Here is a 70,062-nt window from a genome sequence, read left to right as displayed (position 1 = left end):
TTCTCGGGTCCTTTGTGGTGGTGGGAGGAGGAAGCGCTCCCTATTGCAGCAGAGTCAGGCCCTCTCGGCAAGATGGAGTCGGGGCCCAGATTTCGAAGGGGGGGAGACAGAGCCCGCCCGCCCGACAAGCGACGCCTCGTGAGGCACCGTGAGAAGCGACTCCGGCCGCTACACCCTCGGCCCCCCCTTCATCACCGGGGACGGGCGCCCACCCCCCCGGCGCGAGTCAGCGAGGGAAGCGGGCGGCAGAGCCCCGGGAGCCCCTTCGAGCAAGAGCCCAGGAGAGTGGCCTGTGGCTGGACCACCAGAGAGCGCACGAAAGGAGCCCCTCGACCTAAAGAGAGCGCAGCGCGGAACTCTCCCCCGCGCCCTCGCCCCCACCCGTGACCAGTCACGTCAAAAGGGCTGGTCCAGGGGCCTCGAGCCCCTAAAGCTTAAACCTGTGCTTCGACCTGCCATGGATATAGTTAGGCAGTGAATGACTTCCCCGAGCCACTTGTTTGCAGAAAAGGGGTTCTTTAAAAATTGCAATTTGGGATACTAATTTTAAGGTGATTATTATGAAACAAAAGACTCAACCAGGAAACAGCGACCCTAAAGAGGGGTGTGGGGTGTGGGGGACGGGAAGAGATTAACCAAAGAACTTGTATGCATATATGCATAGCCCCTGGACGCAGACAATAGTGTGGTGAAGGCCTGGGGTGAGGCAGGGACTGGGTAGAGGGGGAGGAGGGAGGAAATAGGGGACATCTGTAAAACTGTCAACAATCAAAAATGAACTTAAAAAAAAAAGACAAAAGAAAGAAAAAAAAACTCAGAAAGAACCTTTGACCCTCCCCCCCACTTTCTTGCCTAAGAGATTCAGATGGGAAAACTTTAGAAAGCATTCCTGCCCTAGCTGGTTTGGTTCAGTGGATAGGATTGAAGGGTTCCGGGTTCGATTCTGGTCAAGGGCATGTACGTCGGTTGCAGGTTCCCCGGCCCTGGTCGGGCTGTGTGCAAGAGGCTACCAATCGATGTGTCCCTCTCACATTGATGTTTCTCTATCTCTCCGTCTCCCACTCTCTCTAAAAATTAATGGAGCCCTTTGGCTCAGTGGATAGAGCGTTGGCCTGCGGACTGAAGTGTCCCAGGTTCAAATCCAGTCAAGGGCATGTACCTTGGTTGCAGGCACAATCCCCAGTAGGGAGTGTGCAGGAGGCAGCTGATGGATGTTTCTCTCTCAACGATGTTTCTAACTCTCTATCCCTCTCCCCTCCTCTGTAAAAAAAATCAATAAAATATATTTTAAAAAATGGAAAAATATCCTCGGCTGAGGATTAATAATAATATTTAAAAAGGCATTCCTTAAAACAGTCACCTCTAGGGTTCATCTTCTAGTTCAGACACCACCCCACCTCAATATCCTATAACGTCTATCAACCTTTATTTGACGTGTATAAGATGGAGAGAGAAGGAAAATTGGAAAAGTTTACAAGCACACACACACACACAGCTACTATGATCCTCATTTCTAGAACTGGTCTTCATAACTTCCTTCTCCCACTACCCTCCCTGTCCCCCTTTTGCTCTGCAGCCAGGACCTCAGCTGGTCAGAAGTCTCTACCTGGTGAGTGACGCAAGTCTGAATCCTCAGGGGTCTTGCCTGGACATAGCAGTAGGATGTGAGGATCCTTTGGATTCAAGACATAGCCCTTCTCATCCTGTTGTTTACCAGCAACCTGGTTTCCATAGGATAGTCAACATCAACCGTCCAAGCTAGCTCAGTAGACTCCTAGTTTGCCTTTTGGTTCAATGGCATAAAGAAGCCTCAATGGCTGCACTAGCTGGTTTGGCTCAGTGGCTAGAGGACTGAAGGGTCCTGGGTTTGATGCCAGTCAAAGCACCTGCCCGGGTTGTGGGCTTGATCCCCAGTAAGGAGCGTGATCAATGATTCTTTCTCATCACTGATGTTTCTTCCTTTCTCTCCCTTCCTCTCTGAAATTAATAAAAATATATTAAAACAAAAACACACACACACAAATAAGTGCCTATTCAAGCCAGCACAAAATGCTGCCCCTTCTAGATAAATGTGATCTGATTCCATCAATCTGCCACCAGGGGGCTGGCTGGACGCCCCCTAAGGATGTTACCTTACAGGGGTTTCGGCGTTGGTCTCTGCTGTGGGCAAGTTGAGTACATAGCAGTGGCAGTGGCTGTGACCATATCAATTGATGCCAGTCCCTGGGAGCCTCACCACTCATTGCTAATTCCCTTCAGCTTGCTCTTGCGTCTGTATACTCACCTGGAGAGTATGATGCTAAGTGAAATAAGCCAGTCAGAGAAAAACAAGTATCATATGCTCTCACTCATATGTGGAATCTAATGAACAAAATAGATCCAGAGACATTGAAGCACGCAACAGATGGACGTGTTTGGGGGGGGGGGGGGAGATTAACCAATGAACTTATATACATATATGCATAGCCCATGGCCAGACAGTAGTGCAGGGGAGGGAATGGGAGTGGGGGAGAGGGCGTCAATGGGGGGAAAAGGGGGACATCTGTAATTCTTTTAATAATAAAGAGAATTTTTTTTAAATCCCCTCATTATACTCTCCTCAGTTCAATCCACTGAGTCTACCACCTGCTTCCTTCTGAGACCTTGACCAATATACCCACCTAGCCATGTAGATCTCCCTATGATGTCACAGGTGTGAGTCAAAGGAAAGGGTGTCACGTGGCAGTGCTTTCCAGACCTGCTAGAGTCCTGGTGCCCAATATTCCACTTGCAGTGCCCAGTTTATCAGGGGCAGCTGAGGTGCCCTGGCACCTTGGTGCCCCATGGTCAAACATTCACACTTCACCACAGCCCAGGAGCCAGCCAGAAGCTGCTGATCAAAAGGAAAGTACCTCTTTTGTGCTAGAGGACATGCTTTGCTTCAAAACTCTGGGGGGTATGCCCTGGCCGGTGGCTCAGTGGTTAGAGATCTGGCCCATGCACTGAAGGGTCTCGGCTTCGATTCCCAGTCAAGAGCACATACCTGGGTTGCGGGTTCACTCCCTGCCCCCTAGTTGGGGCGAGTGCTGGAGGCAACCAACCGATGTGTCTCTCTCATCAATGTTTCTCTCTCTCTCTCTCTCTCTCCCTTCCTCCCTCCCTTCCACTCTCTGACAAGGAATGGAAAAGTAGCCTCTGGTGAGGATTAACTGTATGTTTCTCCTCTTGGGATTTGCCAGAGACTCCATGTAGCCTCCCAGTATGTCAAAGGGCTCTATGCATGTTGAATCTGTGTGATCATAAAGGTCAAGTGCATTGGACCTGCTGCAGAGCCTTTTTTTTTACCCTGGGTCCCACTGAAAACATGCAACCTTACGGATTACTTGCTGAATGCATTGGTGTGACAATTAAATGTAGCATGTGTTGTCTGCAGAATCTGAAAAGCCGCAGACCACTGATGGTCCATGAGGTCCGAAAGGTTGGTGACTGCTGGTCCAGACCATCTCCACACATCATTGAGGGTCAGGCTCTTGAGTTTCCATGGGTTTTATCTCCCATTTTCTGGCATACATGTATCTTAATAAAGCATTTATGCTATCTCTCTTTTTTAATCCTCACCCAAGGATATATTTTTCCATTGATTTTTTTTTTTTAGAGCGAGTGGAAGGGAGGAGAAGAGACAGAAAGAAACATCAATGTGAGAGAGACACATCGATTGGTTGCCTCCCACACATGCCCCTGTTTTGCACGGGGATCAAGCCTGCAACCGAGGCATGTGTGCTTGACCAGAATCAAACTTGGGACCCTTCAGTACATGGTCTGATGCTCTAACCACTGAGCCAAATCAGCTAGAGCTATTTATGCTGTCTCTCTTTTTAAAAAAATACTTGTATTGATTTTAGAGAGGAAGGGAGAGGGAGAGAGAGATAGAAACATCATGATGAGAGAGAATCATTGATCGGCTGCCTCCTGCACACCCCACACTGGGGATCAAGCCCACAACCTGGGCATGTGTCCTTGACTAGAATCAAAGCCAGGACCATTCAGTCCACAGGCCGATGCTCTATCCACTGAGCCAAACCATCTAGGGCTATTTCTGCTGTCTCTTGATCACCAGGTCCAGTAAACAAAATGTCTTCAATGTAATGGACCAGCATGATGTTCATCATGATTGTAGGCGCAATCAAGTTCCATTCACCCTGGAGTATGACAATGAGCCAGAGGATAGATATAGCCCTGAGATAAGGCACTGAAGTTGGACTTCTGTTCCTTCCACATGAAAGCGAGCTGATTCTGATAGTCTCTGCTGATTGGGAGGGGAGAGAAGAGCATTTGTTAGACAAATAGCCGCTTACCAGGTGCCAGGGTCTGGGTTGATTTGCTCTAGGAAAACAACATCATCCAGAATGACTTCAATTCGAGTCATAGCCTGATTACTTGTGCAATTACCCACTATTCATCGCCAGGCTAACCAGGTAGGTTAGAGAAGGATGTAATTCCTGCATGTTTGAGAGTGTCCTGTTCTCCCAGAGGAACTCAAATTGCTTCTTCGTGGGCACTCCTCCTACATTTCTAGGGAGAGATGACGTCTTTATGTTACAATTTTCATTCTCCTTTTGTCAAGCTGCGTCCCAGCTTCTTGGCACTCCAGCCTGGGGAGAAGAGATACTTTCAGTAGGAAGTGGTTTTCAGTACCTGGATTCTCTTTGTGGCTTCCCCATTTATCATTTATTTAAAATAGGTTTAGTTTGGCAGTTCTAATTATAAGTACTGTCAATCTAATAATTAGAAGGATTTGTGAAAATAAATGTCCACGCCCAGTTGGTGTGGCTCAAGTGGTTGAGCGTAGATCCTATGAACCAGGAGGTCAGGGTTTGATTCCCCATCAAGGTACATGCCCGGGTTACAGGCTCGATCCCCAGTAGGGGGCGTGCAGGAGACAGCCGGTCAGTGATGCTCTCTCATCATTGATGTTTCTATTTCTCCCTCCCTCTTCCTTCCTCTCTGAAATCAATAAAAAATATATTAATAAATAAATAAATGTCCACTATTATGGAAGAGTTTCTATTTCTTTTTAAAAAAAATATATATTTTATTGATTTTTTACAGAGAGGAATAGAGAGTTAGAAACATCGATGAGAGAAACATCAATCAGCCGCCTCCTGCACACCTCCTACTGGGGATGTGCCGGCAACCAACGTACATGCCCTTGACTGGAATCGAACCTGGAACCCTTGAGTCCACAGGCCAATGCTCTATCCATTGAGCCAAACCGGTTAGGGCAAGAGTTCCTATTTCAATTGTGTTATATGGGCAAAGTGGCCATACAGCTAAGTTATTTTCTGTGCAAAGAGAGAACATTTGAAAATAAAATGGTTCTCCAATTTCCGGGTCAGGGACATACATGGGGAGATAGTTTTTATGTGTGTGAACGGCCAATAATAAGAGAAGAGGGCTGTGCCTTCCTCTACTCCCCACCTCTTATTCAACTACTCTATGAAGTCTGTGAATTAGAGGCCCAGACCACCGTGGTATGATTTCAGATAGGGAAACTCTTTTTTTTGTTTATATGAACATCTATAAAGTGCTTTTCTGAGAGTGAAAGCAACCTACCTTCCATATGAGTTACTGGGGAAACATCTAGTTGGGCTCGGGCTGCCTGTCGCTGTGCCCAATAACGAAGGCAGAGTTGAATCATATAAACCAGGGGTCCTCAAACTTTTTAAACAGGGGGCCAGGTCACTGTCCCTCAGACCGTTGGAGGGCCGGACTATAGTTTAAAAAAAAACTATGAACAAATCCCTATGCACACTGCACATATCTTATTTTGAAGTAAAAAACAAAACGGGAACAAATACAATATTTGTATTTGCATGTGGCCCGAGGGCCGTAGTTTGAGGACTCCTGATATAAGGCGTTTATTGAGAAGGCAGGGCGCTTATAAGCATCAAATCCTGCCTTCCAGCAAGGTGCGGGGGACAGGGTTATAAAGGGGAAGGGGCTGGGGTGCTATGTGCAGCCCTGGGGGTCCACAAACATCAGTTATTGTCTCTAGTCATCAGGGGATGAGATGATGTTGATGAGATGATGTTTTGACTTCTGGTGGGTCAGTCTGACCGCTTATCAGTTCTGCTTGCTGGATTCACAGCTGAGTCACCTCCTTAATCACTTCGCGCGGGCCTTAAAAAGGAAACTTAAGAAAAACTTAACCCCCTAATCACATAAGTATATGTGTTCTAAGATTTAAAATAATATGATTCTTTTTCAGATTAATTCAGGTGCTCTATCTATCAGATTATAGGTCTCGCTATCATGTGGAATATGAAATTTGACATTAATATTACCAATGATAGTCTTTTTCACGTCTTATGGAAAATCCTGACTTCATATCCATAATTGTTACATTTAAAATAGTATGGTTCCCTAACCGGTTTGGCTCAGTGGATAGAGCGTCAGCCTGCGGACTGAAAGGTCCCAGGTTCGATTCTGGTCAAGGGCATGTAGCTTGGTTGCGGGCACATCCCCAGTAGGAGGTGTGCAGGAGGCAGCTGATCGATGTTTCTCTCTCATCGATGTTTCTAACTCTCTATCCCTATCCCTTCCTCTCTGTAAAAAATCAATAAAATATATTTTAAAAAATAAATAAAATAAAATAAAATAGTATGGTGCCCTAACCCTTTTGGCTCAGTGTGATAGAGCGTCGGCCTGCGGACTGAAGGGTCCCAGGTTCGATTCCGGTCAAGGGCATGTACCTTGGTTGTGGGCACATCCCCAGTAGGGGGTGTGCAGGAGGCAGATGATCGATGTTTCTCATCGATGTTTCTAATTCTCTATCCCTTTCCCTTCCTCTCTGTAAAAAAATCAATAAAATATATTTTAAAAAATAAAATAGTATGGCTTTTAAAAAATACATATTTTTGTTGATTCGGGAGAGAAAGGGGGACGGAGAGAAAGAAACGTCAATGAGCCCTAGCTGGTTTGGCTCAGTGGATAGAGACTCAGCCTGCGGACTGAAAGGTCCCGGATTCAATTCTGGTCAAGGACACATGCCCAGGTTGCAGGCTCGATCCCCAGTAGGGGGCAGTCAGGAGGCAGCCAATCAATGATTCTCTCTCATCATTGATGTTTTGATATCCCTCTCTCCCTCTCCCTTCCTCTCTGAAATCAATAAAAATATATTTAAAAAAAGAAACGTCAATGATGAGAATCATTAATCTGCTGCCTCCTGCATGCCCCCTACTGGGGACCGAGCCAGCAACCCGGGCATGTGCCCTGACTGGTAATGGAACCGTGACCCCCTGGTTCATAGATCAACACTCAACCACTGAGCCACGCTGGCTGGGCAATAGTATGGCTTTTTTCCCAACAGGTTTTCCAGCAGAACACAGGTGAATACCATTGTACCTGTTAAATCTAAATCAAAATGGGAAAGAAAAGATTCATATCAACATCATGGTCATTGAACATGTAGATCTGGGCAAGTCTACCAGTTACTGGCCATCTGATCTACAAGTGGGGTGGGATCGACAAAAAAAAAAAAAAACCATCGCAAAATTTGAGAAGGAGGCTGCTGAGATGTGAAAGGGCTCCTTAAAGTATGCCTGGGTCTTGGATAAACTGAAAGCTGAACGTGAGCGCGCTATCACCACTGATATCTCCCTGTGGAAACTGGAGACCAGCAAGGATTCTGTGACCATCATTGATGCCCCAGGGCACAGAGACTTCATCAACAACATGATTGCAGGCGCATCTCAGGCTGACTGTGCTGTCCTGATTGTTGCTGCTGGTGTTGGTGAAATTTTTATTTTTTAGTTTTAAAAAAATCTGTATTGTTGAGAGTATTGCAGATGCCCCGCCTCCCCCGCCCCCCCCAAGGCGCCCCTCCATCCGGTTCCCACCCCGCCCCAGGCCTTCACCACCCTATTGTCTGTGTCTATGGGCAATGCATATATGCATATGATTTCTTTGGTTAATCTCTTCCTGCCCCGCCTCCTCCCTTCCCCCTGAGATTCCCCAATGGGTTCCACATTTCCATGCCGCTGGTTCAATCTTATTGGTCAGTTTAGTTGCTGAAGTTGAAGCGGGTATCTCCAAGAATGCACAAACGTGGGAACATGCCCTTCTGGCTTACACACTGGGTGTGAAACAAAATGGATTTTACTGAGTCACCCCAGAGCAAGAAGAGATATGAGGAAATCATTAAGGAAGTCAGAGCCTACATTAAGAAAATTGGCTAGCCCTAACTGGTTTGGCTCAGTGGATAGAGCATCGGCCTTCGGACTGAAGGGTCCCAGGTTCGATTCCGGTCAGGGGCATGTACCTTGGTTGCGGGCACATCCTTAGTGGGGGGGGGGGTGCAGGAGGCAGCTGATCGTTGTTTCTCTCTCATTGATGTTTCTAACTCTCTATCCCTCTACCTTCCTCTCAGTAAAAAAATTAATAAAATATTTAAAAAGAAAGAAAGAAAATTGGCTACAGCCCTGGCCAGTGTGGACCTATGAACCAGGAGGTCACAGTTCAATTCCCACTCAGGGCACATGCCCGGGTTGTGGCCTCGATCCCCAGTGCGGGGGTGTGCAGGAGGCAGCTGATAGACGATTCTCTCTCATCATTGATGTTTCTATCTCTCCCTTCCTCTCTGAAATCAATAAAAATATATTTAAGAAAAGAAAAAGCCCTAATCGGTTTGGCTCAGTGGATAGAGTGTCGGCCTGCGGACTGAAGGGTCCCAGGTTCGATTCTAATCAAGGACATGTACCTTGGTTGCGGGCACATCCCCAGTAAGGGGTGTGCAGGAGGCAGCTGATAGATGTTTCTCTCTCATCGATGTTTCTAACTCTCTATCCCTCTCCCTTCCTTTCTGTAAAAAATCAATAAAATATATTTTTTTAAAAGAAAAGAAAAAAGAAAATTGGCTACAACCCCGACACAGTAGCATTTGTAGCAATTTCTGGTTGGAACAGTGACAACCTGCTGGAGCCAAGTGCTAGCATGCCTTGGTTCAAGGCATGGAAAGTCACCCGTGAGGATGGCAGTGCCGTTGGAACCGCGCTGCCTGAAGCTCTGGTTTGCATCCTGCCACCAACTCGTCCAACCGACAAGTCCTTGGGTCCGCTCCTCCGGGAGGTCTACAAAACTCATCCTGAACCATCCAGGCCAAATCAGTGCTGCGGAGGTACCTGTGCTGAACTGTCACACAGCTCACTGAAAGGGCGAAGGCTACGCCCTCCACCTTCCCCCAGGGTAAGGGCTACGTCCTCCATCTTACCTTGGCCACGTGTTGGGCAAGGAGCTTCTTCACGGAAGTCTAAGACTCTGCTAGCCACACCCAGGAACGGGACATCGACTTGTGCCTGGCCAATCGGCAAAGCACAGTCCTTTCTCCTCCCTTACTCCAACCCCCCCCCATATAACCGGTCCCTGGGCGGGGTTGGCGCGCTCAGCCACTTGGTTTGCTTTGGTGTCGGTGAGCCTTGTGGATGGGGAGCCCAAGTTAACTTGAAATACAGATTCTTATGCTTTTGCATCGAATTGGCCCCCTGATGTGGTTTCTTGGGAATCTTGAAATCTGGGCACAACACTCACATTACTTGCAAATTTGCTGAGCCAAAGGAGAAGGCTGATCATCGTTCTGGGAAAAAGCTGGAAGTTGGCTCCAAGTGTTTAAAATGTGGTGATGCGCCCTAACCGGTTTGGCTCAGTGGATAGAGCATCAGCCTGCAGACTCAAGGGTCCCAGGTTCGATTCCGGTCAAGGGCATGTACCTTGGTTGCGGGCACATCCCCAGTGGGGGGTGTGCAGGAGGCAGCTGATCGATGTTTCTCTCTCATCGATGTTTCTAACTGTCTATCCCTCTCCCTTCCTCTCTGTAAAAAATCAATAAAATATATATTTTTTTTAAATAAAAAATAAAATGTGGTGATGCTGCCACTGTTGCTATGGTTCTTGGCAAGCCCCTATGTGCTGAGAGCTTCTCTGACTACCCCCCTCTGGGCCACTTTGCTGTTCATGACATGAGACAGTTCCTGTGGGTGTCATCAAAGCAGTGGACAAGAAGGCAGCTGGAGCTGACAGTCACCGCGTCTGCCCAGAAAGCTCAGGCTAAATGAATATTATCCCCAATACTGCCACCGCGGACTTAATTAGTGGCGAAAGAAGGGTTTCTGAACTGTTTGTCTCTATATGCAACCATAAAAAATGACCCAGACAGATCCCAAGTGTTATGGCTTAATAAAGCAATCCCAAATGTAATAATAAATTGCATCTGAAAAGTCCAAATGAAAAAACAAACAAAAAAAATCCCTACACACACAGGCAAGAACTGTTTGTTTCAATTGGCCACTTCAGTTTAACAGTAAAACACTGGTTAATGATTACAATGCATCGTAAAATTACAGAAGGAAAAGCGAATGTTCTGTGGACCATTTGGTTTTCTTTGTGTGGCAACTTTTGAGTGGTTACTCTCCACAATCAGTACTTTGTAATAGCAACAACTTGACCAAAAATATGTCACAGAATGTTGAGACCCATTGAAACAAAGTTTAATGAGGAAAAAAATTGTTGTCACAAGTCCAAATCAAACACTTTTCAACTCATTCTATGAGGACAGTATTACTCTGATGCCCAAACCAGAAAAAAATACAGTAAAAATAATTTTTAAAACCTACGGACCAATATGCCTAATGTAGAAAACTCCTTAGCAAAATACTGGCAAGTAGAATTTACAAATATATAACGACCAGGTGGGGTTTATCCTAGAGCTGCAATGCTTGTTTAATATATGAAAACCAGGCAATGCAATCCGCCACATTAACAAGGGAAAGAAGAAAAATCACGTGATCCTATCAACTGATGCAGAATGAGCACTTGACAAAACCCAACACCAATTCATGATGAAAGTCTCATAAAACTAGGAATAGAGGGGAACTTCCTCAACTTGTTAATGAACATCTACAGAAGACATATGACTAACATCTTACTGGTGAAAAACTGGATGCATTCTCCCTAAGATTGGGAACAAGCAAGGATATCCACTCTTACTACTCTTGTTTTTGTGGTTTTTTAAAATATATTTTTATGGATTTCAGAGAGGAAAGGAGAGGAAGAGAGAGAGAGAGACATCAATGATGAGAGTGAATTATTGACTGGCTGCTTCTTGCACGCCCCCACACTGGAGATCGAGGCCGAAACCCGGGCATGTGCCCTGACCGGGAATCGAACCCTGACCTCCTGGTTCATAGGTTGATGGTCAACCACTGAGCCACGCTGGCTGGGCCACTCTCACTGCTCTTGTTCAGCATAGTATTGGAAATTCTAGCCAGTAAAATAAGGCAAAAGAAGAAGAAGAAGGAGAAGAAGGAGGAGGAGGAGGAGGAGGAAGAGGAGGAGGAGGAGGAGGAGGAGGAGGAGGAGGAGGGGAAACCAAAAGGCACAGACTGGAGAGGAAGAAATAAAACTGTCTCAATTTACAGATGATAGAATTGTCTTCATAGAAAATCCCAAGGAATCTACAGAAAAACTCCTGTAATTAATGAGTTTTACAAGGTTGCAGGATGCAAGATCATTACACAAAGCTCTTTACACAATTTTAAGGCTTATTATATAGCTACAGCAATCAAGACTTGTGATATTGGTAGAGGAATAGACACATAGATAAATGGAATGAAATAGAGAACCCCCAAAATAGATTCACATTAATTAGCCAAACTGTTTTTGGACAAATGCACAACAGCAATTCAGTGGATGAAAGACAGTCTATTCAATGGTGCTGGAGCAATTACACATCCATGGGCAAAGCAAAACAAAACAAAAATTTAAAAATTTTAACCAAAACCTGATATGAAAATTATCTAAAAATGCCCGGCCGGTGTGGCTCGGTGGTTGAGCGTTAGCCAATGAATCAGGAAGTCATGGTTTGATTCCCTGTTAGGGCACATGCCCAGGTTGTGGGCTCCATTCCCAGTAGGAAGTGTGCAGGAGGAAGCCAATCAATGATTCTCTCTCATCATTGATGTTTCTACCTTTCTCTCCTTGTCCCTTCCTCTCTGAAATCAATAAAAATAAAGTTTAAAAAAGACTTGAAAAATGCAGAGAAGGAAATTCTATCACAACCCCATTGAATTCATCAATTTGGCCTGCACAGCAATTGGTTAAGTCTTGGTGGATGTGGCAGATTTAATGAATTAATTTATTACTTTATATGTTTTTATTAATTTGCGAGAGAGAGGAAGGGTAAGAAAGAAACATGAATGAATCAACATCAATTGGCTGCCTCCTGCATGCCCCCTGCTAGGGATCAAGCCCGCAACCTGGGCATTGTGTCCTGACAGGGAATCGAACCAGGGACCTCTTGGTACACGGTGAACATTCAACCACTGAGCCACTCTGGCTGGGCAACTTCTTTCTTAGGGGCAGTAGGGTTGAGGTATAGCAAGTTGTTTCTCTCACCATCTCGATATGCCTCAGTGCACTGGATGCCCTGAAACGTCACAGAGGTTCTGGGCCACTGAATGTTCGGGGAGAGGGGGAGGGGGGGCTTTTCTCTCATCCTGTGGTGAAATATTTGCTACTTCCTATGCACCAGGCCCAGTCAGCATGATGTCATTAATGCGGTAGACCAGCCAGCCCAGCGTGATGCCTTGGAGGACAATGAGATGATCAAGCCAACCCCCGGGGACTTAATTATGATAATAGCCCAGAGCATTGAAGGGACAATGTGGGGGTGGGGGGTTCCTTTTGACCTTTCTGTCCATAATTGTCCTCAGCCCTTGAGTCAGGGAGCCCCTGTGGGAATTTCCATCTGCCAAGTGTGTTTATTCCAATTATGCAAAGAGGAACTGGGAAAAGAGCCACAGGGGGGTCCACACTGAAAGGGACACGGACAAAGACTCCATTTCTGACCAGTGGGTCACAGTGACATTCTATGTCCTCAGGGGAAAGTAGGAGGAGGGGTTAAAACCCAGTGTGCATTGAAGTGTTAGATGTACCTGGCCTCATCTTCCCTTAAGGGCTCCCAAACTGTGAACTGACGGGGTCTGGGAATTAGATGAAGGGCCATGATGTACCAGGCCAGGCAGGCTGCCATTCACCACACCCAGAGTTTTTGTTGTTGGTTGTTGGGGTTATTGACATCACGGCCCGCTACAGGTGGCCTATTAACAGGATAACATGATCAATTAGCCACCACCAAAGATCCATGGGGAGACACTATTGTGGTTCCAGCTGCCAGTCAGCTACCTGGCAGGATACCCATCGTGTTTCTATGAGATTTAATGCCACTCCGTGGCCTCTGCCGCTCCTGGAGCCCATCATTCCCACTGAGAGTGCAAGCCTGTTTCCATGACAATGCTGCCTGCCTCCTTTCCCAGACTAGTTCTCAAGAACCTTCACCAAAGTATGTCTAAGTCAGTGGTTCCCAACCTTTCTTTGGCCATGCCCCACTTAAGCATCTCTAAAATCCTACCCCCGTGACATATAATTCTTATTATTCAAAAAGTAACTCCTATTCACTTGGTCTAAACAAGCTTCCAAAGAACATGGCACCCATGAAAGAGAAAAATAAAAGAACGGAAGGACATTGAAGTACTGAGGAAGCAATCACTAAGAAATTGGTTTTTTTAATATATTTTTTATTTTTTAAATATTTTATTGATTTTTTACAGGGAGGAAGGGAGAGGAATAGAGAGTTAGAAACATCGATCTGAGAGAAACATCGATCAGCTGCCACCTGCACACCCCTCATTGGGGATGTGCCCGCAACCAAGGTACATGCCCTTGACTGGAATCGAACCTGGGACCCTTGAGTCCGCAGACTGATGCTCTATCCACTGAGCCAAACCGGTCAGGGCAAGAAATTGTTTAAAAAAAATGATAATGAAGTGATATGAAAAAATAGCACATAAAGTTTCAAAGCACATAATAGAGAACTGAAATGCATAAATATGTCACAATATATATTTATAAACTGTATATGAGGCCCCTAGAACCATAAGAAATGCAAAACATTCACTGTTAATAACTCATTCTCGAATTGCCCCCCTTAAAATTCAAATTGCGCCCCAGCTGGCTTGGCTCAGTGGATGAAGCGTCCGCCTGTGGATTGAAGGGTCCTGGGTTCAATTCCAGTCAAGGGCACATGCCTGGGTTGCAGGCTCCTCCCCAGTAGAGGGCGTGCAGGAAGCAACCAATCAGTGATTCTCTCTCATCATTGATGTTTCTATCTCTCTCTCCCTTTCTCTCTGAAATCAATAAAAATATATTTAAAAACAAATCAAATTTCCCCCCCTGTGGGGTGTGTGCCCATGTTGGGAACCACTGGTCTAAGTGCTTTGGTGAAAGGAATGTCCTTTGAGCCCTCTCAGGGAATGTAGCTAAGGGGTGCACCAGTGGGGGTGCACATGACAACTCCATTCCTCCATTCCCACCTCCCCGAGAGAGTTGGGATTGCAGACAATGAGAGAAGGGAGGAGTTGGGCACAAGGAGAATTGGCATCCCCTTGCTGGGCAACGGACCAGGTGAATTCATTACAAGGTTTCCAAGAAAGGCAGGATCAGCTTCATCAGAAGGGGAGGAGAAGCTATTTCCACTGGGAAGGGGAGATCCATGGAGTTTCTGGGTTAAAAAGATATAGATTCAGCCCTGACTATTTTGGCTCAGTGTGTTGGGGTCCAACCCCAGCAGGTCCGGGGGTCCCCAAAGGTGTGGGCGGAGTCGGTGAAGAAGGAATGGCACAAAGACAGTGTTCAGTTGATCAGCAGCCTAGCCAGGATGCCTAGCCAGGATCTCCAGCCAAGTTCTGTCCAGGATCTCTTGCCACGTTCTCTCGATAGGTTCTCCAGCCAGGTTCTGTGTGTTATTGTCTTGTTACATCTGTATTTATACCGGTTGATTTTAATCCTGTCAATTTCTATTGCAAAGGTTAGGGCGTTTCTTATCTCCATTCCAGAGAGTAAAGATTATGTAGCTTAAGGGTGATTGTTCGTAGTTAAAGTGATTAACTACCCGCCTGGCATTTAGTTAAGGGGTTTTATTCCCTCCCTAACTTCTGGGAAAAATCCCTACCTGGGGAAACAACCTTTCTCGGAGAGGTGACCTTGGTTAAAACACATAGCGCCAAGAAGGTGAGCAAACATATTAAGAACAGTATGCTATATATGCCAGGTCCCTTGAAACATATGCTGTGCAGATGTTTCTTCCCTGCAGCAACTGTGTTAAGCAGCAAGGATGGACCGGCTTCCGGCAAGATTCAGCCCTGACTATTTTGGCTCAGTGGATAGAGCGTCAGCCTGCAGACTGAAGGGTCCCGGGTTCGATTCCAGTCAAAGGCATGTACCTTGGTTGCGGGTACATCCCCTGTAGGGGGTGTGCAGGAGGCAGCTGATCGATGTTTCTCTCTCATTGATGTTTCTAACTCTCTATACCTCTCCCTTCCTCTCTGTAAAAAAATCAATAAAAATATATTTTAAAAAAAGATATAGATTCATTTAACCAATATTTACTGAGCATCTTCTAGGAGCTGGGTATAGAGCAGTGAACAAAATAGACAAAATTGCCCAGTCAGTGTTGCTCAGTGGTTGAGCATCGACCTATTAACCTGGAGGTCAAGGTTTGATTCCCGGTCAGAGCACATTTCCAGGTGGTGGGCTCGATCCCCAGTGTGGGGCGTGTAGGAGGCAGCCGATCGATGATTCTCTCTCATCCTTGATGTTTCTATCTCTCTCTCCCTCTCCCTTCCTCTCTGAAATCAATAAAAATATATTTTAAAAATAGACAAACATATGGGGGATAGATTAAAATTGCCATGATCTGAAGAGGGAGGATTTATTTGTGTCCTCCTCCTCTATGAAATGGCTGAACGGAAAAAAGAGTAGACAAACATTTCCTGGCTTCATAAAGTTAATATTCTAGTAAAGAAACAGACAATAAACAAGGTACATTTAAGGAAGAGGGAAGAATGTGCCTGGAGTATCCTGAACAGCTAAGAAGCACTGTAGTGTGGCTTTTACTCTTAGTGAGATGGTACTTTAGTTTCCTGGGGCTACCATAACACATGACCCCGAACTGGGTGGCTGTAAACAACTGAAATTTATTCTCTCACAGTCATCAAGGCCGGAAGATGGAGATCACTCTAATCTCTGCCTCCGTCTTTACGTGGTTTTCTCTTCTGTCTTTTCCAAGGACATTTGTTGTTGGCTTTGGGGCCCACTTGGGCAATCCAGGATGATTTCATCTCGAGATACTTCATTATATCTACAAAGACCCTTTCTCCAAATAAGGCCATGATCATAGGTTCCAGGAGTTAGTACATATCTTTTGGGGGCCCACTCTTTTTTTTTTTTAAATGCGGATTTGCTGGACATCCTTACGCAGGGGCCAAGCAAATCTCTCTTCTCTGTGTCGTTCCAATTTAGTATATGTGCTGCCGAAGCGAACACTGGGGGCCCACTCTTCACCCTGTTCCAGAGGGGAAGCCATTGAAGGGCTTTGAGCAGAGGATGGCCTGACTTAGCGTTTAATGGCTCTTTCCGGCTGCTGTGTTGACAAGACACTATATTTGGAAAAAGTAGAAAAGGGAACTGCAGGAGGCCACTGAAAAACAATCTAGGAGACATAATGATGGCATGGACTACAGTGATAGCAGTGAAAAAAAACCATTAGATTCTGCATCTCTCTTTTCTTTTTTTTTCTTTTTTTAAAATATATTTTATAGATTTTTTACAGAGAGGAAGGGAGAGAGATAGAGAGTTAGAAACATCGATGAGAGAGAAACATTGATTAGCTGCCTCCTGCACATCTCCCACTGGGGATGTGCCCGCAACCCAGGTACATGCCCCTGACCAGAATCGAACCCGGGACCTTTCAGTCTGCAGGTCGATGCTCTATCCACTGAGCCAAACCGGTTTCGGCAAAAAAAAGTCTCTTTTCTTAAATATTTTTATTGACTTCAGAGAGGAAGGGAGAGGGAGAGAGAGATAGAAACATCAATGATGAGAGAGAATTATTGATCGGCTGCCTCCCTCCCTCCCGCCCCCCACTGGGGACGGAACTCGCAACCTGGGCATGTGCCCTGATCGGGAATCAACCCGTGACCTCCTGGTTCATAGGTGGATGCTCAACCATTGCGCCACGCCAGCCGGGCTCTGCATCTCTTTTAAAAGCAAAGATGACAGGCTTTGCTAACAGATCAGATGAGTGCTGGAGAAAGATGAACCTCATAAAAGAACCATCAACGAATACCTCAAACTTATTCAGCCAAACATGTACCAATGGGATATTATAAAATAATGGGGGAAGTAATGAACTGCCCATGGATTGGTTGATACTGGGGGCTTTGGTTATCTATAAAAAGTTAATTTAAATAATTATTATCATTGCCTTGGCACACACCAAAATAAATTCTTGATAGAGTAAAAGTTACCTGAGGAAAAACCAATCATCTGTTTTTTTTTAAGCCACAGTAAAATAAAATGGAAAATTATCTATTCTTTGGTTGGCAGAGAAGGATTGGAAGAAAAGCAATAATTGCTCTCTTCTGTCAGCAGCAACTCATTAGAAAAGACAATGGCAAAAGGCACCCTTTACAATCGCAATAAAGAAATAACTAGGGCCCTCACTGGTTTAGCTCAGTGGATAGAGCGTTGGCCTGCAGACTGAAGGGTCTGGGTTCAAATCCCCTGAAGGGCGCATGCCCGGGTTGCAGGTTCCATCCCCAGTAGGGGGAGTGCAGGAGGCAGCTGAATCATTGATGTTTCTATAGCTCTCTCCCTCTCCCTTCCTCTCTGAAATCAATAAAATATATAACTAGGGATCCATCAAGTCCAGAGAGGCAAGTCTAAGACCCCCTCCCCCCACCTTGAGAGATAGAAAAGGGAGAACACCAAAGATAGAAGCGCAGAGGTCTTAAACCAGGAGCCACTTCCTAGCTGTGCAATTCCGCAGCCATTAGCGATCCTGGGGCTATTCGAGGTGTGCTAAGTGTAAAACACAAACCCGAAAGATCTGGCACCAAAAAAAAGTAAAATATCCTCTTCATAATATTGTGTATTGCTTACATGTTGGAATAATATTTTGGATAGCTGGGTTAAATAAAATTCATCATTAAAATAATTTTCAACTTTCTCTTTTTACTTTTTTTCTCCATGTGTCTGCTCGAAAATTTAAAAGTCCACGAGTGGCTCGCACTCCATTCCTATTGGCCAGGGACTCGGCTGCTGCCTGAGAAATTGCAAGTAGCAAAGGGCTTTCAACCTCTCGGTGCCTTAGCGTCTTCATTTTTCTATCGGGACTGATCCGATAGTAACCTTAAAGGGTCGGGCGAGAGGCAGCAACAAGCTACAGTTAATGGAGTACTCAGCGGGGTGCCCAGGTGCGCATATCCGAGTGAAACCCAGCGAAGGTAGATCAACAGCGGCCGAAGCCACGCCCACAGGCTACGCGCTGCCTCGGGGGGCTGCGCTCTTCACAGCCCGAGCTGCCAAGGGCGGGGGCCGAGACCCAAAGCGCACGCGTATGCGCAGGCGCGCCACCGCTGGGGAGAATACAGCCAATGAGATTGCGCAGGTGGCCCGCGCGCGCCACCGGCCCCTTCATCCTGGCCCCGCCCCGTGGCGCGGCACGCACGGGGAGGCGCACAGGTGGGCGGGTTCTAGCGGCGGGGCCTCTGGGCGGTGGGAATCTATAGACGCTCTTTTGGCGGTGGCTCACGCGGTTCGCACCCTCTGCCGGGGAACATGGCGGATATGGAAGGTAAGGGTTGGTCTGTCACGACCGATTAGGCTGTTTTCCCGCCTGGGGCCAGCTTTGCTGCCTCGGAGATCCTGGGTCGGGGGGCCGGCTTCGGAGCCAGAGCTCTCCGTTAGCTCCAGCTGCCCCGCGGGTCTGGTCGCTGCGGAGCCTCCTGCCAGCCTTGCCTCTTGGCCTTGGCTCCACGGCTTAGGGCAATAACGCGGGAGGCCCTCGCGATGAGCTGGCGCTGCAAGGCCCGGGCCTCCCGCTGACAGCACAACCTTAGGGCCCGGGTCGCCAACGAAAGGCGACGACCCTGCTGGCGTGCACCCTGCAGTGACAGGAGACCAGTACCGGTGCTGCCGGCAGCCCAGACGCCGCCGGCAGCGCTCCGGGGCGAGGGAGGAAAGGATGGTCGCAATGGGTGTGGAAGAAAAGGGGTGGAGGGGCTCGGGCGTAGCTTTGACACGCAAGAAAGTTCTGGAGGTCACAAACACGCGGGGATAGTCAAGGAGTCACTTAGGGAACTTTCCGGCACGCGGGCCGAGCGCTTCTGCAGCACAGGAAGCCCCGCCACGTGGTGAACTTAATGGGAGCTGACACGTGCGACCGCTTCTAGTCTGTTACTGAGCCACCAACCCGCGCGTTTGGCCTTACGCACTTTTGTTTTCCCAATTGTAGACCAAACGTCCATTGCCTACCTGCCCTGGTCCGTTCTCTATTTTAAACTTAATTGCCTTTATTTTCGGAAAGAACTCCCAAATCTCGTGTGTTTGTTTTTTAGCAGTTACTTTGCCCAAGAAGCATAAAAAGAAAAAAGAATCCAAGTCATTACCAGAAGAAGATGTTGCAGTGAGTAGGAATATGTCTCACTTTGTTTTGACTAAAAGCAAAACTTAGGTAACAAATGAAAGGAAACTATTTTCAGAGGTTTTGAAGGAACGGGTTAGAATTGGGTGGTCGTTGTACAAGACCCCAGCCAACCTAAATCTCTCCCATCACATACAATTCGCTAAGTGGTGTTGGCCCCACCAACTGCTTTCCCTGAAATTTTCTTTCTTATTCCACCTGCAGACCCACCATCCCTCTTTCTCTTTAAATACCTGTACCCTTCTGAGGTTCTGGCTTATTTCTTTTTCCCTTGTGGGTCCTGTTGAAGGGGCATAGGCTTTGGCGTTAATGGAGTTGTGTGGAATCCGGCGGGAAGTCTAATAGAGTGTGTTTCTGTCCTTGGAAGGAAATCCAACACATTGGAGAATTTCTTATCAAACCTGAATCCAAAGTGGCTCAGTTGGACACATCTCAGTGGCCTCTGTTGCTAAAGGTATGTGGCTAAGATTGTGCATGAGGTCAGTGCCTGGCTTTTACATTATTTCTCAAGGTTAAACAGTTCGTTAAGAGTGCTTAATGCTAGCATCCTTCACTTAGGAAGTGCCAGGTGATAGTCTAAAGTGGTATTCCTCAAAGTCTGAGATGAAGGACCAGGTGTGTTTTTTTTCCCCATTTCCAGTGCACATAGGACAGTCATAGAATACAGTTAAAATGTCAAAACAACATTAAATTGCTGTCACAGTTTATAAGCAATTAGTTCTTGGTTTCTGTACTTCACTTGACCGACTGGTACCAGTTTGTGAGCCACACATGGAGTAGGTCTCCTTTAGTGCTTGAGAAGCATGGGCAGTGTGACCTTGGGCCAATCATTTCACCTCTCTGAGGCTGTTTGCTCATAATATCTTTTAGGAAGTCAAGCCAACAGTAATCCATGAAACATGTCTAGCCATAGTGCCTGGCATGTAACATGTCCTCTAGAAATGATTGATTATTATATTGGGTTTTTAATAAGGCAGTTTATTAATGAGTTGAGTTGCAAGTTTCCTAAAGGACTGACTAGGCACCAGCTCTGAGATTGGGTTCCCGAGAACACCCCTTGACAAAGTGTTTTAATAAAACATATATGGGAAAGGAATGAGCTTTGTTTATATAATTCAACACAGTTGAGTTTCTACACAGCCAGATGTGCCTGCCATTTAGATAGCATCTGCTTTGCTATTGCAGGCCCTGGGAATATGCCAGTGAACCTGGTAGGCAATGTCCCTACTGTCGTGGAACTTAAAATCTAGGGGTGGGCGATAGTTAAAATAATTTCTATTTGTGATAAACACCATAACAAAACTAAACTGGGGGCGGGTGATATGAAAGGTGGGCTTCAAGGGAGGTGAGTGCTTTCAGACCAGTGATTGTGCCTCAGAAAGGAGAGTAACAAGGAACAGACATGAGACAAACAGAGAGAAGAGCATTTGGAGGAAGAACAAACAAGCCATGGAGAAACATTGCTGCCAGTCCTCCTTGGCTGTGTTTTGTCCCTGCGAAAAAGCTAGTCCATACTTGATTCACAAACCTGCATAGTGAAGCCCAGTCTGATCTGTAGCACCCCAAGGAGTCTCTTTCTAGAGGAGTGATCACATTTGTCTTACTGCTCGTGAGTAATTTTTCTGGTCTAGAAGGAGGCTTAACAGTCTGTCACAGCAGATAACGAAAATACAGGAGCAAACTCAAGTTTGTGAACTTGAAGGGTAACCATATCACAATTGATGGTGGGTGCTTATTTCTTGTTTTACATGTATCAATAGTTTTGTGTTGTATCGTTGCTTTCTAGAATTTTGATAAGCTAAATATAAGGACGACACACTATACACCTCTTCCTTGTGGTTCAAATCCTCTGAAGCGGGAGATTGGTGATTATATCAGGTAAGTGTGTTTGGAGCGAGCACTGTTCTAACTTCTGTTCTTTTCAAAATGACACCTTGTAGCATCAGTTATTTAAGGAGGTAGTGGCATCTTAGAATGGCATTGTCCTAAATCTCATCGCCTGTACCCATGGTGGATTCTCTTTTACTCTTCAGATTCAGTTTTGATTAGGGGACCAGAACCAATGCCCAGTAATTTCTTTTCCATTCTAGGACAGGGTTCATTAATCTTGACAAGCCCTCTAACCCCTCTTCCCACGAGGTGGTAGCCTGGATCCGACGAATACTTCGGGTGGAGAAGACAGGACACAGTGGTACTCTGGATCCCAAGGTGACCGGCTGTTTAATCGTGTGCATAGAACGAGCCACTCGCTTGGTAAAATCGCAACAGAGTGCAGGTATGTAATTTGCCATTGGAAGGTTTCCTGTATTTCCTTTCCCTTCCACATTTTGGCTCTTGAAATCGATTTCTTCATTAGTTAAAAAAAAAATCCTAGTTTTCTGTGTACCGTCTGTGCTATTTGCCTTTTCTTGGAGTGCTGGGTTACTAGGCATGTGTACATTGAGCCAACCATGTCTATTCCTAGCACTGAGGCAGACCTGTGTTCGCGTCCAGCTCATCACTCCAGGCTCCTCTGGCGTGATATTGCTGCTTCTGTCTAAAGTGCCCTTCCCACCCCAGCCGGTTTGGCTCAGTGGATAGAGCGTCAGCTTGTGAGACCGAAGGGTCCCGGGTTTGATTCCGGTCAAGGGCACATACCTCTTGTTGCAGGCTCCTCCCGGGCCCAGGGCCCTGATTGGGGCAAGTGCAGGAGGCAACCAATCAATGCATTTCTCTCATAATGATATTTCTCTCTCTTTTCCTCTCTCTTCCACTCTCTCTAAAAATCAATGGAAAAATATCCTCGGGCTTAAAAATAAAATAAAGTGCCCTTCCCGCATTTTCTTTTTTTAAAAAAATATGGTTTATTGATTTCAGAGAGGAAGAGAGAGGGAGAGATAGAAACATCAATGAGAGAGAATCATTGATCGGCTGCCTCTAGCATACCCCATACTGAGGATCAAGCCCGCAACCCAGGCATGTGCCCTTGACTGGAATCGAACCTGGGACCCTTCAGTCCGCAGGCTGATGCTCTATCCCAGTGATGGCGAACCTATGGCACGCGTGTCAGAAGTGACACGCGAACTCATTTTTTTGGTTGATTTCTCTTTGTTAAATGGCATTTAAATATATAAAATAAATATCAAAAATATAAGTCTTTGTTTTACTATGGTTGCAAATATCAAAAAAATTCTATATGTGACATGGCACCAGAGTTAAGTTAGGGTTTTTCAAAATGCTGACACGCCGAGCTCAAAAGGTTCGCCATCACTGCTCTATCCACTGAGCCAAAGCAGCTAGGGCTACCCTTCCCGAATTTTCATCTGGGAAGATTCTCCACCTTGACTTTGCAGAGTTTTTCCTGGTTTGCAGGCTCTACGCCGGATTCTCCAACTATCCTTGTCAGCACATTGAACTCCCAGGGAGTGAGAGATTGTGTCTGCATCCCTTTCCCACACTTGCCCCAGGAAATCGGTCTTAATGCAAATTTTACAGAAACAGAAGGTCCAGTCGCCTGCTTTTCCTGCTGCACAAAATAGGAGCGATGAGATAGGATTATATAAAAAATACAGAAAAGTCAGTGGCCACACCTGACTACTCTTTTGTCATTTTTCAGGCAAAGAGTATGTGGGAATTGTCCGGCTGCACAATGCTATTGAAGGGGGGACTCAGCTTGCTAGGGTAAGTGTAATTCTAGGGAGGGCATCTTTTGGTGACTTGCATCTCTGAAGCCCCTAGGCATGTGGAGACAGGTCAGCTTTCCTGGCTGGCCTCTCTCGTGGCCTTTTGAGCAGGCCGCCCATCGCAGCCTGGACTGGTGACTACAGGTGGCAGGGGCACTTCCGGCCATGTCCCTTCTGAGGAGAGAGTTCTGCTTCAGCACTGAGCCATCCCTGTGTAGTTGAAGAAAGAAGCAAAAATTTGAAAGGGCATTTTAGACCTTAAATGATTGACAGGAATCTTGTGTGTTTCAGTTGTGTCCTTCAACTCCCCCAAATAATGCCCTTTGATGTTATTGGAGAGTCTATGCAATACGAGTCGTCATTTTGGTTTGTGCTTATTCTCAGGCCCTAGAAACTCTGACAGGCGCCTTATTCCAGCGCCCCCCACTTATTGCTGCAGTAAAGAGGCAACTCCGAGTGCGGACCATCTACGAGAGCAAAATGGTTGAGTATGATCCTGAAAGAAGATTAGGTAGGTCACTAGGCCTGTGAAGGAGCTCAGTTAACAGGCCATGCGTGGGTAGAAATGGATTCTTGAGAATTATACTCTTGTTATTCAAAGTAGGTGTCCTTAGTACATGGTGCAGTCATGGCCTGTGTCTGTCGTCTTTAGTCTCTCTGGCTCAGATAGAGAATAACTCTGGGTTTCTCAACTGGTGGCATGTTTACTTTGGAAAATGTGGGTTACTTTTGTGTGTGTGTGTATCTTAGGAATCTTTTGGGTGAGTTGTGAGGCCGGCACCTACATTCGGACGCTGTGTGTACACCTTGGTTTGTTACTGGGAGTTGGCGGTCAGATGCAGGAACTTCGGCGGATTCGTTCTGGAGTCATGAGCGAGAAGGTACACACCATCGTGGGCCTAGCAGTTTTAGAGCTGGTATTAATACAGGGTGGGGCATAAGTAGGTCTACAGTTGTGAGTAGACGAAACGGTTTATTATTTAGTAATTGTATTATTTTCCAAACCAACTTTTGCCCCACCCTGTATATTCTAGCCTCTGGTGAAACGCCACCTGCTTCACAGCCTGGAAAAGGCAATTTCCAAAGTGTTGAGTTCAGTTCAGGGCAGTTCCCTGTTCTGTTAATTAAACTTTGGGACATTGAAACACAGGCTAGGGGAGATGACCGGATAGAAAACGTTGTTCTATTCACTTACCTCCCAGCCTACAAAAAAGTTCCGTCATTTTGACATATGTACATGTGTGCTTTATGTTTTTTATTATTTACCGAGTAAAGGTCAGGAATTGTTATCTTTCTTATAAATTTTTTTTACTGTTTCACTTCATTACTGCTGTGTATGCGCTCCATGTGAGTGACGTAGGTGCTTATGTAGGTGGGTTCCGACTTACGTCGCGCAGTAGAAACGGATCTCTGACGTAACCCGAGGACCTACTGTGCATCAGCAGGTTAAAGGTACCCAAGAGAGACGAGGTTCTGAAGGGACCGAAGACTAATGAGCTTGGATTAGCAGACGACTCGATTCATTCCGCCTTTGGAAGTTTGGCGTCTGTTGTGCTACTTGAGATGCAATGACAATGACTAATTTTCACACATGGCTGCTTTCCAGGACCACATGGTGACAATGCATGACGTGCTCGATGCCCAGTGGCTGTACGATAACCACAAAGATGAGAGTTACCTGCGGCGAGTTGTTTACCCTCTGGAAAAGCTGTTGACATCTCATAAACGGCTGGTTATGAAAGACAGCGCAGTAAGTTTTGGGTTTCAAGTCCATGTTTGGACAAAACGTGACTTCACAGCTGAGATGTGGTCCATGTTCTGAAAACTTTCTATTAAAAGAGGTGAAACATGGCGTCAACTTAAATTCCTTGGGGTTTTGGTTTTTGTTTTGTTGTATAGATTGGACACTGGGTTCTTCCTTTTAATGAAGCATTTATGCATTAATGATTAACTTTTTTATTAAATCAGAACCAAATATACTGAATTAAAGTAAAAGTTTAATGCTAGGTCTAATTCTATTTTTAAATAAGGCAAATTAATTAAACATTTACCTAAGAGTTTTCCCAAAGTAACTTGGTTCAAGAAATAGTCTATCAGTGGTACATGAAATTTGCTTTCCCATAACCTGGTAGTTCTGCATATGTGTAATAAACGGATCTTATTTAAATCGCAAGAAAAGGTTGTTTTGATGGGCATAAAAAGTTGAGACTGTAGAGTTTCAAAGGTAAGTTATTTCTCTTCCAAGTAGTCCAGAATTTTAAAAATAGCCTTTTTATTTCTAATGGTCAGAGAATAGCCTTTTATAAATTAAGGTTGTCTTTGTGCCCAGCTTGCATAACCAAGTTTTTGTCCAACATTATGTAGCAATAAAAAGATTCTCTGACTTTGAAGAACATAAATTTCTGTATTAAGTAATTTGAGGTTTATCATTCATATTCAAAACCTGTTAAAGAATTTTTTTAAAAATCATCACTTGATATTTTTTTCCATTGATTTTTTTTTCTTTGAGAGTGGTGGGGAGGAAGAATGGGGAGAGAGAAATGTCGATGTGAGAGGGACACATCAATTGGTTGCTTCCTGCATGCGCCCTGACTGGGGCCAGAGGTCAAGTTTGCAACCGAGGTATGTACCCTTGACTGGGAATCGAACCCATGGTCATCAACAGAAGAGCTCTAGATAGGACGAGGCAGGTGGAGCGGGATTCATTAAGTCTATTGAACTCAGGGAGAGGTGGCCTTAACACATACCTGTTGGCCTATAAGTTATGCCAAAACCTGTGGGTAGTTGGTTCAATAGGTCTTGGTAATCTTGCTTGCGAGTTACTCCAGGAACCTGTCACTACCCAAATCTCCCAGTAGATCTAATAGGTCTCCTAGTTCTGTTAAGGTTTTCTCTCATTAAAGTAACAGAAGAGCAATTAAGGGAAACTAAGGCTAGGCATTGATTTAAAATGAAAACATCCTTAAGTTCCACAGACATAGAGGAGTTGCTGTTTAAAGTCCTAGTGTGTGGTGAGTGGTTGTTATTCAGAGTCTCTACATACTCATTGCAGCTAATGACTGTCCTTGGCCCCATTTCACATGTGGGGAGATGCCCACAGGCCCCCTCCCCTTTGGCTCTGGGGTGAAGGCAGTGGCTGGGGCTCTCAGGGGTGATGTCATCCTTGTAGGTGAACGCAATCTGCTATGGGGCCCAATCTGCTATGGGGCCAAGATCATGCTTCCAGGTGTGCTGCGATATGAGGACGGCATTGAAGTCAACCAGGAGATGGGAAGCTATCTGCATAGGTAAGGGGAAGCTCTCCCTCCTGCACCATCCTTGCCAGGCTCCCGAAGAGCAGGTCCTCAAATCCTGGTCCCTTGGTTTGATCTCACTGTATTTCCAAGGGTCTGTAGGTGTGGTCCCAGCAAAGAGCCATGTCAGATAGACACAAGCGAGGAGGAGGTAGATGGGGTTTCCCTTATCCCTCTGGCTGCTGTTAGAGGCCATGTCTCAGCAGCTTGGTTCTCTAATGAGAAGAGAGGACAGCCTGAAGAATGGGAAGAAATATCTATGGTTATCAATGAAGAGACTTTATTCCACTTCTTGTCTATATATCCATATGTACATCTTTAGCGAAGGAACCTCAATTAAGGCAGTAGAGCTTTTATTTTTATTTTTTATTTTTTATATTTTATTGATTTTCTACAGAGAGGAAAGGAGAGAGATAGAGAGCTAGAAACATCAATGATGAGAGAAAATCATTGACCAGCTGTGTCCTGCACACCCCCTACTGGGGATCAAGCCCACAACCTGGGCATGTGCTCTGACTGGAATCTAACTGACCTCCTCGTTCCTAGGTCGATGCTCGACCGCTGAGCCACACTGGCTGGACTTAAATCATTCTTTTCTCTCTTTGAACACCTGCAGCTATTGCATTAATGACCACAGCAGTGATCTCTACCTGCGACCATGGGATAGTAGCCAAGATCAAGAGAGTGATCATGGAAAGAGACACTTACCCTCGGAAGTGGGGTTTAGGTCCAAAGGTGAGTGGGACCAGTCATGTGCCCTCCCGGGTTACTAGGTTCAGCGTTGTTGAGCACTTGGGCAGCTCTTGGTGTGACCCCACCGCCACAGCCTTACCCTGTGCTGGGCTCTGGGGGAGTCGGTGAGTAGGAACTGGCCCGCCTCAGACCTTAGAGATTTCAGTCTGATGGGAGGAAGCAGATGGGCATCACTCAGATACAATGGTGAATTTTAGCCAAGATGAAGGTTTCTCAAGGAGCCTGGCACCTCAAGGGTCTGCAATGAGGGGATCTGGGTAAGGGAGCTTCACTTGAGCCCTGCCAGTGTGAAGGATTAGATGGTGATGAGGTGATGAGCTAGGGAAAAGTCCTGGGCAGCTGGAATAGTATGTGCAAAGGCCCTATGCCACATAATGATACTGCAGAGGCTCTCACTAAGGCTGTAAGCTCCGTGACCTTTACCAAGTCCCATGTTTGTGCTTATCAAAGAGAATGGGTGGGGGTTTTTTTGTTTATTTATTTGTTTGGCTTTTCTCAATCCTCACCTAAGGCTATTTAGAGATTGGGAGTGAGTGGGGGTGGGGGGGGAGAAACAGATGTGAGAGACACATCTATTGGTTACCTCCCACACGCACCCTGACCGGGGCTAGGGTCTCAAACCTGCAACCCAGGTACATGCCCTTGACTGGGAATCAAACCTGAGACCTCTTGGTGCATTGGCTGGTGCTCTAACCATTGGGACACACTGGCCAGGGCAAGAATGGGTGAATTCTGAATGCTCTATATAGGAGCTTGGGGCCCAGGTGAGAATACACAAGGGAGAAACTTGATTTGGGCCGTGTGCATGCAGTCAGCCTGCTATATGTGTTGACGCCGTCCTGACGTTGAAATCCTGATGTCCACCAGGCCAGTCAGAAGAAGCTGATGATCAAGCAGGGCCTTCTGGACAAGCACGGCAAGGCCACAGCCAGCACGCCCACCACCTGGACACAGGAGTATGTTGACTACAGGTGAGGGCAGGATGCTGTGGAGACCCAGGGCATGCAGACTGCATGCTCGTCTGCGTGCAGGAGTTGACACTACACTGGATGGCAGTGGCAGTGGGGACAGGAGGATGTGGAACTCAGAGGGGTGGACGCAGCATGCCTGGCCACCTGGACAAGCACATCAACTACACATGAAGCCAGGAGGTCATGGGGCCCAGCTGTGGGGAGGGGGCAGGATTTGTTGGGGGAAGGGTGGTAAATGGCGCCTTGGCCATAGATTTGTTGGGGCAGGGAGATTGCTGTGCCTTGGCTGCCGGGCCTCTGCAGCAGACAGTTATCCCTTTCTAGTCTGGCATGTGGGACTTTAGAGGGAGTCAGTCTGCAACAGTAAGTGGTGAGTTGCTTTGTCCAGCGTCAGTATTTTGATGGTGGCTTTAGACTTGCCAGATAACTCTGATTGGCTGCAGATGAAGCAGTCCCTGCCCAGAAAGCTGTTCATCAAATCTAACCCGCTGGCTCCCTCTCCTTTCAGTGATGCCGTGAAGACAGAGGCGGTTGCTTCACCAGTAAAGGCCACAAAGGTACGGGGCATGCGGTGATTAGTTTAGAATGCACTTCGGGAGATAGTTCTGTGTGGCTTATCCTGGTGACTGCAGTCCAGCCATATATCCTGGCTCAGTCTGGCAGGGCCTTCTGCCCCGTGGGTGCGTGGTGCACAGAGAGAGATGACATATTCTGCCCCAGGGTAGTCGTTGGGGCTCTGTAGGTGCCAGATCACTTTCCTGTTGTGTCTGCTGGGAGACGTGGGGGCTCAGGAATCAGACTGGCCTCATCTTCCACCTCAGCTCAGGCAGCACTGAAACTGGGGGGTGCGTGTTATTCTGCCCCCCCCCCCCCCGTCAAGTGATGGCACACGTGTGTTGAAATTGGAGGCTGTGACACTTGGAGTTGTGTGGGACTCAGCGGGAGCAATGCCACCCGTGAGCTACCTCCAGATAGCACCAGTTCAGTGTTTCAAAGTGGCAGCTTGGCTTCCCAGGGTTGGGGACCACTGGCATGACAGCACAGAAAGACTCGTGGCAGAATGACTTGGAGCAAGCTGTCTAGAGGAGCTTTTCCTGCCTTGCTTGACACTTTTGAGGACTCAAGGGTCACCCCTAGGGGACATGGAGTTCCAACTTGTAATCTTAGTGAGGTTGGCCTCCAGGAAAACGGGCTTCCTGCTCTTTGTGGGTGAGACAGTCTCTGAATCCTTGGTAAACTTCAGGACCCTCCTGTGTACCCAGTTAAGGATCTCTTCTTACCTTTTCTCTTCCTGAGCCTTTCTCATCCATTTTTGCCTAAGATCTAACATTTGATCAATTGTCTCCTCAGCGGAGTCGAGAGAGTGAAAGTGATGAGACTTCGCCAGAGCCAGAGTCTCCAGAGCCGGTCAAGGAGAAGGAGAAGGAAAAGGAGAAGAAAAAGAAGAAGAAGGAGAAGAAGGCCAAAGCCGCTGCGGAGGATGCGGGCGAGGCGGCAGATGGGGTGTGTATAGACATGCTCAGGATCCTTAGCTCGCTTAGTCCTCAGGTGCGGGGTTTGAATTGCCCAGTTGGTGCCAGTTTGGTTACTTGGGGAGCTGTGCCGTATTACTGGAGTGCCTTTCCCCCCCACCATCCCCGCAGGATCGTACAGAGACAGACCCTGGCAAATATATTTTTATTGATTTCAGAGAGGGAGGGGGAGAGAAATAGAAACATCAATGATGAGAGACAATCATTAATCAGCTGCCTCGTGCACACCCCCCAATGGGGATGGAGCCCGCAACCGGAGCATGTGCCCTGACTGGGAATTGAACCGCGACCTCCTGGTTTACAGGTTAACATTCCACCCTGAGCCACTGTGGTCGGGCAGGCCCTGGCATTGTATAGTAACTGTTCATAGAATTCTGTGGATGGCAGGTGGTAGGGCGGGTAGCTTGAGAATCTGAATGCTCCTGTTTGTAAAAGTGGCCACTGGGGCGCCACTGACAAGCTCAGGACTTTGTTATGTTCAAAAATGATTGAACCCTGGGTATCCTGACAGATCCTGAAAAGGCCTACTTGCCTGCGTGGAGCATCTCCGATTTCCTTTTGGGAGAGTGGCAGTGGTTCTGTTAACAGGTTCTGTGAGCTTTCTTTTCTCTCTCTCCCAGGACAGTGATACCACCAAAAAGAAGAAGAAGAAAAAGAAAATCAAAGTGGAAGTCGTTTCTGACTAGTGGAGATCACTTTAAGCACTGTGCCCAGCTGGAAGGAGAAATTAAAGCCTTATTGAGAAAACATAGTTCCTTCTGTTCTTAAAGGGTGAGAGCTGAGGCACATTTTAGCTGCTAGCCGAGACCTGAGTGATGTTACCTGGTGTGGTCATCCCATCTTGTCCTGTTTTAAGGATATGGGTGCAGGAGGCAGATTGGATACCACCCACTTCTCTCCTTGCGGGGAGTGGGGAAGCCTCGCGCCTTCAGACCCTGCACTGCCTGGTAACCAGCACAGCTGTTTCCTGACAGCTGTTCTAACTCCATCCTCCTTTACTCGTTTGCTTCTGCCTCTCCCCCATGCCCTTCTGTTAAAAATGTTGATAGCAATCGCATAGTGAAACGATGTAGAGCAGTGATGGCGAACCTATGACACGCGTGTCAGAGGTGACACGCGAACTCATTTTTTTGGTTGATTTTTCTTTGTTAAATGGCATTTAAATATATAAAATAAATATCAAAAATATAAGTCTTTGTTTTACTATGGTTGCAAATATCAAAAAATTTCTGTATGTGACACGGCACCAGAGTTAAGTTAGGGTTTTTCAAAATGCTGACACGCTGAGCTCAAAAGGTTCGCCATCACTGGTGTAGAGCAAGTAAAAGAATAGGACAACCATGTTTGCTGGGGAAAATCTCCGGCGTGTTATGAGGACAGTGGGCTAGGCTGGTGTCAGCGCCACCTTTGTTATTCCATCGGCTGGCGAGGACTCCTGGTCTTCCACCTTTCTAGCCATTCCTATCCCTCTGGCCTAGTAGTTGGTGCACTTCAGCTTGGGTACAGCCTCATGTACCTCGGTCCATCTGACTACTTGTGTTTGTGACAAAATCCAAAATGTATTCTCTTGTTTCTACCCTTTTTCTTTCAAAGGATGCAATCGGTCCTTGCTGGGAGAAGGTGGTTGTAATTTTTACTTATTAAAGTTTGCTTACTATGTTTTTTTAAAGTATTCCTGTTGGGTTTTCTAATTGATGGTGGTCTCAAACTAGCAGAACAAAAAAATATAAAGTACTTTGATTAAAAATCAGGGGCCTTTATGTCATACTTGAAATTTGATGCTAATTATGTAATGTGTCTGGCAGAAGGTGTGTGTGTCTCTAAGTGGGTAGAGGGTGCTTGCGAAAGGCCTGAGGAAGCATGAAAGAGCCAGATTTTTAAAAACATTTTTATTGATTTCAGAGAGGGAGGGGGAGAGAAAGACATCAATGATGAGAGAATCCTTGATCGGCTGCCTCCACATGGGATCGAGCCAGCAACCTGGGCCTGTGTCCTGACCGGGAATTTAATCATGACCTCCTGGCTTATACTAGTAGGTTGATGACCAACCACTGAGCCACATGGGCCAGCCAAAGAGCCAGATCTTGACAGGCTTTCAAGTATCTAAATACTTAGTGCTCCAACTCAGTGGTGTGAGGGCCAGTGAGTGGCAAAAACCTCGGGGCGGGGGGGAGTGATGGGTGAATGTTCAGGAATCAAGGGCTTGGTGACGTCTAGGATTGGTTCCAATTTGGTACCAAACCCCATGAAACAGTATGGGAGCTGTGGGAGGCCCCCTGCCAGGGAAGGCGCCATGGCTCTCCTTTAAGTCATGTTGACTGAACCCAAGGCATAGGCACAGCCCTACCTTGGGGGCATTTCTGACCAAAAGGTGAGAATGCCTTCAGCTTGACTCTTCAAAGCCTAGGTGCCAGGAATGGGTTTTTATTATGTAAATCCAGTCAAGCACCGGGAATACCTCCCTTGAGTTTCGGTGAAACCTGATATTTTGGGGAATTTGGGCTATAAAATAAACACGCCGCTTTGGTGCTGGGTCTCTCTGCCTCTCCGCCAGAAGAGAACAGAAGCCCACCCAGACCCAGCTTCTCCCTCTATTTCTGTGTCTTCATTTCTCTATTCCCCAAAGCGCCTCCTACTTGAAAGAACCAGTTCCCTTACCCCACCCCCCATATTGGACATGGAGAAGGGAGCCCCCTGACATAGGGAGCAGTCTCCAGATGCAGCAAGGACCCCCTACTAAGCCCAGAGGCTGCCCCTGCCCCACCCCGCATGTGACCAGAATGTAAGCCTCCAAGTATCAGGAAACTAAATCCCTGCCAGGGATGGGTTCAGGGTAAAGTCCTGTGTGGACACTAGGCTTGGGACGGGGTAGGGGTTTTTCATTCCAGCTCTTGAGAGTTTAATCTGGGCAGCCAGTCATGTCGGTGCTCTAAAACCATGTCTTGTGGCCTAGCCGGTTTGGTTCAGTGGACAGTGTGTCGGCCTGTGGACTGAAGGGTCCCAGGTTTGATCAGGCACATGCCCAGGTTGCGAGCTTGATCCCCAGTAGGGGGCGTGCAGGAGGCAGCCAATCAATGATTCATTGATGTTTCTCCCTTCCCCTCTCTGAAATTAAGACAAATATCTCCCTTTCTCTCTCTGAAATTAAGACAAATAATTTAAAAAAGAAGGCATGGCCTTTGATTAAAGAGAAAGAAAAGGAGTTACTTGGGAAAAATGTTAAGATTTAGTAGACATGATGGTGGCCAGCGAGAAGCAGAAGCAAAAATGTTTGCTTGTCTCCCCGTGGAGCACAACTGGACAATCTTACACCGATGCTCTCACAGTGCTTTTTATGTGTTGCACATGTACATGTCCACATACCTGCCTCAATGCACCAATTTGTGCCCTGCCCAGCACATGCACACCCTACCCCCCAAATAAGAGGTAGGATAAATCTGACCCTTATGATTGTTCAGGTAGTTTAGTGGTTAAGTGTTGACCTATGAACCAGGAAGCTCGGTTCCTGATCAGGGCACATGCCTGGGTTAAGGGCTCTATCCCCAGTGTGGGGCATGCAGGAGGCAGCTGATAAATAATTCATTGATGTTTTTTTTAAATATATTTTTTATTAATTTTTACAGAGAGGAAGGGAGAGGGATAGGGAGTTAGAAACATTGATGAGAAACTGCCTCCTGCATGCCCCCTATTGGGGATCAAGCCCACAACCAAGGTACATCCCCTTGACCAGAATCGAACCCGGGACCCTTCTTCAGGCAGAAGAAGCATCCGCGGGCCGATGCTCTATCCCAGTGGTCAGGAAACCGTGGCTCGTGAGCCACATGCCGGCTCTTTGACCCCTTGAGTGTGGCTCTTCCACAAAATACCACGTGCGGGCGCACATGTACAGTGCAACTGAAACTTCGTGGCCCATGCGCAGAAGTTGGTTTTCGGCCTGGGCGAGTCTATTTTGAAGAAGTGGCCTTAGAAGAAGTGGGGGGTGTCGGTCGGTCAGGCGAGGGGAGACGCGGCGCAGGCGGGTCTCGGGATACGCAGCGTGGGGGAGGCTCGTTGAGTGAGCCAGTCAGCAGTCTCATTGTGCAGTGGTTAGTGCTGGTCACGTCCGCAAATCGCGCGCGGGTGACAAAAGTAAAGTTTATAAGCTAATTTTAAGGAACGTTGTGGAGTGAAAGATGTAGTGTCGAGGATTAAGAAAGGTATGTTGAGATGGTTTGGACATATAGAGAGGATGAACGAAAGGAGATAGAGGAAACAAGTATACAAGACGAGTGTGGATGGGGAGTTGGAAGGGGTCAACCTCAGCGAACGTACCTCAATCAGATTGAGGACGTTTTTAGCAAAGGCCAGCTTAGGAGTACCCTAATTAAGTTAATAACAATGTACCTACCTATATAGTTTAAGTTTAAAAAATTTGGCTCTCAAAAGAAATTTCAATCGTTGTACTGTTGATATTTGGCTCCGTTGACTAATGAGTTTGCCGACCACTGCTCTATCCAATGAGCCAAACTGGTTAGGGCTCATCATTGATGTTTCTATCTCCCTCTCTTCCTTTCCGAAGGTTTGTGAGGAGAAATCTTGAAAGGAAATTATAAATATGGTTAAGCTAAATAATATTGGAATAAATTTAATTAAGTAGATGAATCCTATATAATAAAAGCCTAATATGATAAAATAAAAAAAAAGATTGCTCAACACTTGAGGGAGGCATCTGGTGGCAATGCCATCCTCCAGGACAGTGGTTCTCAACCTTCCTAATGCTGCGACCCTTTAATACAGTTCCAGTTCCTCACGTTGTGGTGACCCCCAACCATAAAATTATTTTCGTTGCTACTTCGTAACTGTAATTTTGCTACTGTTATGAATCGTAATGTAAATATCTAATATGCAGGATGTATTTTCATTGTTACACATTGAACATAAAGCATAGTGATTAATCACAAAAACAGTATGTAATTATATATGTGTTTTCCGATGGTCTTAGGCGACCCCTGTGAAAGGGTCGTTTGACCGCCAAAGGGGTCGCGACCCACAGGTTGAGAACCACTGCTCCAGGAGCTTAAAGCGAGTGACATTTCTCCAGTCAGATGCTTGTGGTACAGGTAAAAACCCAGAGCCCTCGTCGGCCTGCGGACTCAAGGGTCTCAGGTTCGATTCCAGTCAAGGGCATGTACCTTGGTTGCAGGCACATCCCCAGTAGGGGGTGTGCAAGAGGCAGCTGATAGATGTTTCTCTCTCATCGATGTTCCTAACTCTCTATCCCTCTCCCTTCCTCTCTGTAAAAAATCAATAAAATATATTAAAAAAAAAAAACAACCCAGAGAGTTACAAGGTCATTGGCATTTTAACAGTAATCTCTTTATTGCTTTTGAGGGTTTTCCTAGAGCAGACATCCTATTGCAGAGCTGTTTCATTTTGGCATTTTAGAAAGGCAGTAAAAAAAATGCTTTCTTCATAGTAAAGACGTGATTAAAGGTGAAGGAGCGTAGGCTTTAGAGGGACAGGGTCCAGGCTTTTCCTCGCTGTGAGCACCATCTTTGATTAGCATTTGTATTAGGGTCGTGCTTCTGCCCCAATTTCCAGAGATTCTTTTGAAATCAATGGGGCCACATGCAGCAGGAAAACCAGAGCCGAGCCCTTGAGGAGCCTGAGTAAGACTGCCACCCACTGGCCTAATTAGGATAGTTGCATAGAGCTGGAAGCGGACACAAAACTAGCTGGAGCGACCCTGTTTTGTCTTAAAGCAAGGGGAGTGGAGTTCCAAATACTGGATACAGTATATGGTAGCCCCATTTCTGCAAGCCTAGTAAACCCAGGAGACAGGCACCCACTGTGGAGATCTGCACGCTTGGTCAAAGGCTTCTTGCAGTTTCTTAAGAATTTCATCAACGCCATTATTGACCAGCGAGAGGTCAAAGTAGTGCGCGTACTGGCTGCGGATGGCCTCCGAGTCCTTCTGCAGCTGCTGCAGGGCTTCCGTCTGCAAAGGAAAGAGAAGCAGCCACTGATGAAGCAGGTGCAGCACACCCAGCCAGAGGGGCTAGTGACAACTTCTTAAAAGTAGTTGTTTTTTATTTCAGAGAAGAAGGGAGAAGGGGAGAGATAGAAACATCAATGATGAGAATCACTGATTGCCTCCTGCACAACCCGGGCATGTGCCCTGACCAGGAATTGAACCGTGACCTCCTGGTTCATTGGTCGACGCTCAACCACTGAGCCACGCTGGTGGGGCTAGTGACAGCTTTTAAGCGGGTGTTGACTGTTGTGACCATTGCCTGGATTCCAGTCACCTGCTTAGAGACAAATTCTGAAGACTTTGAGACTGTTGGAAGGGCATAGAGAGGCAATCAATTATGAACAATTATCAGAGGATCTCAAACTAACCCTCAGGCTAATTGGAGCTTTCTGGAAGACCAATAGCTAGCTCTTGCCCTTGAACATGGACAGCCATTTCCGTAACCACCAGAGCTGCAATCCCAGGACAAGGGTAAGTGCAACTTAGAACCCCGGGCCTCTTTCTAGGCCCCCAAACCAAGTGGCCATGAAGACTGATAATTTAACTTTGTAAAAGTAAAAATGGTTCTGTAGCAATAAACACCAAGAGACATGCCAAATTGGAAAGAAAAAAAAACTTGCAACTGATACCACGAAGGGCTAATTACCCTAATACAGAGTTCCTAGAAATCACTAAGAGAAAGGCCAATAACCCAACAGAACAATAAGCTAGGTGTTAACAGAAAAGACAATATAGCCCGGCTGGCATGGCTGAGTGGTTGAGCATCAACCTATGAACCAGGAGGTCACGGTTTGATTCCCCCATCAGGGCACAGGCCCCAGTTGTGGGGTCAATCCCCAGTAGAGGGCGTGTAGGAGGTGGCAGATTGATGATTCTCTCTCATCATTGATGTTTCTATCTCTCCCTCCCTCTCCCTTTCTCTGAAATCAATAAAAACATATTTTTAAAAAGACAATACAGCCCTAACTGGTTTGGCTCAGTGGATAGAGCGTTGGCCTGCGGACTGAAGGGTCCCAGGTTTGATTCTGGTCAAGGGCATGTACCTTGGTTGCGGGCACATCCCCAGTAGGGGGTGAGCAGGAGACAGCTGATCGATGTTTCTCTCTCATCGATGTTTCTAACTCTATTCCTCTCCCTTCCTCTCTGTAAAATATCAATAAAATGTATTAAAAAAAAAAAGACAATACAAATGGGCCTAGCTGGTTTGGCTCAGTGGATAGAGCAGCCGTGGGCAAATTACGGCCTGCGGGCCGGATCCGGCCCGTTTGAAATGAATAAAACTAAAAAAAAAAAAAGACCGTACCCTTCTATGTAATGATGTTTACTTTGAATTTATATTAGTTCACACAAACACTCCATCCATGCTTTTGTTCCGGCCCTCCGGTCCAGTTTAAGAACCCATTGTGGCCCTCGAATCAAAAAGTTTGCCCACCCCTGGGATAGAGTGTCGGCCTGCGGACTGAAAGGTCCTGGGTTCGATTCCAATCAAGGGCACATGCCCAGGTTGTGGGCTCGATCCCCAGTGAGGGGGAAGCGGGGAGGGGCCACAGGCAGTTGGCCAGTCAGCCCCGCCCCCAATGGAGGTGTTGGGGGCCCGGGCAGCCTGGGGGGATGGGCCGATCGGGCCGGATCAGGCTGGTTGGCTGCCATAGTGCATGTCATAGCCACCGGTTGTTCTGGTCGTTCCACTGTTCCCGTGGCTGGATATAATACACACACACACACACACACACACACACACACACACACAAATGGCCCTTAAGAGCCTGATGTGATAACTGCTTACAGTACAAGATAAAAGTATGAGATGCCATTTTCCCCTCTATTAGATTGGTCAAAAATGAAAGTTTGGAAAACATGATCCTGGCACAGGGAAGCAAGCACTCTCCCAGATAATCATCTCTGAATTCCCACTTCCCAAAGCATGCATACTTGAACCCAGCAATGCTGTCTGGATTTTTCCCTACAGATATATTTGCACACACATGCAATGCCATATGTACAGAGCCATTGGTGCCATATTATTTACAATAGCCCAAGGTTTAAAACAACTCAAATAGCCTGGCTGACATGGCTCAGTGGTTGAGCGTCGACCTATGAACCAGGAGGTCACGGTTTGATTCCCTATCAAGGCACATGCCTGGGTAGGGGGCGTGCGGGAGGCAGCCGATCAATGATTCTCATCATTAATGTTTCTATGTCCCTCTCCCTCTCCCTTCCTCTATGATATAAACAGATATTTTTTAAAAAGAGAGAGTTAACCCCTCCCCCCTGTAAAACCCTCTCCTTCCCACCTGAGTGCCCTGGTCAGTAGGTGCGATAAACACAATGAAAGGTGAAAGTTCTGCTGTCCGGACAATCTTGAGAGTCTAGAAAAGAGGAAGGGGAAAGAAGAAAAGAGTTAAAAACTTAAGTCAGCTGTCCCGATGCATCTCTGGGCGTCACTAAGCCCAGTCCTATTGCCATCGCTTTCTATCCTACTGTTCTTCCAGATGACCCCGCTGAGAGTATATAAAGCAAATATGAGCTCCCCAAACATGCCCCCCAGCATTGCTCTTCAGCATCCCCTCCCCACGGGCCTGCCTTTCCGCGCCGACCCACCTGCGGCTCGATGTCCAGGATGGCAATCTTGTTTCGCTCATGGATCCGGTGCACTGTGTCAAACTTGGTGCCAAACATGTTGCCCTGGTAGCTACCGAACTCCAAGAACTCGTTGGCAGAGATGCTCCTGCTCATCTCCTCCGTGGAGATGAAGTGGTACTCCTTCCCGTCCTCCTCATTCTTCTTGGGCAGCCGTGTTGTATCTGTGCACAAGAAGCCACAGCCCCTGACAAACTCAGGGTCCTCGCCATGGACCACGGTGTCTGTACCAAAACGCTAGCTGCCTGTGGTGCAGAGAGCTGAATAGGGGGTTTTCTCCCACGGGATCCTTAAGGGCTGATGATAGGAGATGATGCAGATCAGGAAATCCCCCATCCACCCAGAACATGTTTAACCCTCAGGAGGCAAAGCCCAACATAAAAAATTTCTATCAGCCCGGCTGGTGTGGCTCAGTGGTTGAGCATCGACCTAGGAACCAGGAGGTCACGGTTCAATTCCCGGTCAGGGCACTTGCCTGGGTTGCAGGCTCGATCCCCAGTGTGGGGTGTGCAGGAGGCAGCCAGTCAATGATTCGCTCGCATCATTGATGTTTCTATCTCTCCCTCTCCCTTCCTCTCTCTGAAAGCAATGAAAACATATTTAAAAAAAAAAAAGAAAACAGTTACATTGTTAGTTGGAGCGATTACGGGTACAAATCTGTATCTTGTCTAAATTGTGTTTTGTTTTTATAATGAAACATTTCAAATAAAATCACCAAAAAAAAAAAAAGGACCACTATGGTATCTTGGATGGAGAGTGCTCTCACTTGCCCTCCAAGGCCCCCAGAGCTACTTACACGGGGCTGGGTACTCAAATTTCTCCGGGTTCTGGCTGAGCAGGGCGTTCTTAATATGGCTGCGACCCACTCCACTGGCTCCTGCAGAAGAGGAGAGAGAATCCAGGTTGCTGATTTTCATGAAGCCTTCCATTTCTTTGCCCAGAGAGAAAGGAGCGGGTGGTAGTAGGAATAGGACATGGTTTTCCTCTCGCAGGGCCTGGAATCGCCAACAGGTAAAAGTGAGCTGGCACAGCCTCTGGGCTGGGGTCAGGTGCAAGCGTTCCTTTAGCACAGGGGTGGGGAAGGTCTGGCCCTTGGGCCGTATAAGGCCCGTGAAATCATTTGGTCTGGCCCTGCCAAAGCATTAGGGGTGAGTTAATTAAATGTTTGACCAAATATAGCAGGCTAATTTTTAAGTAGATAATTTTGTATGGCCTGAGAATCCTATATAATAAAACCCTAATATGCAAATTGACCGAATGGCAGAACTGGTTGCTATGATGCACACTGACCACCAGGGGGCAGACGCTCAATGCAGGAGCTGCCCCCTGGTGGTCAGTGCGCTCCCACAGGGGGAGTGCTGCTCAGCCAAAAGGGGTCCCAAGGGGTCCCAGACTGCAAGAAGGCACAGGCTGAGCTGAAGGACCCCCTCCCCCAGTGCATGAATGTCTTACACCAGGCCTCTAGTGATGTTATAAATATCCAAATGGCCCTTTGCAGAAAAAAGGTTCCCCACCCCTGCTTTAGGTGCAGGGGAATTTGGGGCTCCAGGCCCTTGTGTCCCAGTTGGGGAAGGAGGCTCTTTCTAAGGGCTGAGGGTCAGGACTCAGAGCATAACTGTTACTTCCACAGAGGAGCCAGCTAACATATGGGGGTTTCTGTTTTCTAAGGACAGCTTTACTGAGCTCTCCCAAATGAATAGTGTTGAATTTTTTTTTTATTGCTAAAAGTATTACAAAGGGTATTACATATGTGTCCTTTCTTCCCCCCCCCCCCTATAGTGTTGAATTTAAGCTGGTGTTTTCACTGGAAATTTCACCAAAACCTAATCCAGATCTTCTAACCAACTAATGTTTAATTCTGAAGACAGGGAGGTGAGCCACCCTCCAGTGCCAAGGCCCACATACCTGGGTTTGGAGCAAGGACTCATTTCATTTCAAGGCCAGAGCTCATGTGGATGACTAAAGAGCTTATGTTACTAACAAAGCACTCTAACACATATACTTAAAAAAAAAGCACAGGACTGCCCTCGCTGGTTTGGCTCAGTGATTAGAGTGTCGGCCCTTGGACCAAAGAGCCGTGGGTTCGATTCCCAGTCAAGGGCACGTACGTGCCTGGGTTGCAGGTTCAATTCTTGGCCCCAGTTGGAGGGAGTGGTGTGGGAGGCAGCCAATTAATGGATGTGTCTCTCTCACATCGATGTTGCTCTCCCCCCCCCACTTTCCAACTCATCCCCCACTTCCACTCTCTCTAAAAAATCAATGGAGCCCTAGCTGGTTTGGCTCAGAAGATAGAGCATCGGCCTGTGGACTGAAGGGTCCCAGGTTCGATTCCGGTCAAGGGCACATGCCCAGGTTTCGGGCTTGTTCCCCAGTAGGGGGTGTGCAGGAGGCAGCCAACCAATGATTCTCTCTCATCATTGATGTTTCTATCTCTCTCTCCCTCTCCCTTCCTCTCTGAAATCAATAAAAATATATTTTTTAAAAGAATCAATGGAAAAAATATCCTCAGGTGAGGATTAACAAACAAACAAACAAACAAACAAAAGGCTCAAGACTGGAACACCTCTAGTCAGTCAGATGAACAAAGAGAAAAACCCAGGTTAGGACTGGCCAGCCCCAAACCCTATCTAATAGAATTAGTTGCAGCCCAGCTGGCGTGGTTGAGCATCAACCCATGAACCAGGTGGTCACTGGTTCAATTCCTGGTCAGGGCACATGCCCAGGGTTTCGGGCTTGATCGCCAATAGGGGGCGTGCAGGAGGCAGGTGATCGATGTCTCACAGATGTTTCTCTCTATCCCTCTCCTTTCCTGTCTCTCTAAAAATCAATAAAAACACATAAAAAAAAGAATTAGTGGCAGAAAAACTTGTAAGGTGAGCCCAGATGAGGTAAGAACTCAGAAAATTCCTTATATCTGTCCTATATGGAGAACCCAACAGACCTTCCTCCTATTCTTTTCTTCTTTTCCTCGCTGTTTTTTTTGTTGGAAGGATTGGATACTACAGGCAGGAAAACAAGGTCAGAAAGGTCCTGTAACGAGCAAAGCAACAGGAGGGGCAAGAAGAAGGTACCGATCAGCACCAGGGTCTTCCTTTTGAACGCAGGGAGCCGAACCACTTCCTCGTAGGAGACGACATCCAACTGGTCAAAAACTAGAGACAAAGGAAACCAAGCAAAGTTCATTTCCAGAGCCCAGGAGAAAGCGCGCCAGGCGACTTCCGTGCCTGTGACTCTCCTGACTCTTCCCATCTTTATCCAGAGCAGGATGGAGGTGTTTAATAAGTGCTACATCAATGCCTTAGACCAGTGGTCAGCAAACTGCGGCTCGCGAGCCACATGCGGCTCTGTGGCCCCTTGAATGTGGCTCTTCCATAAAATGCCACGTGTGGGCACGCACATACAGTGCAATTGAAACTTCGTGGCCCATGCGCAGAAGTCGGTATTTTGTGGAAGAGCCACACTCAAGGGGCCAAAGAGCCCCATGTGGCTCGCGAGCCGCAGTGTGCTGACCACTGCCCTAGCCCAAGCATTTCAAACTCGCGGCCCGCATGCAGGCCACAACGAATATTTGTGCGGCCCAGCCAATATAACGGTATGTAAGAAACGTTTTAATAAAAATTTCATAACTTATTTTTTACAATATCCTGTTATACATAATTATTAATAACGAACTACAACATTCGCTAATGACTGATTACTATAATCATGTTGCATTCATTTCCCTTACATGCCTTACACACAGGCGCACCATTTCTCTCCACTAATACTAGCAGCGAATACTTTAGCGGCCCATTGCCACGTCTTTAGCCTGGACTGACTTGTTTGGTGTGCACAACAGGAAATATTTCGCTTTCGGAGAACAAGAAAAATAGGTTTATTTGCGTGATGCTTATTAATCTGTGCAGTTATTCAGTGTCTGGTAAGTTAATGTTCAAGAAAAAATATTAATTTTTATTAAAATGTTCTATTATTTTATGTGAACAATGACTCATTTATTTCAGCCCTTTGTATTCAGCATGTCTCTATCGAAATAAACCTATGTTTCTATGAAAATTGAGGCTTTTTTTTTTTGTGGCCCACATACACTTCAACCTTGTTCATTTGGCCCATGTTAGCCTTTGAGCTTGACATGTTGCCCCTAGCCCAGTGATGGCGAACCTATGACACGCGTGTCAGAGGTGACACGCGAACTCATTTTTTTGGTTGATTTCTCTTTGTTAAATGGCATTTAAATATATAAAATAAATATCAAAAATATAAATCTTTGTTTTACTATGGTTGCAAATATCAAAAAATTTCTATATGTGACATGGCACCAGAGTTAAGTTAGGGTTTTTCAAAATGCTGACACGCCGAGCTCAAAAGGTTCGCCATCACTGCTCTAGCCAGTTTGGCTCAGTGGATAGAAGGGTTCTGAGTTTGATTCCAGTCAAGGGCACGTACTTTGGTTGCAGGCTTCTCCCCAGCCTGGGCCCTGGTTTGGCTTGTGCGGGAGGCAACCAATCGATGTGTTTCTCTCGCATCGATATTTCTCTCTCTCTTTCCCTCTCTCTGCCACTCTCTCTAAAAATAATGGAAAAATATCTTCAGGTGAGGATTTAAAATAAAGAATTAAAAATAAAGTGGATGTACCATTTAAAAAATAAAAAAGTGTTAATTATTCATTTGTTATCTACAATCTGCCTGAAAATCCGTTTATAATTTTAGTATATTATATTCCCAACCATGGTAGGTTAAAAAATGAAGCCAGAATGAGATCTCGGGAAGACAAGCTATGCTCTGGGGGTGTTCGCCCTTCCGGCTGGGGATGCTGATGGGAATGGCACACTGAGAAGGGTCTGGAAGGCTGTTCAGTTGGTTACCTGAGGGGTGAGGGTGATGAGTAGGTGTGAAAAGGCCACTGGCCTTCCTTAATATGGGGTGTCCCCTCAAATGTATGCACACACCCTGAATAATTATAAAGGCAGTGTTTATTAAAATACATTTCATTTTCAACATTGAGCTATCGGCTGTGAAAGTGTGGATACGTTTTTTTAGGAAACCCTGAATGTACTGGCATTGTCTCAGAGAGCTTGGGAAGATGAATGTAATAAAAGAAAAGCAGAAGAGCCCTAGCTGGTTTGGCTCAGTGGATAGAGCGTTGGCCTGTGGACTAAAAGGTCTCAGGTTCGATTCCAGCCAAGGACACATGCCTGGCTTGCAGGCTTGATCCCACCCCAGCAGGGAGCATGCAGGAGGCAGCCAATCAATGATTCGCTCTCATCATTGATGTTTCTATCTCTCTATCCCTCTCCCTTCCTCTCTGAAATCAAAGAAAAGCCGAAGAGCCCAGCCGGTGTGGCTCAATGGTTGAGCATCGACCTATGAACCAGGAGGTCCTGGTTCGATTCCTGGTCAGGACACATGCCCGGAGTTGCAGGCTTGATCCCCAGTGTGGGGCGTGCAGGGGCAGCCAATCAATGATTCTCTCTCATCACTGATGCTTTCTCTCTCTCTCTCTCTCTCTCTCTCTCTCTCTCTCTCTCTTTCTCTCTCTCTCCCTCTCTCTCTCCCTCTCCCTTCCTCTCTGAAATCAATAAAAGTATATTTTAAAAAAAAGAAATAGTAAGAAAAGCAGAAGATGCCCTGGCTGGTTTCTCAATGGTTAGAGCACCGGCCTATGGACCTAAGGGTCGTGAGTTTGATTCCTGGTCAAGAGCACATACCTCGGTTGTGGGTTTGATCCTCAGCCCCAGTTGTTCAGGACGCAACCAATCAATGTCTCTCTCCCCACCCCCCTCCTCTCTCCCTTCTACTCTGTCTGAAAATCAATGAAAAAAAAATTTCTCGGATGAGGATTAAAAAAAAAAAAAGCAGAAGAAATGGCATGCTTTCGGCATCACGTATGTTGCACTGAGCACCACGCCCCCTGCCCTTTGCCAGGAGCCCGCAGAGAGGAGCCCAGGAAGTTCAAGGACACTCACTTGCGCTGTGCTTGGCCAGGTACTTGTCTTTGTACTTCTTCTTCTTCCCGAAGGGACTGCAGCTCGGGGCTTCGCTTGGAGCAGACTGAGCCACACTCGCCACCCTCCTGGTAGGAAAGATGACCAAGGGTGTCAGCGGAGGCCAGTGGGAAAGCCCCAGGCTCGCTCCCCTGGGTTGTGACAGAGCTGAGTGACCCCCTTCCCCGTCTACGCAAAACCTCCAGACTCATCTGCCTTCTTCCTTCCCTTGGCATTTGCCTAAAACCTTCATGTCATTCTTGAACCTCTCCTCTCTCATACCCTCTGCCAGCTGCTCATTCTCTGTGAGTCTCTAACACTCATCCTCTCTCTCTCTCTCTCTCAGCCCCTCTCTTTTTATTTTATTTTTTAATGTATTTTTATTAATTTCAGAGAAGAAGGGAGAGGGAGAGATAGAAACATCAATGATGAGAGAGAATCATTAATTGGCTGCCTCAGGTCACAGGCCGACACTCTATCCACTGAGCCAAACCAGCTAGGGCTTTTAATTTTTTTTTAAATATTTTTTTTATTGGTTTCAGAGAGGAAAGGAGAGGGAGAGAGAAAGAGAAACATCAATGATGAGAAAGAACCATCATCCGGCATGAGCCCTGACTGGGAATCGAACCGTGACCTCCTGGTTCATAGGTCGATGTCAACCACTGAGCCACACTGGCAGGGCATGCCCCCCACTTTCTGTCTCTCTCTGAGAACCCCCCTCAGTCTCTCAGCCTCTCTCAGTGTCTGTACGTGTCTCTCTCCTCCCCCCATACTCCTCATCTCTCTCTCTCTCATAACCTACCCTTTCTCATCTTCAAGTTCTCATATCCCTGCTCTTTCTAAGCTGTCTCTGCCAGCAACTCTCACCCTCTCTGTCTATCTCTCTCTTTCTCTCCTTTCTTCCCTCCCTTCACCCCCATTATCCTCTCAGCCTCTCTCTTGTGTGTAGAAGGCTCTGGGTTTGTGGCGAGCAGCGTGGAGAAAGTGAGGAGAGAATCACATGAGCCGATGTGTCTGCTGTATTCTCGGTACCACACTGGGAGCTGGCTGCCTGGAGCCAGGGGCTCCGCAGAGAGAGGTGGAATGAGCCCAACTGCAATGTCAGGCTGTGTTGACAGGAGGACACGGTGGGGGTTCGCTCCCTCCCGGACACATTCCCATTGCCAGCTATTTGAATTCTAGAGGGCCCGGCCGGCATGGCCCAGTGGTTGAGAGTTGACCTATGAACCAGGAGGTCACGGTTCAATTCTTGGTCAGAGCACATGCCTGGGTTGAGGGCTTGATCCCCAGTAGGGGGCGTGCAGGAGACAGCCAATCAATGGTTCTCCCTCATCATTGATGTCTCTCTCTCTCCCCCTCTCCCTTCCTCTCTGAAATCAATAAAAAATTTTTTTAAAAAAGAACTCTCCTGAGAGGTGAGGGGGTGGTGAGCCCTGGGAATCCCTGGGAAGCCATCCGTGCATTGGTCTGGATGGCAGCTGGCGGGGGGCCTGAGGCCTGGCCCCTGCCTCTGAGCTCGTTTTTGAACAAGTTGATTTACCACAGTGCATGGGGGAAGCGTGGTCTTTGCAATAATAGTGCTGGATCAACCAGCTAAGTATATGCAATAGAGGCTGATTCTCCCCTCATTTTCTATGCACTGGCAATTTGCATAAAGGACGAGTATTTAAAATGTGACTGTTTTCTGCAGGGCTCAGAAGATATCTTCTCAGAAAGGTGCTGGCCTGGGAGGCAGGAGACCAGGGAAGCACCAGTCCCGGTGCTGCCACTTCCTTGTAGGGACAGGGAGAGCACTTGAAACAGAGGCCCTCGGACAAATGAAGAGCTATTTGGGCTCGTTTAAAGGCCTGCCTGCCCGGCCAGCATGGCTCAGTGGTTGAGCATCGACCTATGAACCAGGAGGTCACGGTTCGATTCCCTGTCAGGGCACATGGCCCTGTTGCGGGCTCAATCCCCAGTAGGGGGCGTGCAGGAGGCAGCCAATCAATGATTCTCTCTCATCATTGATGTTTCTATCTGTCCCTCTCCCTTCCTCTCTGAAATCAATAAAAATATATTTAAAAAATATATTTTTTTAAAAAGTCCTGCTAGGTAAGCTTATCAACTCATTGTTACCGTGCTCTTACCCATTATGCCAGGGAAGCTGGGAGATTGGCTTGGTTGAGAGAGAGAAACTACACGCAAGACGACAGGTTAGGGAAGCGAAAACATTACTGGTGACAGGTATGGGCCCATTCCACCCGCCAATCCCACCCGTGGGAAAGCAGCTCACCATTCCTGCAGCTCAGGAGAAGGGATGAGGCCTGCTGACTCCTTGGAGGAGCCTTCCACCCGCCCTTGCCACCAGTTACTGTCATCCTTGTTGATGATCTGGATAATGTCCCCAGTGGCAAACTTCAGTCCCGCCTCCTTGCAAGGAATCAGATTGTCCTTTTTGGGGTCATAGTCGAACTGCGCTCTCATGAACATCTGAAAGAGAAGGCAAGGGCAGCTTCAGGAGAAACACCGGCATCAGCACACGTAATAGAAAGTTCTGCTGTAAATAAGTAGGGTCAGGCCCTAGCTGGTTTGGCTCAGTGGAGAGAGTGTCGGCCTGTGGATTGAAAGGCCCTGGGTTCGATTCCGGTCAAGGGCACATGAAGGAGGCAGCCAATTAATGATTCTCTCTTATCATTGATGTTTCTATCTCTCCCTTTCCCTTCCTCTCTGAAATCAATAAAAATATATTTTAAGAAAAGTAGGGTCAGGACTGAATGAATAACTCAGAGGCAAGAATGGATGAGGAGGGCCGGGGGGCTTGCCAGCCGGTGTGGCTCACTAGTTGAGCATCCACCCAGGAACCAAGGGGTCCCCAGTTGGGTTCCCGATCAGGGCATATGCCCGGGTTGCAGGCTCAATCCCCAGTGGGGGGCGTGCAGGAGGCAGCTGATGGATGATTCTCTCTCATCATTGATGTTCCTCTCTCCTCCCTTCCTCTATGAAATCAATAAAAATATATATTTTTTAAAAAGAATAGATGGGGAGCTGAAGCGACTGGAACTGGTTACTGTGGTGTTTGTGGAGGGGTCAAACCTGAGCCCTCCAACAAGGAGATATGAACTGCCTTTTTGAGTCAACGTGTTTGTGGTTATTGGTCTGAGTTGATGTCCCCTTGATCCCACAATCCACTTCTATGCAGAAGTTGTCAGTTACAATGTATAGATAATATCTTCACTGCAGAATTATTTTATTTTTCTTTTCCTTTTATTTTATTTTATTTTTTTGTTAGTCCTCACCGAGGATATTTTTCCATTGATTTTTAGGGGGAGTGGAAGAGAGGGGGAAAGACAGAAGCATCGATGTGAGAGAAACACATCGACTGGTTGCTGCCTGCACGGTTCCTGACCGGGGGCCAGGGATAGAGCCTGCAACTGAGGTACATGCCCTTGACCGGAATCAAACCCAGGACCCATGAGTCCTCGGGCCGATGCTCGAATCACTGAGCCAAACCAGCTAGGGCCACAAAACTATTTATAAGGATGAACTACTGGAAACAACCTCATTTTCCAAGAATGGGGAATTTAGTTAAGTTATGGTCATCTACTGAATGTATGACCACATACCTACAAACATCAATTTGTAGAAGAATATTTAAAGCCCTTGAAAAATGCTACTGATATAACATTAAATGAGAATATCAGTCAACAAAAACAATACCTAGCACACTTGACATTTTAAAAAAGTATTTATTTATACATAGAAAAAAAGACTGGAAGAAACTACTCCAGAATTTAATACCAGTTACCTCGGGTAGGAAAATTAGGGGTGCATATCTAAGCCAAAGAAAGAAGAAAAATAATGAGCAGAAACAAATCAAACAGAAAATAGAGTTGAGAGGATCAACAAAGGCAAAAGTGGTTCTTTAAAGATTCATGAAATTAACAACCTAGCAAGGCCAATTAAGAAAAGAGAGAAGATACAATTTCCCAGTAGAGATCAGCAGAGATCCCAGAGATGTTTAAAAGGTTATACGATTTTATGAACAATTTCACACGAATACACTTGACAAATCACTGGAAAAACACAATTTACCAGCCGTGACACAAGAAAATGAAAATACGAACACTGATATGTCTATTAAAGACCCTGAACTTGTCGTTACAATAATCTGTAATAGAAACTTCAGAGTTGTTTTGAAAAAAAAACCAACCAACCAAACCAAACTCCTCCCACATTCATCTGCCAAGGCCCCGTCCGAGCTATCTCTCTCTTCGATGGTAGGATTGGATATTTTTTCATATGTTTCCTGCCATGTGTATTTTTCCTTCTAGGAATGATCTCTTCATTCTCTTCACCCATTTTCTTCTTGGGATTGTGGAATAAGGAGATTACCCCTTCCTTTCGCATTCATTGCAAACAGGCAGAAAGTACCAGCCCTGACGGTGGGCAGAAAGAAGGCCTGTCTATTTGCAATGGATGTTAGTTTAGTTCAGAGAGCACCAGGCAGCTACATCTGTAAGCTATATAGAACTTAAAAGTTATGCCCGGCTCGCGTGGCTCAGTGGTTGAGCGTCAACCTATGAACCAGAAGGTCACAGTTTGATTCCCGGTCAGGGCACATGCCCGGGTTGCGAGCTCGATCCCCAGTAGGGGGCGTGCAGGAGGCAGCCGATCAATGATTCTCTCTCATCATTGATGTTTCTATCTCTCTCTCCCTCTCCCTTCCTCTCTGAAGTCAATAAAAAAATCTATTTTTTATATTTTCAATACAATCATGTCATTTCAATCACATCTCAACACTGGGCCTGAATTCTGCCATCATCACAACAGAGCAAACCCACCTGTAATGCAGGAAGACGGTTTTGCTGGTTGGGAATTACTTTTAATGAGATGATTCCTTTGGTTTCTTTCTATTGAAGAAGAAAAGGGTAATAAAATGTTAACTTGGATGATTTGGGTTTTATAAAGTCATTTCCCCCCTCAAAGTCCCATGTGTTTTTTCCCCAACAGCCGTTTTTACTGCACACTTGGAAATTCTGAAGGACAATTCCTCCTTCAATTCTAGTATCATGTGCCCCCAAACCACCGTAACAACATGGAGACGCACAAAGAATAATGTAGAAAAAACTAATGATTTCCCCTCCTCCCCACACTCGACCACAAAGTACCTAAGATGAATCCTGGCACACACATGTCCAAGGCTTTCTCTACACCAATAAAAACATTTACAAATACAGGGTGTCCCAAAACAATGTAGTATACACACTTTAACAGCTGATAACTCAATTTTCACTCCTTTTCAGGTTTAACTGAAATAATGGGTGAAGCCAGACAAAGCTTTGAATCAAGAAAATTTATCGCTCAGCCAGCATGGCTCAACGGTTGAGCATTGACCTATGAACCAGGCCTCATGCCCGGGTTGTGGACTCGATCCCCAGTGAGGGGTGTGCAGGAGGCAGCCGATCAATGGTTCTCGCTCATCATTGATGTTTCTTTCCTTTTCTCTTCCTCTCTGAAGTCAATAAAGATATATTTTTTTAAAAAGAGAAAGATAGTGAAATCTTGGATTAGAATTATGGATTTGTATTTTTCTTCTTTCAGTTCTGCCAGGTTTTGCTTCAGGTACTTTGGAGTTCTGTCATTAGGGGCATGGGCATTTAGGATTTGGGTCATTTCAAGAGGCAGGGTACGGCCCTGACCGGTTTGGCTCAGTGGATAGAGCGTCGGCCTGCAGACTGAAGGGTCCCAGGTTCGATTCCGGTCAAGGGCACATGCCTGGGTTGCGGGCACATCCTCAGTAGGGGGTGTGCAGGAGGCAGCTGATTGATGTTTCTCTCTCATCGATGTTTCTAACTCTCTATCGCTCTCCCTTCCTTTCTGTGAAAAATCAATAAAATATATTTTTAAAAAATAAAAATAAAATATATATTAAAAAAAAAGAAGCAGGGTATGTATGGTCCCTGTTCTCCATCTTTGTCAGAAGCAGAAGTCTACACAAGGAGTTTTGATGAAAGCAAATTCTTTTTTTAACATATCTTTATTGATTTCAGAGAGGAAGGGAGAGGGAAAGAGAGAGAAACATCAATGATGAGAGAGAATCATGGATCGGCTGCCTCCTGCACACCCCATACTGGGGATCGAGCCCAGAACCCAGGCATGTGCCCTTGACCGGAATCGAACCTGGGACTTTTCAGTTCGCAGGCCGACGCTCTATCCACTGAGCAAAACCGGCCAGGGCTGAAAGCAAATTCTTAAAAGCCATGTGATTGTGGGCAAGTTTCAGAACTCTCCAAGGTTCCGTTTCCTCATCTCTGTCTCAAGTGAGAAAACACATTTTGGTTTTCAAATGACACTTCCTTCTGGGTTGCTGTTCTCTGATTCATTCCCAGGCAAGTACCCTAGCATCTCACTCCTAAGTGCCCAAGGTGTGGCTTCTGCTGCGGTGGCCAATTACATCCAACCACCTCTGGGTGGTTTTAAAAAAATCTTTATTGTTGAAAGTTATCACATATGGCCCCCTTTCCCCTACCTTGACCTCTTCTAGCTTGTCCCCACCCCCCGCCCCAGGCCTTCACCACCCTATTGTCTGTGTCCCCCATGGGTGTTTTAATGCTTTGGTTACAGAAATGATCTCTGGTGTGTGCAGAGGTGGAGGAAGATGGTGAAGAATCTGGAGGGGCCCATAGGACAGGCAGCACATACACCAAGTACAATGCCTGGCACATAGTAAGTGCTCAACAAATATTGACTGAATCTAAAGGGCACACTCAACTTTTCATTAGAATATCCCATTTGCTCTTCATAATAAATCTGTGACATAAGAAGAGGAGTTACTGCCCTAACCGGTTTGGCTCAGTGGATAGAGCGTCGGCCTGTGGACTGAAAGGTCCCAGGTTCGATTCCGGTCAAGGGCATGTACCTTGGTTGCAGGCACATCCCCAGTAGGAGGTGTGCAGGAGGCAGCTGATCAATGTTTCTCTCTCATCGATGTTTCTAACTCTCTATCCCTCTCCCTTACTCTATATATTAAAAAAAAAAAAAGAAGAGGAGTTACTGCCCTAACTGGTTTGGCTCAGTGGATAGAGCGTCGGCCTGCGGACTGAATGGTCCCAGGTTCGATTCCAGTCAAGGGCATGTACCTTGGTTGCGGGCACATCCCCAGTAGAGGGTGTGCAGGAGGCAGCTGATCGATGTTTCTCTCTCATCGATGTTTCTAACTCTCTATCCCTCTCCCTTCCTCTCTGTGAGAAATCAATAAAAAAAACAACAACATCAAAATAAAATAAATTCTTTAAAAAAAAGAAGAAGAAGAAGGAGTTACTATCTTTGTTTTACAGATGACTTAGAGAAGTTAATTCACTTGCTCAAAATCACAGGGCTAGAATAAAGTAGGGCAGGGATTCCAGGCTGCCATTACAGACCATGGCCTTCTGCCACCCAGGTCAATGTTCTTTCTAGACAGATGCTCTGCGCTATTTGCCTTGTTTGAGAAGTTTACTCAATGAAAGCAGAGAACTCTCATTTCTTGCACAGAATAAAGATTGCCAATGGTAATCGTTTCCTCCACGAGATACAAATACTTTGACAGGAAAATGAGGCACAGTGACAGCGATGAAGACAATGACATAGAAATACTCACCATCGCCTTCTGCAGCTGATCTACCGAGTGATTGGTCACGTTTGTGCCATTGATTTCTAGGATCTCATCCCCCACGTGAAGGGAGCCTGCCACGAAATGAAAAAAATCAGTCCACAAAAGAATAAATGTTCAACTCTGTAAAGTATATGATGGTCTAACGCTATGCTGCATACCTGAAACTAACATAAAATAATATCAAATGTAAACTGTAATTGAAAAAAAATTTTGTGAAGAATAAATGTTCAGCCCGGCTGGTGTGGCTCAGTGGTTGAGCGTCAACCTATGAACCAGGAGGTCACGATTCGATACCTGGTCAGGGCACATGCCCGGGTTGTGGGCTCAATCCCCAGTAGAGGGCGTGCAGGAGGCAGCCAAGCAATGATTCTCTCTCATCATTGATGTTTCTATCTCTCTCTCCCTCTCCCTCCCTCGCTGAAATCAATAAAAAATATTTTTTAAGAAAAGAAGAAATGTTCAGCCCTAGCCAGTTTGGCTCAGTGGACAGAGCATCGGCCTGCACACTGAAGGGTCCGGGTTCGATTATGGTTGTGGGCTCGGTCCCCAGTAGGGGGCGTGCAGGAGGCAACCAATCAATGATTCTCATCATTGATGTTTCTCTCTCTCCTTCCTCTCTGAAATCAATAAAAACATATATTTTAAAAAAGGATACCATAGAAAAGAAACCATGACCTAGAGCACTGGTCGGCAAACTCATTAGTCAACAGAGCCAAATATCAACAGTACAACGATTGAAATTTCTTTTGAGAGCCAAATTTTTTAAACTTAAACTATATATAGGTAGGTACATTGTTATTAACTTAATTAGGGTACTCCTAAGGCTTAGGAAGAGCCACACTCAAGAGGCCAAAGAGCCGCATGTGGCTCGCGAGCCGCAGTTTGCTGACCACGGACCTAGAGCATAGTACACAATACTATGAAACAATCTAGGAACCCCACAGAGTACCTTGTCTATGAATCATGCCACCATGAAGAATTCTCGCCACCGTACAGGACTGCTTCTCGTTCAGCTTCAGAGTGATTCCCTGAAATAGACAATGGTGCAGAATGCTTTAATTTAAGCTCTTTCTGAGGTTATCTTGAAGACAATTTAAGGCAATTTCTCAGGAGAAAGATTTTCCATCTCTACATGGGGTGCTCCTCAACTAGAACAGGCATGAAGCCTGCTTGGAGGAGGAGCTTGAGATGGAGACAGACTATACGACAGCTGGCTGCTTCCCTAACTCAGCTTCTGAGTTTCCTCTCGTGGCCCAGTGACTTATGTGGTTGAGAGTAAGCAGGGGGTAAACAGGATAAGGGGTTACCATAGGCTCCTCTGTGACCTTCTCGAACTGGATGAGTCGCACCTTCCGCACCTCCTGTCCCTTAGCCTGGGTAGGGCTACCTGGGGCAGCAGACTCTTCGGTATACATGTCCTCGGTCACGGCATTCAACTGGTGCGACACGGCCTGTCCCATCAAAACAACAGAGCAATGTGTGAAGTAAACAGCGAAGATCCTCCCCTGTGCCAGTCTGTAATAGCAATTCTAAAACCCCATGGCCCTGCCCTGGCCGGTTTGGCTCAGTGGATAGAGCGTCGGCCTGTGGACTCAAGGGTCCCAGGTTCGATTCCGGTCAGGGGCATGTATCTTGGTTGCGGGCACATGCCCAGTGGGGAGTGTGCAGGAGGCAGCTGGTCGATGTTTCTCTCTCATTGATGTTTCTGACTCTCTACCCCTTTCCCTTCCTCTCTGTAAGAAATCAATAAAATATATTTTTTAAAAAATAAAAATAAAATAAAACCCCATGGTCCGGCCGGTGTGCCTCAGTGGTTGAGCATCGACCTGTGAACCAGGAGGTCATGGTTCGATTCCTGGTCAGGGCACATGCTGGGTTTGCGGGCTCAATTCCCAGTATAGGGGGTGTGCAGGAGGCAGCCAATCAATGATTCTCTTATCATTGATGTTTCTCTCTCTCTCCCTCTCCCTTCCTCTCTGAAATCAATAAAAACATCTTAAAAAAATTAAACCCCAAGGCTCTGAACACCAACAGTTCTGAGTTTGGCATCCAATCTCATTTGAATTTATGTGAAGCTGTCTGAAAGCTTTATTTATCCAACTTAATAGACATGTTGACTCAGTTCTCTGCAGAAATATTAATGTGTTTGATTTACAGGGTGCTGCCCTGCTGGGAGAATTACAAAAAATAGAACACAGTCAGGAAAACTGTGATTTCTAATGCACACTGGGCCCCAAGAGCTTCTGGTAAGGGGCTGTGTACCTACATGGGGCATACACACACATACTCCATAGTGAAGGCCCAAGGGGGGTTTAATTCATAATGGGAAGAGGCAGAGGGGACAGGTGCAGTGGGAAAGCCTCAGTAACATGGAGAAGTGAGTACGGATGGCGGTGGCCTTTCCCATTCCAACAATGAGCGCCTCTCCAGTGACAGGAGCTCTGGTGAGCATCAGACCCAATTGCTCTGGTGAGCATCAGACCCAACTGCTCTTCCCTCTTTACTTCCTGATGCTCTGGGTCACACAGCAGGAAAGGTGATTCAGGTTACCATCAGTTTCTCACAAACCACCTCTGAGGCTATAAAGAAACCAGAGGCCCGGTGCACACTGAAAGGAAATTAATTAGAATAAATATTTTAGAGGTCGGGGAGGGACTGTGGGAGGTTGGCTCCAGGGTGTGTCCAGCCTTTTTTGCCCAGTCCCAACTAGCCGGACCCCAGCAGCAAGCTAACCTACTGGTCAGAGAGTCTGCCCCCTGGTAGTCAGTGTGCGTCATAGCAACTGGTCAAACGGTCAAACAAATGGTCAGACATTTAGCATATTAGGCTTTTATTATATAGGATTCTATTTGCCTGGCCAGCATGGCTCAGTGGTTGAGCATTGGCCTGTGAACCAGGAGGTCATGGTTTGATTCCCGGTCAGGGCACATGCCCGGGTTGTGGGCTCAATCCCCAGTGTGGGGTGTGCAGGAGGCAGCCAATCAATGATTCTCTCTCATCACTGATGTTTCTATCTATCTCTCCCTCTCTGAAATCAATAAAAAGATATATTAAAAAGACAGATGATACCAAGTGTTGGAACTCTCATACACTGCCGGTGGGAATGGTAAATGGTGCAGCCACTGTGGAAAACAGTTTGGAAATTTCTTATGTAAAGTTAACATTTACCCTATGTCCCAGCCATCCCACTCCAAGAGAAAAGAGAACAGATTCCCACAAAAAGTCTTGTACATGAATGTTCATACCAGCTTTATTCATAATAGCTGAAAAGTGTAAACAACCATCAACTTTCCCACTGTCTGTTATAGCTATATATTTTCTTTTCCTAGATGAAGATTCAATTCAGGGTTGAGCACTGCATTGAGTTTGCACATCTCTAATCACCCTTCATTTGGAAAAGTTCCTCAGCCTTTTATGACCTTGACATTTTTCAAGAGGACAGGGCTACTGTATTTTTTTAAATATGTATTTTTATTGATCTCAGAGAGGAAAGGGAGAGGGAGAGAGAGAAACATCAATGATGAGAGAGAATCATTGATTGGCTGTCTCCGGCACGCCCCACACTGGGGATTGAGCCCGCAACCCGGGCATGTGCCCTGGGCCAGAATCAAACTTGGGACCTTTCAGTCCGTAGGCCTACGCTCTATCCACTGAGCCAAACCACTAGGGCTACTATTGTCACTTTAATTAACATACTTTTAAGAGGTCAATGGAGACTCTGATAAGATGGTGACATTTGAAATAGTTCTAGTTACGGGGTGGCCTCAAATGAGGGAAGTACTAAGAAAGAGAAACTGTCTGTGTAGCAACCAGACTCACATGACACCGAATCATATGACATCGCTATTAAAACAGAATTGTCTGAGATACGGTTGTATATTTAGAAATCATAACTTCAAGGTTCTCTATAGTAGACGGCTCGTCTAGTTCACACTGCATCTCATGGGGGTATCCTAGCATGTAGCAATGACAAGGAGGTGCTGAGGTTAACCTTAAAGATAAATTGTTAAGAGGAAGAAAAAGCCACAGCGAGGAAAGGTATGCTATCATCAGCATAAACAGTGAAACAATGACCACGTTCATACTTGCTTGTAAATGCATACACGACCTCTGGAAGGAGAGACAGGCAACCGTAGCTGCTTCTGGGAAGGAGAACTGGGTGACCACAGAATGGGGCGAGAAGGAAACTGTATTCACCGTGTAGCCACTTAAACCTTTCAAATTACTTACTATGTGCATGTGTTACTGCGGTAAAAGAAATCAGTGAGAGCCCTGACCGGTTTGGCTCAGTGGATAGAGCATCGGCCTGCGGACTGAAGGGTCCCAGGTTCGAGTCTGGTCAGGGGCATGTACCTTGGTTGCGGGCACGTCCCCAGTAGGGGGTGTGCAGGAGGCAGCTGATCGATGTTTCTTTCTCATCGATGTTTCTAATTCTCTATCCCTCTCCCTTCCTCTCTGTAAAAAATCAATAAAACATATTTTTAAAAAAATCAGTGAGAGAAAAAAGACAGCATAGGTTACAGATCGTAGGCACGCCTTCTGACAGAAACAGACCCAAACTGTCTGGGTCCGCGTCCTGACTCTTTCACTAACATGTGGGTAATGGTGGGCACGTTTCTTGAGTTCTCTGCGCTTCACTTACAAATGTGGGCTGTTGTCAAGATGCTGTGCAAGTCTGTCTGTGGAGAGTGCTGAGATGCGTTTAGAATCCTGAAAGAGCCCTAGCCGATTTGGCTCAGTGGATAGAGCATCAGCCTGCAGACCAAAGGGTCCCAGGTTCGATTCCTGTCAAGGGCACATACTTTGGTTGCAGGCTTCTCCCCGGTCCGGGCCCTGGTCAGCGCACATGCAGGAGGCAACCAATCGATATGTTTCTCTCACATCGATGTTTCTCTCTCTTTTCCTTTCTCTTCTACTCTCTCTAAAAATCAATGGAAAAATATCCTCAGGTGAGGATTTAAAAAAAAGAAAAAAAAAAAACGAATCCAGAAAGACACGGCTACAGAATATGTTCAGCATATAAAATTTCATGTATCGGCCCTGGCAGGTATTCTCAGTGGTTAGAGCATCGGCCCATGGACCAAAGGGTCTGGGTTCGATTCCCAGTCAAGGGCATGTACCTGAGTCACATGTCTCTCTCACATAGATGTTTCTCTCTCTTTCTCTCTCTCTCCCCCTCCTCCCTCCCTTCTACTCTCTCTAAAAATCAATGGGGAAAAATATCTTTGGGTGAGGATTAACAAGAATAAAAATAAAAATAAAATAAAATAAAAAATTTTCATGCATCCCTTCAGTTTCAATTAATTAGTTTATTTTTTATTGTTTTTTATATATATTTTTATCGATTTCACAGAAGGAGGGAGAGGGAAAGAGAGAGAGAAACATCAATGATGAGAGAGACTCATTAATCAGCTGCCTCCTGCACACCCCACACTGGGGATCGAGCCCACAACCCGGGCATGTGCCCTAACCGGGAATCAAACCATGACCTCCTGGTTCATCATAGGTCAACGCCCAACCACTGAGCCACACCAGCTGGGCTCAATTTATTTCTACACAGGCAAATGAAAATCTATTATTCCTGAAAGCTCTACAAAGTGCAATGCTTTCCATTCTGGCGAGAGAGAATTCTCATGACTGTGATTTGGGTTCAAGTTGGCAGCCTCAGCACCTGTGTGCACCTCACACCCTGTTTAAATGAGAGCAAGGGGGGGCAAGGAAATAGAAACACCCCCCCCCCCAAAAGAAAACATGAGGAAGTCATCAGGGACCAGAGATTTCAATCACTTTTTAGAAGACGGAAAGCAGATGGGGGGCTGAATAGTTACTGATCAAGCAGAGTTGAGAGAGCAGAGGAGGACTTGGCTGGGGAGAGGTGTGTCGCTCTGCAAAGTACCAGAGCCCAGGGCTCCAAAGTCCCTGTACAGAGAAAGGAAAAAATGAGCTTGGGGTGAAAACATCTCCCGAAAAGCTGCCAATCGGGCCCTGAGCTGCACTGTCAAGGCAGGAAGAAGGGAAAAGGGCCAGGACAGCTGTCCCAGGACAGCTGTCCCAGGACGTCTCCAGCGCACATCTGTTCGCGTCTCATCGGCCAGAATTGAACATGGCCAGCCCAGGCTGAGAGAAGAACTGACTTGGGCGTCTTGCCATCCCAAACAAGATCAGGGAGAACTGGGATAAGGAAGACAGTAGAACAGCGGTTCTCAACCTGTGGGTCGCGACCCCTTTGGGGGTCGAACGACCCTTTCACAGGGGTCGCCTAAGACCATCGGAAAACACATACATAATTACATATTGTTTACAGTAGCAACATTACAGTTATGAAGTAGCAAGGAAAATAATTTTATGGTTGGGGGTCACCACAACATGAGGAACTGTATTAAAGGGCCGCGGCATTAGGAAGGTTGAGAACCACTGCAGTAGAAGGAATCAGAGTGCACCGTTTGAAGGCATGCAGCAAGTGGGGCAAAGCTGTTGGGTTGGGCCGAGGAATGGCTGCCCCCTGCAGGCAGGCATATGCTCTCCAGGTCTTTCCTTCCTGCTCCCTGTACAGAAGCCAAGTGCAGGCTGCCAATTCCCCTGTTCCTGGGACGTTACTTCTCTAATATACAAGCAGCTTCACTCACCTGATCCATGTGGGTTACACTAAAAGCCCCTCTGAATGACTTTAAAAATCATGTATGTGATGTGAAGGCACAGGCCCTGAACAACTGAAACAATTTCAAAAAGGAAGACAGTACAGCCCTAGCTGGTTTGGCTCAGTGGATAGAGCATCGGCCTGTGGACTGAAAGGTCCCAGGTTCGATTCCAGTCAAGGGCACATGCCTGAGTTGCGGGCTTGATTCCCAGTAGGGGACATGCAGGAGGCAGCCAATCAGTGATTCTCTCTCATCATTGTTGTTTCTATTTCTCTATCCCTCTCCCTTCCTCTCTGAAATCAATAAAAATATAAATATATATATGGAAGTTAGTAGAAGGAATCTGTGTACACAGTTTCAAGACATATAGCTACAAGTAATCAAGACTGTGTGGTGTAGCCTGGCCAGCGTGGTTCAGTGTTGAGCATCGACCTATGAACCAGGAGGTCACCGTTCGATTCCCGGTCAGGGCATATGCCTGGGTTGCGGGCTTGATCCCTAGTGGGGAGCGTGCAGGAGGCAGTGGATCGATGATTCTCTCTCATCATTGATATTTCTATCTCTCTCTCCCTCTCCCTTCCTCTCTGAAATTAAAAAAAACCCTCAATAATAAGAACAATCTAGTTGAAAATGAGCAAAAGACATGAGCAGCTATCTCACTAAAAGAATATGTAAGGAAGGACGGCAAATGAGGATATGCAAACATGTTGCCCATCATCAGGGAGGAATGCACATGAAAACCATAATGAGAAACCACTATGTACTCAGAATAGCTAAGGTTAAAAATAGTGACAGCACTAAATGCTGGTGAGGATGCGAAGAAACTGAATCGTTCAGCCAGTGCTGGTGGGAATGTAAAATGGTATGGCCATTTGGGAAGAGAGCTGGGTCCTTTGTTGGGAAATGTTCACACAAAACCTGTACATGAAGGTTCATAACAGCTTTATTCATAATACCCAAATCTGGAAGCAACCAGAATGGCCTACAATAGGGGAGCACTTCAATGGACTCTAGTCCATCCTTACCATGGAACATTTCTCAGCAATAAAAAGGAATAAACTATTAATATATGCAACAACCTGGGATAGATCTAAAAGGCATTCTGATGAGTGAAAAGAGCCAATCTCAAAAATTTGCATACTCTATGACTCCATTTATATAACATTCTTGAGATGACAAAATTATAGAGATGGAGAACAGAGTAATGGTTGTCAAGGGTTAGGGATGGTGGGAATGAGGGGGACATCCTATATGATAAAAGCCTAATATGGAAATCGACTGAACGGTGGAATGACCAGTTGCTATGATGCGCACTGACCACCAGGGGGCAGACACTCAACACAGGAGCTGCCCCCTGGTGGTCAGTGGGCTCCCAGAGGGGGAGCACAGCTCAGCCAGAAGCCAGGCTCACAGCTGGCGAGCGCGGTGGCGGGAGCCTCTCCCACCTCTGTGGCAGCACTAAGGAGCAGCGAGCTGAGAGGCAAGGAGCAGCAAGCAGGCGGGTGGTAAGGAGTGAGAGGTCCTTGTCTGTGAGATGGCGCAGGCTGGGCTGAGGGATCCCTACGAGTGCATGAATTTCATGCACCGGGCCTCTAGTGTGACTATAAAGCGGGAGCACCAGGAACATCTTTGTGGTGATGGAACAGTTCAATCTCTTCAATGTATCTTGATTTTAGTGGTGATTACGTATCTACATGTGATCAAATGGAATAGAACTACACTTACACATCATACAAATATCAAATCCATGGTTTTGATACTGTACTGTTATTGAGCTCCTAGTAGAGTTGAGCTTATTGCATAAAATAAGTAGCAGAATGGCTGGCCAGTAGCACTTGTTTGCAACCAAAGAACTATAACTAAGAGAGCTTGGTACCAAAGAATGGGTACAAGCAACAGATCTTTGAGAAATATGCAGTATACAGGATCGGTTTTCAGACTATGAGATTCCCACTCATATTCTGGGATGGGAAAATAAGAGGCCATGATACACAGTGATGAAGCAGTTCCTCGAAGCATTGCCCATGGTGACCTGGGACATTTGGTTAGAACTCTTCAAAGCTAGGTATCTCCTGCCACAGATCCATTTAAAGGGCACAATATCAGATATCCAAGTAGATTTAGGAAAACCAGAACAAAAGCAGCATAAAGTTGGCAGGGAAAATTCCTTTACTCAAATTAACCATCTATATTATTTGTATGTTTTTACCATGTGCATGGATTACAGATTGAGTCTATAGAATGAGGAATTCAAGGACCAGGGATTGAATAATTGCTGCCCTCAAATTATGAGCTCGAATCTCACATTTCTAATGCACAGCATGAAATAAAATTAAGGACTTTCCTTGACCCTGACTTATGAATCTCTTATCACTCGTTATTGTGGGGCTGAGAAAGCTGAAACCCGAACTTGGGAATTAATTGTATGGGTTTATCAGCAACTACCATTTCTGTGTGTTGGGAACTAACAGTATACAGGTGGCCATAAAGTCTGGAAAGGTGGGTCATATTATTTTATCATGTGCTGTAATGTCCCACGATAAACCATTTATGATGATTCATCTGTGCTTTCAGACTTGGCGAACCCTGTATAATGTTCTGAATAATGACAGATTAGAAAGTCTTAGTCCACAGAATACAAAACGACCTTTGAAAGGGGGAGAAGCCTCCACGATAGAGGACCTAGACGAGGCAGATAAACTTCTTACTCAGCCTCATTACAAAGGTTGATTTGAACATGTCAGCCTTTAAATTAAGGACTCAGGAAAGCTTACCAGAGGCAAAACACATTCCAGTCAGACAAGTTCAAGAGTTGCTATCCCAAAGGTTGGTCTTTCAAATGTGCTTATCCATCAAGTCATTCCCCTCCGCGATGACTAAGAGTCACTATCACCCTCCCCCAGAAGTTACAAATGATGATTAAGGGCAACGGAAGCCTCCGACGTGGTAAATAAAGAACCAACCTCGCAACAGGAAGGCATCCAAAAGCAAAGCACAATCTCTACCATGAACTTGTCCCCTAGCCACCCTGTCTTCCTGAGAGAGAAACATCAATGATGAGGGAGAATCATTGATCGGCTGCCTCCTACACGCCTCCCACTGGGGATGGAGCCCACAACCTGGGCACATACCCTTGACCAGAATTGAACCCAGGACTCTTTAGTCTGTAGGCTGATGCTCTATCCACTGAGCCAAACTGCCTAAGGCCTCATTGATGTTTCTCTCTCTCTAAAAATCAATAAAAACAACAACCAACTAGCAAATGGGGCTTTACAGCTAAATGGTGAGGAGGACGGCACCTGCAGGGGAGAATGGGGAAGAAGACAGGAAGTCCTGGGGACAGACCAAAGTGAAGTCTGACCTTCAATGGGAGGTGAAGACAGAAAAACAGGGATTCAGACTCCAGTTCTGCCTGAGGAAGTTGCATCCCAGTGCTCGCTCCTGCTGCACAACTGGCAGGGGCTGGGCTCAGGAGGGAGGGGTGATACAGGGTAACTAACTGGCCCAGGTGGACATCTTAAGGCATGTGTCCTGGCTCCTTGATCTCCTCAAACCTGTCCTGTTCGCTGGCCATTCACCCCAATGGGCTCTGTATGTCTCACTTGTTGACTCCGTTGATTTTCTCTCCGCAGCTGGGGTGTAAGTCCCACACAGGCAGAGCGCTTACCTCTGCTGTCTTCCCTCACGGGCCCGGGCCCCCAGACAGTGCCGGCTCTAACAGAAGCTTCTGCGATGTCACTGATGACATGCATGACTGAAGTCAACGGCACATGCTACTGTTTTTCAAAAATATAGTCTTATTGATTTCAGAGAGGAGGGGAGAGGGAGAGAGAGAGAGAATCAACAATGAGAGAGAATCATGGATCAGCTGCCTCCTGCACGCCCCCTACTGGGGATCGAGCCAGCAACCGGGGCATGTGCCCTGGAGCAGGAATCGAACCGTGACCTCCTGGTTCATAGGCTGACCCTCAGCCACTGAGCCACGCCTGCCGGGCTTTTTCAGTTTTGCCACCACCATCATCGCCACCAGCATGCGAGTGGTAATTGACAAGAGCAATGCTGACAAAAGGGAAAAGTCAAAGGTAACTAAATTCCATTTTGCAGAGTTCCCTCCACAACTTCAAAACCGCCACCCTCATCTCGGGTGCACCTGGGAAGCCCCAGGGCTGAGGTGGGCCTGTCCCACCCCCACCCGCCAGGACAGGCAAGGTGGAGTGACCCTCCTTAGAGATGGCTGCTCGGGCTCAGGAGAAACTGGGGAGCAAACACGGCTGCACGGCTGGCCTTTGCCCTGCAGCCTCTTGGCCTTTAATCCTACAAACTGCTGGAGTGGCAAGCCTGCTGCTCTGAAACCCCCTCTGGAGGAAACATCTGCCACGGGGTTCAAAGGGCAGAGGTAGCTGCTCAAAGGAAGTTGGGCTTAAAAAAAAAAAGATGAAAAACAAACTTGGGGGTGGGGTGAGGGGGAGTGAATGAAGCAGGGGCAATGAAAGTGGCTCTTCTCATTCAAACCATCAAATGACAAAGGAGTGACAGTGAACGGAGGAAAGAACAAATACGGTTCAGCCTACTGCCAGGCTCTCTGCCAACCCGCAGCTGGCAAAGAGACAGGAGAGAGTCTGGGCCCAGAAGGTGGGCGGTCACCAAGAGGGCAGACCCTGGGCACTGCCCCTTAACAGCTGCCGGCCTCCCACAGGCCTGCCCGGCCCGGGGCCAGGGGCATGCAAACATCCCACCCTTCGCCCTCCCACGAGATCCTAGTCCACTTTGGGAAAACAAAACAAACAAACAAAAACACCAAGACAAACTTTAAGGAAACCAAAGAGGGCTCCAAGGCACTAGGAAGAGGTTATCACTGTTTAACCACAAATGACCGAGAACTGGGGGAAGAGTTGGGGGGAGAGAGGAAGACTTAAGAGCCAGGGTTTCTGGCAAGTACTGTCTTAAAATTATACATTAACTAGGCGCATTGTTTCTCAGGCAGTAAAGCCCTCTGAGAACACATACATCAAATCCAAAGGCCAACTCCCTAAAGATCCTTTTCCAATACCCTTTATCTACCCACTGTACGATGTCCACTGAAGGCAAACAGGACTGCAAAGCCAGATACTGCGTGTGAAAGGTTTAGAAATTTGTCTGAAGTTAAAGCGCTAGTAAGTTTCAGACTCTAGGACAGGGGTCCTCAAAATTTTAAACAGGGGGCCAGTTCACTGTCCCTCAGACCGTTGGAGGGCCGGACTATAGTTTAAAAAAAAACTATGAACAAATTCCTGTGCACACTGCACATATCTTATTTTGAAGTAAAAAAACAAAACGGGAACAAATACAATATTTGTATTTGCATGTGGCCCGCGGGCCGTAGTTTGAGGACCCCTGCTCTAGGACTTAAATTAAGAGCATGGCCCGGCCGGCAAGGCTCGGTGGTTGAGCGTCGACCTAAGAACCAGGCGGTCATGGTTTGATTCCCCGTGTGCCCGGGGTTGTGGGCTCGATCCCCAGTGTGGGGCGTGAAGGAGGCAGCCAATCCATGATTCTCTTTCATCATTGATATTTCTCTCTCTCTCCCCCTCTCCCTTACTCTCTGAAATCAATAAAAAATATTTTTATATCATTATTTTTTTAATCCTCACCCAAGCATATTTTTCCATTGATTTTCAGGGAGAGTGGGAGAGAGGGAGAGACAGAGAGAAACATTGATGCAAGAGAAACACATTGATCGGTTGCCTCCTGCACAAACCTTGACCAGAGCCCTGGGTCGGGGAGGAGCCTGCCACTGAGGTACATGCTCTTGATCAGAATCGAACCCAGGACCCTTTGGCTGCAGGCCGACGCTCTATCCACTGAGCAAAACTGGCCAGGGCTAAAAAAAAAAAAAGTATTTTTTCAAAAAGAGTATGGACTTCTGAATTTGTGAGGGTTGGAGGAAGAGCCAGGGCACAGCACCTTCCAAAGTGCACAGCGCGGGGGGCAGGGGCCTTTATGTGAGGGGCGCACACGGGTGTTGATGGAAGTTCATTTCTATCGGAACTGCAGGGCACTCTGCTCCCAAGTCATCTCCTCGCCTGGAGTCCAAGCCTTAGGGGGGCTTCTCCACACACTTGGGCAAGCTGAGCCCGTGAGGGGACTAGTGCTCACCTGAGGAAGGTACATGCAGGTGCCTGGGGTACAGCAATGACTAGGAGACAAGACCCCGTGCTCACAAAGTGGGCGTGGCAGTGGGCAGATTCAAGTACTACACAATCAGAGGGAGAGAGAGACAGAAACATCAATGATGAGAGAATCATGGATCGGCTGCCTCCTGCATGCCCCCTACTGGGGATCGAGCCCGGAACCCGGGCTTATGCCCTTGACTGGAATCGAACCCGGGACCCTTCGGCCTGTAGGCTGATTAGATGGAATATCAAAGATGGTATGTGCTATGGAGGAAAATAAGGCAGAAGTGGGGCAAGGGGGTTTGCGATTTTAAGTAGGGTGTCCAGCCCGACCAGTGTGGCTCAGTGGTTGTCGACTTGTGAACCAGGAGTTCACGGTTCCATTCCTGGTCAGGACACATGCCCGGGTTGCGGGCTCAATCCCTAGTAGGGGGCGTGCAGGAGGCAGCCGATCAATGATTCTCTCTCATCATTGATGTTTTTCTCTCTCTCTCCCTCTCCCTTCCTCTCTCTGAAATAAATTAAAAACAACGAAACAAATGAAGTAGGGTGTCCAGAAGAGGCCTTGCAGGAAAGGTGACTTTTGAGCAAACACATACATATGTATTCTGTTCCTGTATATTTCTTTATATGGAGGAAAAAGAAAAAGTGAAGAATCAGAAAAGAAAAGTCCAAGTTACGAAAGTTGTGTCCTGGTTCCGTAATTCAGAGCTTTTCTTCCTGCCTCCCTCCTCCCCCGGGGTCACTTCCCCTCTCCCAGAGCTTTTGGAAATTCGGCTACTTACTCTTGCCTTCCTATACCCCACACCCAGAACCCTCCTTTCTTAGCAACACTGAAAGTTTTGAGCAAGTCACTGCTTAGGGAAAATCCCTACATCAATGAAATGTCAACTGATTTCGTCTTGCTCGCCCCAGGGTACATTTTTGTTGTCCCAAGTAGGGAGGGGGCAGGTATTAGTTTTCCCAACAAAGAATTACCAGACTCAGAATGTCAATAATGCCAAGGTCAGAGAGACCCCGACTTCAGGGAATTGGTCTTGACCTGGGAAATCGAATTCACTGTCAGGGAACAAATGACTTAGAAAAGATTATCTTCTCTAATTTAAAATATTGACTAGAATGCTACTGGTCACAAGGACACCAAACTCTTTACTTCTGAAAGGCAGTCACCAAGTTCCCAGAAGGGAAGGAGTCCCACAGAGACCACACCTTGTGCTGGGAAAGTGGGGAGAGGACTAAATAATTTGAAAGTTGCACTTTCTCTTCTTTTTTTTTTTTAAAAATGTTTTTCTTGATTTCAGAAAGGAAGGGAGAGGGAGAGAGAAACATCAATGATGAGAGAGAATCATTGATCCGCTGCCTCCTGCACACTCCACACTGGGGATCGAGCCCACAACCCGGGCATGTGCCCTGACCGGGAATCGAACCCTGACCTCGTGGTTCATAGGTCAGTGCTCAACCACTGAGCCACACCGGCTGGGCTACACTTTATTTCCTATTACGCTTTCTGTGAAAAGAAACAACTCGGGCTCCAACAGCTTCACAGCACCCTACGCCTGCCTCTGTGTCCTCACTTATTTCCTTCTTAGCCGCAGCAGCAGGCCTGCACATAGTAGGCCAGCGTGAATGATGACCAGTGTGGAGTGATGCTGCATGTGGTGGCCTAAGAACCAATAGACAGGTCTTCTTAGTGGAAACTCACCTGGGCCTGACTTATTTGTTAGTTCTTTTTTTTCTTTTTGGTTTGTTAATCCTCACCCGAGGATATTTTTTCTACTGGTTTTTAGAGAGTTGAAGGGAGGGGGAGAGACAGAGAGAAACATCGATGTGAGAGAGACACATTGATTGGTTGCCTCCTGTACCTGCCTGACCGGCGTCAGGTATAGAGCCTCAGCTGAGGCACGTGCTTTTGAATGAAATCAAACCCGAGACCCTTCAATCTGTGAGCCGATGTTCTAACCACTGAGACAACTGGCCAGGCCTGTTCATTCATTTTTTTTATGTGGGATAGGCCCAAGTGAATTTTTAGGGATTCTCGACCTATTTAATGCCAGGTCATGGGAAAAGTGCTGCTTCAAATCAGACTGAAGAGGAAAGTAGTAGTAGGAATTTTACAATCAGTTTTATGTGTACTAATGGACACTATGTAAAGAATAAGGCCAGCCCAGCCAGTGTGGCTCAGTGGTTGAACCTGAACCTATGAACCAGGAGGTCACAGTTCTATTCTGGGTCAGGGCACATGTCCGGGTTGCAGGCTCAACCCCCAGCATGGGGCGTGCAGAGGACAGCTGATCAATGATTCTCTCTCTTCATTGATGTTTCTATCTCTCTGTCCCTCTCCCTTCCTCTCTGAAATCAATAAAAATATTTTTTTTAAAAAAGAATAATGCCGTGGCCGGTTTGGCTCGGTGGATAGAGCGTCGGCCTGCAGACTGAAGGGTCCCGGGTTCGATTCCGGTCAGGGGCATGTGCCTTGGTTGCAGGCACATCCCCAGTAGGGGGTGTGCAGGAGGCAGCTGATTGATGTTTCTCATCGATGTTTCTAGCTCTCTGTTTCTCTCCCTTCCTCTCTGTAAAAAATCAATAAAATATATTTTTTAAAAAAGAATAAGGCCAGAGAAAGCTTAAAAAATCAGTTTCTCTAAGGAAGGAACTATATACAGTGGGGCCTTGACTTACTAGTGTCCCGACTAACGAGTTTTTTGAGATACTAGCTGTCTCTCAGCCGATTTTTTGCCTTGAGTTGATAGAGTAATTTGAGTTAACGAGCTCCTTAACGAGCTCCTTAACGAGCTCGGTCTGGGAACGAATTAAACTCGTAAGTCAAGGCCCCACTGTACTTAATGGTGGGAGAGACAGGTTACAGTTCAAACCTATTGCAAAATTATCATTTGACACTTTTTCAATATTAAATGTGGGCTACGGTCAGAAGTAAAACTTTGGGTTTCGAGTCTTGCCAGAATAGGAACACGGGATGCCTGCCCCTGGACAGGCGGCTCTTAGATGTTGGATGTCCCGGTGCAGTTCAATGTTCCAGTGCGGTTTGAAGTGCCCGACAAGCATTATCTCAGGGAAGCATCACTATTTCTCTCCAGACTCTCCAGGCGGGGCCATTTTACAGAGAAGAGAAACCTAAGGTCCAGAGAGCTTCAGCAGTTTGCCCGAGGCCACACAGCACGAGGCACAGCCTAGTGTTGGCAATGTAGACTGGTAAGAGCCCCAAAGGGAAGGTGAACCTCAAGAAATAAGAATCAGCCGGGCTGGCGTGGCTCAGTGGTTGAGCATCGACCTATGAACCAGGAGGCCACGGTTCGATTCCCGGTCAGGGCACATGCCCGGATTGTGGGCTCGATCCCCAGTGTGGGGCGTGCAGGAGGCAGCCGATCCATGATTCTCTCTCATCATGGATGATCCGGATACGCTGTCATTCAGGGATTTAGTACGTTTTCTTCTTTCAGCTTTTTTTCAAATCCTTTAATAACAACAAAACAACTGGGAGGACCTACAGACTGTATCCAATATTTGAGGATAAACTCAAAGCTCCACAAAAGCCGCTGTCTACTCGGACGGTGCACCCACAACATAACTCTTGCAGTCATAGGGCCTCTTTTCAAATAGGCGGACGATCTCCCCACCTGCCCATCAGATGTACACACAGTCTGGTCCTGGAGTTAGAGAGGGGGCTCAGCTTATGTTGAGTGAAAGGAAGCAGACAGAAAAGGACTGCCCACAGTTGGATTCTCTCTCTCCTCCTCTCCCTCTCTGCTTCTCTCTCTCCCTCCCTCTTCCTTCACTGGTACCTGGCCACCATGCTGTGAGGAAGGCCAGGCCACTGGTATGTCCTGTGGCTGATGGGTCCAGATGAGCACCTCAGATGAGCGAGGGAGTGAGTGAGCTTTCTGGTTAACTGCACCCCTGCCTGAGAGACCCTAAGCGACCACCTTGCCTTGCTGGGTCCCACTCACACCCAGAACTATGAGAAATAAGAAAATGGTCACCCTCCCCTGCGGGCATCTTTGAGGACAGAGGTTCGAAGGTCATCGCAGGGACCCCGAGGGCGGAATTACCTCTGAAATCCTTGCATTCCTCGTCCACTCAGACACACATACAGGCGACCGCATGCACACACTAACACAAGGGATCCTGCTACACGCAGAGGGACAGTGAGTGAGCACTTTAGAGCCGGAGTTGGCTTTTACAACCCTTTCTGCTGACCAGACACAAGCATTTCAACACCAACGAATCAGACCTCTTGGATCTGCTCCTCAAGTCTTTCTGTTACCCTGACTTCCGTCCACGAAGAAGTTTTCCTTGACCTTAAAAATCACTCTGTCCAGGCCTCGGCCTCGGCTGATTCCCACCCAGAAGGGCTGCCCAGGGCAACCACCCACCGCACCCAAAACTCCCCACACGCTGCTGCCCGCCGCGGCCTTCACCCCGGAGACAGGACCCCCGAGGGCAGGCTCCCCGGGGCCAGGGCCGCAGAGGGAGGAGGTCCCGCAGCAGGCGGTGCGGCTGATTCCTGGCTCGGCACCCCGCGCCCCGGGGACCCACGGGGCCCGCTCACCTCGGGCCGGCTGCGCTTCTGCAGCAAGTGCTCCAGGTAGAGGTCGGAGAGTGCGGTGCGCATGCTGCCCCCGCTCTCGCCCCCGCTCGCCTTGAGCGTCATCTTGCGGGAGCCGGGACGCCGACACGCGGAGACGCCGAGACCAGGGGTCGGAGCGCGGCTGCTGTGCGAGGGCTCGGTGCCTGCGGGGCGAGGGCGGCGGAGGCGGCGGAGGCGGCGCGGCTGGGCCAGTCTCCACCCCGCGGACGCCCCGCCCACTAGCGCCCTCGCCCCGCCCCTGGGCCCGCCCACGCCCGGCCCCCGCGGCGCTGGCTCCCGAGCGCCACCAGGAGGCGCTGCTCCCCTCAAGGCCCCTGAGGCTAAATTCCCAAGGGGTCTGAGGAATTAAAAACAGCGCCAAACAGGCCAGGGACCCCCAGCCTCCGGCTGGTTGAGCGCGAGGCCCACTTCCTTGGCCAAAGTGCTGGGAGATCAGAAAGCATCTAGGACAGTGGTTCTCAACCTTCCTAATGCCGCGACCCTTTCATACAGTTCCTCATGTTGTGGTGACCCCCAACCATAAAATTATTTTCGTGGCTACTTCATAACTGTAATTTTGCTACTGTTATGAATCGTAATGTAAATATCTGATATGCAGGATGTATTTTCATTGTT

The 70,062-nt window shown here is 46.9% G+C and overlaps 2 protein-coding genes and 4 non-coding genes across 6 annotated transcripts; 4 read left to right on the top strand and 2 right to left on the bottom strand.

Annotated features, from left to right (window-relative positions):
- The first annotated feature begins 15,708 nt into the window (after nt 1-15,708).
- On the top strand, nt 15,709-15,843 carry LOC111827469. Its single transcript, XR_002831066.1, has one exon. It is a non-coding gene; the product is annotated as a small nucleolar RNA SNORA29 (small nucleolar RNA).
- A 458-nt stretch (nt 15,844-16,301) lies between these two features.
- Nucleotides 16,302-16,413, bottom strand: LOC111827475. The gene has a single exon (XR_002831072.1). It is a non-coding gene; the product is annotated as a U6 spliceosomal RNA (small nuclear RNA).
- Nucleotides 16,414-18,593: 2,180 nt separating this feature from the next.
- Nucleotides 18,594-31,456, top strand: DKC1 (dyskerin pseudouridine synthase 1). Its single transcript, XM_014462146.2, is given in 16 exon segments — nt 18,594-18,724; nt 19,488-19,555; nt 19,941-20,027; nt 21,360-21,451; nt 21,664-21,848; nt 23,169-23,233; nt 23,620-23,746; nt 23,986-24,116; nt 24,842-24,989; nt 26,405-26,504; nt 26,506-26,522; nt 27,145-27,263; nt 28,149-28,252; nt 28,761-28,809; nt 29,603-29,755; nt 30,405-31,456. Coding segments are annotated over 16 exon segments (1,527 nt in total). The 5' UTR covers nt 18,594-18,708; the 3' UTR covers nt 30,471-31,456.
- Nucleotides 24,314-24,446, top strand: LOC111827467. Its single transcript, XR_002831064.1, has one exon. It is a non-coding gene; the product is annotated as a small nucleolar RNA SNORA36 family (small nucleolar RNA).
- Nucleotides 28,553-28,681, top strand: LOC111827468. The gene has a single exon (XR_002831065.1). It is a non-coding gene; the product is annotated as a small nucleolar RNA SNORA56 (small nucleolar RNA).
- A 3,661-nt stretch (nt 31,457-35,117) lies between the features above and the next one.
- MPP1 (membrane palmitoylated protein 1) lies at nt 35,118-69,617 on the bottom strand. The gene is made up of 12 exons (XM_006096192.3): nt 69,409-69,617; nt 53,359-53,502; nt 53,001-53,079; nt 52,037-52,122; nt 49,239-49,307; nt 46,691-46,887; nt 44,401-44,507; nt 41,509-41,589; nt 39,234-39,314; nt 38,399-38,601; nt 38,092-38,166; nt 35,118-35,761 (listed from the first exon to the last, which is right to left on the bottom strand). The coding sequence occupies exons 1-12, from the start codon at nt 69,508-69,510 to the stop codon at nt 35,585-35,587; spliced, it is 1,401 nt and encodes a 466-aa protein (XP_006096254.1). The 5' UTR covers nt 69,511-69,617; the 3' UTR covers nt 35,118-35,584.
- Between the last annotated feature and the right edge of the window lie 445 nt (nt 69,618-70,062).

The sequence above is a fragment of the Myotis lucifugus genome, unplaced genomic scaffold (assembly GCF_000147115.1).
Source record: "Myotis lucifugus unplaced genomic scaffold, Myoluc2.0 scaffold_169, whole genome shotgun sequence".
Taxonomy (NCBI): domain Eukaryota; kingdom Metazoa; phylum Chordata; class Mammalia; order Chiroptera; family Vespertilionidae; genus Myotis; species Myotis lucifugus.
This window is presented reverse-complemented; position numbering and strand designations above follow the sequence as displayed.

Excerpts from the sequence above, each read along its gene's own strand:
- MPP1 (XM_006096192.3), bottom strand. The coding sequence starts at position 69,510 with ATGACGCTCAAGGCGAGCGGGGGCGAGAGCGGGGGCAGCATGCGCACC. Across the intron at positions 52,123-53,000 it reads TGGCATGATTCATAGACAAG|GCTCCCTTCACGTGGGGGAT; the intron begins GTACTCTGTGGG and ends ATTTCGTGGCAG. Across the intron at positions 38,167-38,398 it reads TCCTGGACATCGAGCCGCAG|ACTCTCAAGATTGTCCGGAC; the intron begins GTGGGTCGGCGC and ends CCTCTTTTCTAG.